Here is a 55440-nt window from a genome sequence, read left to right on the forward strand (position 1 = left end):
AATTGATCTGTCTTCTTTTCATACACGAGGGCCGGCATTTAATTATGATTAATATGATACACACTCGTAATTTAGAGTCGTGTTACTGTAAGCCGGAGCGTGCTCAGACACGCAGAAGCTATGTGTGGTATTCAGTCCATCTTGCTCTCCGATCTCTCTCTATCCCTCACACACACACACACACACACACACTAGGACTGCAGTCAGCTCCAAATGGGGAAATGTGTTCTTTTTTTATCAGGAAAAAAATAACTTTCTTGATGTGAGTAGAAGAACTAGAAACCTCAGAACCTTTTCCTTTATAGGTCTGATCCGAGGAATCGTTTAAAGCCCGTAGGATTGATTGTACACTTAACCATACACCCTACTTAAATTGAAGAAATAAAATGAAGAACCTCTCATTTACACGTCACTTCTTTTAGTGTTCTTCTGTAGCTTCTCACTCGTATGGAAACTTTGGCGCAGTAGAAAATCTTCTACCCTGTCACGTGGAGATTGTGAGTCCCACCAGCTCTTCCTAATGACACAACAGTTTCCAGCCATGTAGGTCTATCATACAGAATGTCAGGGGGCGGTGTAACACATGTATACTTAATCTATGTATACACCTCAATCTCTATGAGCACAGACCCTTTTATTTCCCCCTTGGACTCATTTATGGCATCATAAGCCTTCAAGTTAGAGATCTTAGTAAGATCTTGTGATGTTTGGAGGAAAATTCCATTAATCCATCAAAGCATCACTAATGAACGTTTGTGGCTCATGCATGTGAAAGTGGGTGGATAGCGTTTTTCCTCTCCGTGTCTTATGCCGCCTTTTAAATTGTATTAGCAGCAGTTTAAAAAGATGCAGTTGGCTGGCTTTCTGTGCCTCACATGAAGAAACACATGATACTGTCACTGAGTGGTGGGAGGAGGCCATGCCTAAATTAGAGAGAAAGATGCATAACGAAGACAAAAAGTAGTGATTTGTCATCTTTTGCCATTCTGTAGTGTGGCTTGGTTTCGTGGACGGTCTGGCCAGTGGAAGCTCATTGGGTGAAGGTTCTGGGTTACTGATCAGAAGGTCGCTGATTTAAGCCCCAGCTCCACCAAGCTAGAGTAAGATCCCTTACAATATCTGTATCATGGTTGACTCTGCACACTGATTCCATCGTATATCAAAGATGGGATATATAAAGAAAGAGTTTCACTGTGCTTTAATGTACTGTATATGTGACAAATAAAGGATTCTTCTTCTTTAATTATCAAGAGGAATCATCTCCATACTAAAGTTTCTAAAAATTTCTATATTTTATATATATATCATCTCTTCTTTATATTTGTACAGCTAGGTTTTCTTATTTTTCCTATATCTGTTCTTATATTGTATAATAATACATACACATAATAAATACACATAAAATGTTGTATATTATTTTGTCTTATCTTCTATAGATACTGTATATTTTTCTTATGTTAGCTAAAATTATTTTCTACTTTATTTCTTTTTATTCATATTTATTTCCTATTAATAATCTTTTATTTTGAAGGTCACGTTGAAGCATTTCACTGCATATCGTACTGTGTGTTAAAAATAAAGCAAATATTATTATCTTACTTATATTATCTAAATTTACTTCCAGTTGGTATATGGCAAATCCTCGTCGTCCTCGTCATCTGACAATCTTTTGCCCGTTATGTTCCAGCAGTATGAGTGTATGAAATGCTCCGTTTCTTACCGGACTCAGAGATGCAGTGTTAATTTGTATGTAAGCTATGTAGGGGGCTCAGTGGTTAAGTCAGAGGTTAAGGCCCAGTGGTTAAGACTCTGGGTTACGGTTTGGAAGGTCCCAGGTTCAAACCTCCCAATCATCATGTTGCCCCTGTTGAGCCCTTGAGCAAGGCCCTGACCTGCTTACAGTACATGTATAATATGAGATAAATATTTACAGTAAGTCACTCTGGATAAGGGTGTCTGATAAATGCTGCAAATGTAAATTCGACTACAATTAAAAAATTATGATCATGTGGCTGTTAAATATTTAGAAGACATGATTTTAATGTATCAGCTCAGGTGTTGTGTAAGGGACTAAACACATGTGGGAGTACTGAGATAGAAAAATAATCACGATGGCCTGATGTCAAGTAAAGGTTATTTATACCAGAAACTTGCATGAACTTTAATGTCGTTCAAGTGTTAGGATTATTTAAAAATGAATTATTTAAATTTAAAAAATGTGCCTTAAATCTCTGAATTGTTATTTTGCAATAGGAAAATGACAAACTTACCATCTGTATATATACAATCATTATGTACATGGGAATTATTATTATTATATTATATTATATTATATTATATTATATTATATTATATTATATTATATTATATTATTATTATTATATAATTATATAATAATTATAATAATAACGTTATTTATTTGTTTTTATTATTATTATTTTGCTACATTTAACCTTCTTAATTTTCATATTCAAGCCTGACTGCACTAATGTAAACAATATATAATTTTTTTTCATAAGAATTTTACCCTTTTTCTCATTGTGATTTTGAACATGGCTTGTGTCTTATTATATAATCTGTGAACTGGTTGCTGTAAAATTACACTTTACCTTTGGGATTAATACAGTAATCAATCAATCAATCTATCTATCTATCTATCTATCTATCTATCTATCTATCTATCTATCTATCTATCTATCTATCTACAGTACTGTTAAAAAGTAATTGCCATTTCTCCCCCCCATATTTGTCACAGTTAAATGATTAAGATCTTTAAAAAAATGTAATATTATGCAAAGATTACCCAAATAAAATAAAGTAAATACATAATGCATTTTTTTTATGATGATTTCATTTATTAAGGGAAAAAAGCTATGTAAAAAAGTCATTATCCCGTGAAGAACCTGTCTGGCAAAGTGAAGCATGCTAAGCGATCTTAGTGCTGGTTCAATCGGTTAAGGCTGTAGGTTACTGACTGGAAGGTCAGGGGTTCAAGCCCCAGCACCGCCAAGCTGCCACTATTGAGCCCTTTATGGTTTTGAAGTGGCCTAGCAAAGTCCAGACTTAAATCCTAAATCTAATAGAGATGGCTGTTCATGCTTGAAAACCCACGAATGTGGCTGAATTTAAAAAAATCTGCATAGTAGAGTGAGCTAGAAGTCCTCCACAGTAATGTGAAAGACTCATTGGCAGCTAACCGGTCATTAGGTTTAGGGGGCGTTTACTTTTTTTCATAGGGCGACACACCACTGTATCTACCTACAGTATATAGTGTACAGGTTTAAAAGCATATTTCAAATCCACCCGTTCTGTCCGTCATCCCAGTCGTCTGGCAAAACATACAGTACACACTGAGATTAAATATATCACTCACTCAGGATTGTGCTTCTGCAAACAATACAAGCTCTCGTTACACACTATTATATAAAGACAGTATAATGAGAATGTGCACTGAAATCATTTTGCTCTAAACAGCAGGTGAGTTTTGGTTAGTTTTCTGGCTTGAGCAACACAGACAGACTTACGTGCCTGTGGACTTTAAACTACTTATTCAGAGCACATCGTAAACGGTGAATCAACACCACTGCAATGGTGGACGCTTTAACTCAATAGGCAGGCAAAAGGTTAAAAATGTTACTGACTCATACAGATAATCACCCAAACACAAGCCCTTTTAAAAGGAGCCACGTCATCTTGTGAGCATTCTGAAGCAAATCTAGCAAATAAAGTGCTTTCCTTTTTTATTTATATAAACTGATACTGCCTGTGATTTGCCTGACATCCTTTAAAAGCGTCAGAACTACAAAAATATTGTTATTGTTCCGTGTGAGTGGTGAATTTCTTTGAAACATTCGTTTGTTGAAACAGAAGGTGGGGCACCATAAAGTCATATACAGCTCAGACCTGATAGCAGGCCCTTCAAGGAAGCAAGAAAAAAAGAAAAAGAAAAATCCCCAGTTTTTTTGTAGAATGTAGAAAATAAATCACTAACCAAAAACAAAGAAATTTGCAATCGATCCCAAACTTTTGAGCTATAGGGATTGGACAATGAAACTGAAACGCCTGGTTTTAAATCACAAAAATTCATTACTATGGTGTAGGGCCTTCTTTCGCGGCCAATACAGCATCAATTCGTCTTGGGAATGACAGATACAAGTCCTGCACAGTGGTCAGAGGGATTTTGAGCCATTCTTCTTGCAGAATAGTGGCCAGGTGACTATGTGATGCTGGTGGAGGAGAACATTTCTTGACTCGCTTCTCCAAAACACCCCAAGTGGCTCAATAATGTTTAGATCTGGTGACTGTGCAGGCCATGGGAGATGTTCAACCTCACGTTCATGTTCATCAAACCACTCTGTGACCAGTCTTGCTGTGTGTATTGGTGCATTATTATCCTGATACATGGCACCGCCTTCAGGATACAATGTTTGAGCCATTGGGTGCACATGGTCCTCCAGAATGGTTCAATAGTCCTTGGCAGTGACGTGGCAGTGCCAGCCCATCTACCACAAGTATTGGGCCCAGGGAATGCCATGATATTGCATCCTAAATCATCACTGATCCACCCCCATGCTTCACTCCGGGCATGCAACAGTCTGGGTGGTACACTTCTTTGGGGCTTCTCCACACCGTAACTGTCCCAGATGTGGGAAAAGCGGTGAAGGTGGACTCATCAGAGAACAATACATGTTTCACATTGTCCACAGCCCAAGGTTTTTGCTGCTGGCACCATTAAAATCAACTTTTGGCATTGGCACAAGGTTTGGCTATAGGAGCTCCATTGACCCTGTGGACCTCCGGATGAACAGTTTTGGTGGAAACAGGAGAGTTGAGGTACACATTTAATTCTGCAGTGAGTTGGGCAGCTGTGATTTTATGTTTTTTTTTGGATACAATCCGAGTTAACACCCGGACATCCCTTTCAGACAGCTTCTTCTTGGGTCTACGATTACTCCTGTTGGATGTGGTTCATCCTTCTTGGTGGTATGCTGACGTTACCCTGGATACTGTGGCTCTTGATACATCAAAAAGACTTGCTGTCTTGGTCACAGATGCACCAGCGAGAGTTTGTCCTCTTTTGAACTCTGATATGTCACCAATAATGTTGTGTGCATTGCAATATTTTAAGCAAAACTGTGCTATTACTCTGCTAATTAAACCTTAAATCTAAATCTGCGCTTAGGCGGCATGGTGGTGTAGTGGTTAGCACTGTCGCCTTGAACCTCCAAGGTCCGGGATTGATTCCCGGCCAGATTTGATTCCCGTCTCTGTGTGCATGTACAGTATGTTCTCCCCATGCTTGGTGGGTTTCCTCCGAGTACTCCAGTTTCCTCCAACAGTCCAAAGTCATGTAGGTTAGGTTGAGTGGCATTCCCAAATTGCCTGTATTGTGTGAGTGAGTATATGTGTGTGCGCCCTGCAACAGGGATTGGCACCCTGTCCAGGGTGTACCCTGCCTTGTGCCCTAAGCCTCCTGGGATATGCTTCAGGTTCCTGTGACCCTGAATACAGGATAAAGCGGTATAGATGATGAGATGAGTGAGAATCAGCTTTTACTGGTGAAATGTGCAATCAATAAAAAAATCAATGAAGAAGATATATATATCTCCTTACTTTCCAAAGTGCCTGAAGAATTTAATTCCGATATAAAAATTGCCTCTCTATATTGGCAGCGACCTCATTTCCCCTCTCGTCTGTTCCAACCACTCAGTCTTCAGCATCAGCAGTATACTAATCACCAGCCTGATCATCTGTCATCGTCTGCACCTGTTTCTCACTGCGTCTGGCCTCAAGTTAGATGTTTGCACAGATAAAAATACAAGAAAGTCTGGCTCTTTGAAAGCAAAATATGAAAACATGACCTGTACTCTTATAGGTTGTTGACTCTTTTCTGTGCATGTAGTATGTGTGTGAATTCTTTCCCAATACGTCTTACAACCCTTGCACTACACTGCACTACACTAAACCCAAGACTGAAACACAAATTCTCACATTATGCAAATCAATTCAGAGTGCTTAATGGCAAACTGTGCTTCTGGCAGCGGTTCACATGTAAAATCAGTATTTTGCATGACTTTTGTAAACGTCCTGGAACAGTCACGACCTACCTGTGTCATGATGCAATGTAGTGTAAGAGGTTTTAGTTGCACAGTATGACTTGAGAGCTGGATGCATTTACAACCTAGATCAAATCTGAATAAGAAACACATGTGACATGAAACAGCTGAACAGGATCTAAAACTGTATAGTATTGCACCTGTGTTGCTGCCTCACAGCCCCAGGGTTTCTCGTTACGATCCTGATTCGCTGATCCACGTTAGTGTCTGTGTGGAGTTTCACATGTTCTCCTTGTATCTGTCTGGGATTTCTTCATGTTTTTCCAGTTTCTTTTCACATCCCAAAAAACAGGCGTGCAGGTGGAGTGACTAGTCTCAGTCGCCCCAGGGTGTAAATGAGTGTGTGAATGTGTTGTGGCACGGTGCAGTGCGAGGTAATGGCTTCCCAAACAAAACCCCCAGACGTAAGTTTCACTCACGGGAAGCCAAGAATCCTTCAAGAACCTTTTGTGTAAGAGTGTGGGAATGTAAATAAGAAGAGATTCTGAATTAAGATAATAAAAAAGGTACATACGTGTTGTTTGTTGAGTCTAAATTAGCAGTTAGCTTTATTAGTGGGCTTAAAAATTTGCATCCCTGGTGACTTGCTAATTTGTTTATTTGATCGTCCATTAGTAGTGTGTCTAATGAGTTCAAGGAAATGAAAAGTTTTATCTTGAGACAATAGGAATTTGTTAAAAAATGTAACTTGTGCTTGTTAGCTATTTGCTTCCAAAAGAAGAGTGGAAAAGTGCATGTTTTTTGCAGTGTTGCAGTTACTATTTTTGACCAGTAGGTGCATGAATCTCTGTGGACTATCTAATCCTTTTCTGTATACAGATAAAAAGACAGGTATGTTTTTTTGGGACTGTAAAGGTAAAAAAAAAAAACATCAATATGGAATACAGACTTACAAAAAACTGTAATTGTTTTGTTTTATTTTAAAACCTGAACCTGCACAAAACTGAAATTATTGCTGAAATTTATGCCATTAAATCTGCTGTCCATTGTAAACTCTACTTTAATTAAAACGTGTTCATGTCTCTTATTTGCAAAATGCATTAGTTTGCTTAGTGTCTCTTTTTTTTTACATCTCTATGCCAGCCATGTTTATGTCTAATGTATGTACCCGTCGTTAATTGGTAAAGAGTTTATAGAAATAGTTAAAAGGTTACAGCTAAGAATAATCTGATGAGCTTTAATGTAATCAGTGATATTATTATTATTTCAGGTTGAAGCCCACGTACATGTCTGTCTGTCTTTCTGTACAGCAGTGATGTTACGTTCATAACATCACTTTTACTTGACATTTTGATTTCACTTATGTAAAAGTTTAATTAAATTCTGTCCAGCAGTCAATTTAAGACATGCCCACAGTATCATGCATGTAACAGACAAAATTTGGCTGGATGTACAGACAGACAGACAGGCAGAATTTTTCTGTGACTGGTTTCCGGTCCTCCAGTGTATAAAACGTAAAGATATTATTGAAAGAGCAAGTTATGACCAATGCACAGACAAAAAATTTCTTTTATTTATAGCGATTCCTGATTTGTTTTGTTTTCAAATTGTTTTAGAGATAGATAGATAGATAGATAGATAGATAGATAGATAGATAGATAGATAGATAGATAGATAGATAGATTATTGATCCGGAAGGAAATCAGGAATATAGACAGTAATACAAAGACAGTTTGTAGATGTAATTGCACACAGTCTTGCATATACACACGAAATATATAAATCACGTTAAAATAAATGCACTAAAAGATGAACTAATGGGAGAAATGAGATTAATTGCAGTGCAGCCATCATGTGCAATTTTATGTGTGGCAAAGTGACAACTGTGCAAATAGTAGCTATTATTAAATCTAAATATTATTTTTTTAAATTAATTTAAAAAAATATATCTAAAAAAAGAGACGCATGAAAGTTACAATGAAACTGAGTCTGTGTGTAATGGAATATATATATAAAAAAAATCAAATAATAATTTGAATCTCTGTGTGAATATTTCAGCTATTTAAATGATCCAACCGTTATTGTGATTCTTTGATGTAAAATATACACCTGCCTAATGTATCTATTTAAACACATTGGAGATTTAAAAAAAAAAAACGGCTGAGATCAAAGAGCTCGCGAACCACGCTCGCGCTATTCGCGCGATTCGCTCTTCAGGGCTGCTCACCTGAGAGAGTGGGCGTGGTCTACCTGCATGTGGGCGTGTTTTTTTCTCGGGAACCTGTTTTTTTTTTTTTTTCCTATCCAGTTATACGGGAGCGCAGCACTCCGAGGTCGGGACGGGATTAAACGCTCCTCAGACTCCGCTCATGGAGCCCATAACCACCTGGAGCTCGGACCGAGTCAGCGCCTGGCTCAAAGGTAAACCCGAGAGTTAGTCGCTGAAGACAGTGTGTGTGTGTGTGTGAGTGAGTGAGTGTGTGTCAAGTGTTTGGGCTGAGTCGGGGGAAAAAGAAGCTGCGTTAATTCCCCTGGGATGGCGGAGAGCAAAGAATGAGGAAGTGAACGAGTGTGTGTGTGTGTGTGTGTGTGAGAGAGAGAGAGTGAGAGACAGATCATGTTTTAAAGAAGTCAGTTTTAACACATACAGAGTCAGAGAATACGTGGTACATTAACCAATTTCCTTTTACTTCTTAGAAAAACAGTAAACACACACACACACACACACACACACAGAGCTGGGAGTTGGCCTTAGGCTCTACACTCACTGCTTGTATCAACTGGCCCGAACTGCTCTCAGTACAAGAATGTGCCACAAACATCTAAACACACATGCTCCAATCTCATTTAATTTATTGATCTCATCCTATCTAATGTTATTTAATATTTATTGTACTTTATTATAGGCCACAGTATAAAACACTGCAGTACAAACATAGGCAGAAAAAAAAAAAAAAAAGCTCGATATCGTTTATCTACTGAGAAAAATTGAAATCGGTGTATAGTTCATGTTTACACGTTGCACTGTAGAGCGTAAACATTACAGGAGCTGAGGCTTTAGTCAGCGGTTATTTAATAGGAAGCTGGAAGATTTACATCCCTGTTTACACACTCCAGTCATTTATTCGAAAGTCTTTGGTTAAACTACAAAGAGAAGCGAATTAGATCATAACGCCTTGGATCATAATAAGTCAAACCGGAACTTTTGTTTGCGCAGAATAACACAACACAGTTAGTTTTGAGAGTTAAAACTGACGTTATGTCTCTATATACAGTAACCCCCAGCTACACTAATGCACTTATCCCAGTGTTTCACTAGTGCTTAGATATCATCAAGGTAGAATGTTTTCTCAGTACGCCAGAGCCTTCTTCATTCACATCTGAAACGCCGGCCTCCCAGGAACTCCTTCAATGTTTGTCCAAACATGTGGAAACCGCATGGAAGCGAGTTTAGGACAGTGCGGGGGACGTGGCGATAACTTCTAACTAAGTTCCTGTCATGTGAAAGTGGTGTTGGTGAATATTTGACGAATTTCAAGGATCAGGCGAACGACTGCAATGAACTCCGAGCCACCTCAGCCGGGATCGTCATTCATGGACGTACGGCCTTTTTTTTTTTTTTTTAAAGTTTGGATTGTTCAAAAGTTTTACAGCTAAGAGTCTCATCAACGTACTGTGCTTGAAATCTGAAGTCCCGGTTTGACTTGAACGACATTTGTATATTTGCAGATCGTTTCCTTATGAATATATTCCATAATTATTATATGGTCATCCATATCAACAATATAACCGATAAAGTAGAAATGTTGATGTGATATTAAATGACAAATTATTGTGTTTTTTTTTATTTATTTAAGACACACACCTGGATACATGTACAGATCCTATTTTATTACTAGTGAACACCAAAACATTAACATCAGCACACTGAAAGGAAGGACAAGGATTACTATTCGTGGAAATTCTAAACATAAACTAAAGCACATTCATTCAGGAACACCAACGAGTAACAACAACAACAACAACAAACACTGCACACTTGTCATACAGGAAGCCTGAACCTTAATAATGCGTTCAAGAAGAAACAAGATCTATGAGTCCAATTACAGTAGAAATGAAATACCAATGAAACCATGTAACATACTTATATTTGCATATATTTATGTACATAAGGTATTAAACACTTTCAGGGTGTGATGCTGGTTTTGTACATTGTATGTTTCAGGTTTAGCGGTGGACGCTTTTACAGAGTAAGGTACAGACTGTGGAATAGAAATACAGCTACAGCATGGATAAAGCAAATGTCAATACATGAGTTATAAATTACTTATAATGTATAATGACGTGTTCATATAAAGGAAGCATGAAGCATAGAAGAACTTGATTTACTCGCTTATGCTGTTCAATTATAGCTGTTCAGGTTAAAGTTTATTTGTAAGCTTGGAAGATATGATTCAGATTCACTTTACATTCCGGAAAATCTGGTCATTCAGTACGTTCAGGTCGTCAGCTGACTTCATTTTATTGCCACATAACGTTGAGTCTAGACACAAGTCTCCAGAGGCTTGGACAGTGGACACTATGCATGATGCTTCATTCGCTTCCCTTCTTACCCTGACACGCCCATCGCACTGGAATAGGGTCGAACTAGCATTAAGAGGAACAATTCTCACAAGAATACACGTTACTTTATGTGACACAGGTAGCTGAGGCTCTAAGTTGTTGCTCTTTGTGTCTGAGGATTCAGATTGCCACCTCATATTTAACTAGATTAAAATTTTTAATTGATTGACAGTACTAATATATGTATGTATATAGGCTGTGCTGCCTGCCAATTTGTCAATAGTTTAGATTGCACCACCTGTAGGATTATAGAGGAAGTGGTAAAATATAACTGCGTCAAATGCAACTTATAAATTGTAAAAATTATTAAAACTATTTTGGATTTTGGAGTGGCGGCACGGTGGCTTATTGTTCAGCCCTGTCGCCTCACACCTCCAGATCCCGGGTTCGATCTCCTCCTCGGGTCTGTGTGCATGTTGTTTGCATGTGCTCCCTGTGCTTACTGGGTTTCCTCGGCCAAGCGCAGTATAGACGATGGGTGAAAGAATGATTTTGGAGTCAGTGTGGCGATAAATAAATTGACACACAAAAGATTTGTGATATGTACTGTATCGGAACCAAAATTTTCCCCCATCTCTAAGAATCATGCTTTATCTCTGTTGGTGAACCAGCAGAACAGGAAGATATGATATTTGACAAAAATAATGTAACTGGAAAGGTAAGGTCGTTGATTAATACCTGTTTCTTGATATAATTAAATATCATTTAAATTCCAGGATTGTGACGAAGCTGACTTCTCTCTGTAAAAGTAATATTTATTTCGTCTTATTAGAAAGCCATTGCATAGCTGTTACGTAAGATTGAGTTTTCCAGTTGTGCAATTCCCTTGACCGGATATCTGTGATCTGGGAGTTGCATATTTGAGAGTTGAGTACTAGGGAGTGCATACTTGGCTCTGCTCTCTGGTTGGAAGTAGAAGCAGCTTGAAGTAATGCTTTGCGGAGCCGTGCTTGTCTTGCATGCAGCATGGTTACACCTGGCTTCTACTGTATATTGGCAGCTGTAGTCAGCTATGGAGGTTTCTAATGTCTAATATTCCTTTTGTGCACTTTTCTGGCCAGAAAGCTTCAAGATCTTGAACGTTACAGTCTGGATGGCTTTTTGTAGTTCTGTGTGTGTGGGTGTGTCTCTTTAAAGAATGTAAGAAATTGAATTCAATACTGATACTAATCAATTCAGTACTGACATTTCAAGCTTTCTAATTAATAACTAACTAAGTGTTCCGGGATTGAATCCAAAATAGCGTAAAATGGAAAGTTAGTGTGTTTACAGAATGTAGGGTTTACAAGACACTGGCACTGGCACTGGCATCCAGTGAGTTACATTCCTTTACATCCATTTTGCCATCCAGATGTGAGCAGGACCATCGCCAGCAGACGTCAGGACGTCAGATACAAACAGACTATAGGCTTCTCACCTGCTATTTAGAATGCTGGGTTCGATTCCAAACAAAGGCCCCGAACTGGATACAGGGCATCCTCGGTGGCGCTCCCAAGCCCAGTTTAAGGTTGTGTCAGGAACTTCTTATTACACCAGCAACACACACAAACCCACACACACTATTAAATAAAGTGTTAGTTCATTTATTTATTGTTAAACAGATTTAACATACATTTGCGTACTTTTAGATATTTTTGCATTAATATTCACCTGTAAAGTACATTATAGAGTCAGTTCAAATTCATAATTCACACTGAAATGTTACACGACTGACACAAAAAAAAAAATTCTACAAAAGGGAATTCTCTACAGCCAATCAGATATCTTCAACAATGGTATGATTGAATGCGACTACAATGCATTTAATCTGTGCAGTGTTTGCAGTGTGTCCAGTCAGATAGACCATGGAAGCGATTCTAAAGAACAAGGACCAGATCAGACAACATGTTAGTTTTACACTGTGTATAGCTAATTGTGCTACTATCCTAGTACCTAGACAATGTTTGTTGGACTTACAAACAAATCGGACTTACGAACAAGCTCTCGGAACAGAAGCCGTTCTTATTTAGGGGACTGTATTTTCAAACTTTTCAAACTATTAAAATAAATAACTAAATAAATAACTAAATAAATAAATAAATACAATTACAGAAGGATATATATAAGGAGCAGAACAGACCAGTTTGTCTGATGAAAACAAAAAAGACAAACAAATGTAGGCTCATGGCTTTTGCATGAGAACAGAAAGGAGTGAGGAACTCATATTCTTCAGCATGCTCAGTAGCTCAGTAAAACCTAACAGCTGTTTTTACTTATAAAACCACATCTGTATCTAAAACTTCTGAATGTTTTTAAGCAAAGTGTTTTTACACCAAATGGTGACTGTGTTTATTTTATTACTCTTTAGTGTTCTTTATAGAAGTTCCTTTATGGAAGTTATGTTTGGAAATAGTGAATGGCTTTGTACATAATATTGCAGACATGATGAACATATGTAGCAACATTTTTGCTAAAGATAATATAGTGCCTAAGACTGTACTGTATGCCAGTGGAATAAACATATTTTGGATCGTTAATGACCTCAGGTTGTAGGTTAACTTGTAAGTTGTGTGACGATCTGATAAGCCCTTTACAGCTGTGCATGATTATGAATATTAGTTAAATACAGCAGGGATGGGAATCAACAGGGAACACCCGATACGATATTATCACCATACCCAGGTGCTGATTCGGTTTGTATTGCAATTCTTTTAGCATCACGATTTTATAAATATCCTGATCTGATATAACTTTTTTTACTTAGATTTTGTTACAATTCTGAAATTATGGAACTGATACGACTTGTGTATACATTGCGTGCAGGTCTGGACGTGTCTCTGCAGCAGTACGAATTTGAACAGTGGCGGCTGAGTGGCGTGGACCTGCTGCAGTTAAACTCGCAGCAGCTCGAAGAACTCGGCGTGCACAAGATGGGACACCAGGAGCTCATCCTGGAAGCCGTGGAGAAACTCTGCACCCTGGTACGTCTTACTGCCGGCGTTGAGTGCATACACACGTGCATTGCCAAAGCAAAATCACTGGTGATCTGGTTTCTACCTCCAGAAACCTCCCTGAGAACAAACACAACTGTAATATTAGTGTTTGGGTTTGGACTGTGTGAGAGATTAATGTCTGGCAAACTCTAATCAGTGTTTCTGCTTAGCAACAGTAGTGTTTTTTTTTTTTTTTTTTTTTTTTACCTCTGTAAGTATTTTAGGCATCGGGTTGCGAACTCTTTATTTAGGTATAGATGAGTAAGTGTTATTAACTGAGAACAAGTATGAGGTCATATTTCTAACCAAAGCGAGAGAGAGAGTAAAAAGGGCGTGTGTGATGGTGGTGGTGGGGGGTTTTTAAGTTTGATTGCAAACCAAAGTGTGCAAACCATCGATGTGATCATTGGAAAATGTTCTGCAAGAATGGACAACCTGAGAATTTTGCGCTCTCACATCTATCATGGCTGTACAGCCCATCACGGGCGTCTGTGAGCTCATGGAAGCTCACATGATGGCGCTTTGGCGCTTCCCTGACTGAGAATGAGTTGGAATTAATCGGCTATGACTTAATTATGGAGAAAATGAGGAGAAAAACCCTGCAAATAAATAAGTAAACAGACTGGTGTGAAGCTCGCCGTGACAAAACCCGAGCCTCTGGGCCTTTTATAATCTTAATCAGTTTACGGGATCAGTTGCTAAGGTGTTCTAAAGTGGTTGCTATTGCGTGGCTTGACAGCTTCACAATTATCCTGAGAGACTGATTGGTTGCCTGAATAAAATGAGCCCACCCCCATGTCTCTATGCCAATGAGATCCACAGTTAGGTTCAGTTTCTGTTGAAGTTATTATAGCAGGGAACGCGACTGTGAGCACTACCTGTTTCAGTGGGGAGTATCTTCACCAAAAGTTGTACCCCTGGGGTACAACTTATACCCTCTTGCGGGCTATGTTCTGACACAGCTTGCAAGCCTCTTCAAACGTGATGAGTTATATTTCTACAAAATTCCGGCTTTGTGCTAGAAAGTCGGTCTCAATGTTAAGTTTATGGGATTTTTTGGGCCACCACATAGAAAAGTCATGGCACCCCATTCCTCAGTAGGCCGTGTGATTTGACACCTCTTTCATGGGTCTACCACAAACGGATATGCAATAAACAAGCTTTAAAAAGTTTAAAAGCAGCACATGGAAGTTCTCAGCTTGCAGCCTTCGCCGTCTTGAAGCTCATATCAGACTCGCTGTGGCTTGAGGCTGTGATTAGTGCCTGTATGTGAAAGGTTATGTTACATCACGATTGTAAACTGAACATATAACATCTCTGTGCTTGTGTCTTATCATGTGTTATTAAAGACTTATGGTCCCAACGGTGAGAGCGTGTACAGCGTAGCGGAGAAGTTGCGCGCTGTGGCTCAGTCGCTGCAGATGGGTATTCAGAGTCGATGGCGTGTCAATACGTACGACGGGCTCAAAGCTACGGAACTGCCCGATCAGGAACTGCAGCTGGTACTGGATCTCATCGCCGGAGCCAAGACCATGTATTCCATGCTCAACAGGTACTGCGCACACACACACACACAAACAGAAACACATACGCATACACAAAGCGTAGGTTGTCTTTTTAATGGGATGATAGAAAGCATAGCCAAGACTGATCCAATCAGACTGACCTTCTGGCCAATCAGCATCACGTACTAATTTATGTGGACTGATTTTAGTAATGCGTAGAATCAATATTAGTTTGGCGAATATTAACTTTATTATAATTTTTTTAGAATGAATTGTATGAGTAATGTTTAAGTCAAACATAATAAACAAGTCAAATTAAGTCAAAAAATAATAGAACACAGTTCTAAGAGTAAAAACTCCCTTTATTTCTCTATATAATCCCCTGCTACACTAATGCACTTATCCCAGTGTTTTACTGGTGCTTAGATACCATCAAGGTACAGAAGAAAAAAATCCTCAGTACGCCAGAACCATGAATGGACTCCCTGTGTGATTCATGTCTGAAACGCTGGCCTCCCAGGAACTCCTTTAGTGTTTGCCCAGATATGTAGAAATGTCTTGGAGCGAGGTCAGGTTCTCCAACACAAGTTCATGTAAAGCGCAAGTGGTGATTGTCTGTACAGTTTACACAGACAGATGAGTCTCTTCTGTAAACTGGCGACAAGTTATCCTCTGATTTTCAAGGATCAGACATATTACTTGCTGAATGTTCACGGGAATGACCACAGTGGGCTCATGGACGCAAGAGTCTCAAGTCTTGAGTCTTTGTATCGGTTTTGCGAGAACTCATCGGTCCTGGTTTGACTTGAACACCATTCGTATAATTTGTTAATGTTAATTAATGTGTAATTAAAGTGTCAATGATTTATGATTTAAGCATCATTTTGTGGCCACGTTGTTGTTATTATAAAGTTTGAATTTGGATTTAATTTTAATGTTCACTTTTGAGAGAAGGAGAAGGAGATCTCACATGCACAGGTCATCCTGACGTATTCATCACATCACAAGTTGAATTTGAGTTAATAACATAGCCTTGACCTTTCCCAATATGTCATGTCTTTTTACACATTGACCATCCCGATGATCCGGATGGTACAAAGTCTGCATTGACGAGACAAAGGCCATATCTGCTGATGACCTTATGATTAGTCATAAAGTAGGTCATTGCCGCTTTTTAGCGCTGATTTTTAAGGCGCCGTATTATAAGTCTGGTAATGTTCCAGCAGAAATCCTACTCAGATCATGCTTTTTGGCATGCATGAACTTCCTTGTTGTTTTTAATGCACCGTTTCGCTGTCTGGAACTTTAAACGCAAATGAGCTACTGCTGCGTCCAGGCCCCTTTTTTGAAGTGCATCTTTCTAGCCAATCAGAGCACAGGGAACGGGACTACCCTGCAAACAGTGGCCAGGAATCAACATGGAGGAAGGGGTGTCTAATTTGCTCCCTTCATTCCATTTTTTTCCCTTCTTGCCTGGAGTGACATTATAAAAGTAAAAAAAATGTAAACAGTCTGTTCAAGTCCATTTATGGACAAAAATGGGAATAGGGGGAGGGGGTTGTTTTTTTTCCTTCCTCATTTTTTTTTAGTGCACACAAAGACAGGAGGCCTGTGTGAATGTCGGGAACGATCTAAAGTTAATTTTGCATTCAAGGTGCAACTTACTCTACCTCTGCCCTTATCATATCCCCCGGGCAAATTCAGGATGCAAAACACTTGTATCATCGGCTCCTGCTCAAAGGGGGAAGGATCAAATCAATATGAAAGTGGGGTTCATGTCTAAAACTTCACAGTCAGATGCAATTTTTTTTTTCTGGATCTGGCTGTTTATTGATGCGATCCAGAGCAATAAAATACAAAAATATAGTTTGTAATATAATGCATTAAAACTGAAAACAAGGCTCTTTGTAGCAAGCTAATGTTCAAATACCCAAGGAAATCACCCATGTTAGTGCTCACTACAGAGGGCAAGCGTGTTCCTGTTTTATAATCCACGCCTCATTGTCTTTTCTTCTCTTTGTTTGGCACTTCAGGGGAAGTCGACCTGGGCCAAAAAACGGGCACATATTTTACTCCTTACATAAGGAGTACTTTTCTTTCTGTTTCACTCCTTTTCTATGTCTATAGCTTTAAATTAACTGCGCCTGGACGTCCCTTTTCATGAAGTGCACTTTTCTAGTCAATTTATTTAAAAAAAATCCACTAATTTTTATGCTTTTCACTCACCTTGACCAAAGTAGGGGCAAAATATTAAGAGTCAAGTAGGCTTTCATTGTCATTTCAACCATAAACAATTCAGTACACAGTAAAACGAAACAGCGTTCCTCTAGGACCAGGGTGTCTTATCTATACATCTATACATATAATAAAAACTAAAAGTAAAGTTGGCGTGTCTGTACATTAAAGATATTCGTAAAAAAACTATTTAGGAGGACGTTAGATAAATCAAAAACAAATCAAGATGTTTGTTTGTTTGTTTGTGCATCATCACGGTAAACTACTCAACAAATTTTATGCTAATTTGAAATTCAAATGGGAAAAATGCCCTTATATCATAACATCAAAAAACCATTAGTTCATCTCAAAATTCAACAGATGGCGCTGTACATTTTTTATACACGTTTATGAGTGTGCGATTGAAATCTACTTAGTAAACGCGATCTCGCACCTTCATCGCGCACTTCTTCGGTAACACATAAAAATTTTCATTCATCCCACAATTCAACATTCAAAATGCGCTGTACATTTTTTTATACACTCTTACGAGTGTGCGATTAAATCCCACGCGAACAAAGTCATGAGCATGTCTGGTCCAATATAAATGAACAACATTAATTTACCAAAACTAGCTAAAACACCTAATTAGTTAACTAGCTAAGACATCAAATAAACACCATACATAAACAAAACTAGCTAAAAACTATACAAAAAGATAAAAAGAGAACATAAAATACACTTGTGCAAACGTTAATTCACCAGGACATCCTCAACATTTAGGGATTAAGCACATCTACGCGCTGAAGAAGGCTAGGTTAGTTGTTAGCGGTTAGCCTCTACGTCCTAGCTTAGCCTTATTTACTGTAGGTCTTAAAAATGGCACCCAGGGAACTGAAGAGTGGGCGGATCTAAAGGGATTTACACAGATCTGGGGGCGGGGCACTTGGTATATGAGATCACAATAGGGGGGCGAATTCTAATTGTTAGTTTAATCCCAGGTCAATACAAAACTTTTAAATAGACAAACAACAGGAAATGTTTTTTTCTCTCTCAGTGTGTGTGTGTGTGTGTGTGTGTGTGTGTTTTAATGCAGACTTGAGTTTAGTAAACTTCCACCCTAATCTTTCTCCCTTGACCATATAATATCATGTAACTCAACATGTGTGTGTGTGTGTGTGTGTGTGTTTGCAGATACCAGTACACAGAGCTGACTGGTTATACAGGCTTTAAGAACATCCTTGATCTGTGTACAGGTCTGAGCTCTACCATGCAAAAGGTCAGTATTGGTCTTTTAATAACTTTACCATGTTATCTCTCTTACACACACACACACACACACGCACACACACACACACACACACACACACACGATAAAGAGGGCTCTGTCTGTAAAAAGGTTCAGAGAGAGAGAAAGAGAGAGAGATCAGAGGGCTGAGTGAAAGAAAACTTGAGAAGGAAAGAGAGAGAAGATAATTAATTAGGTTTGTCAGATATCAGCTTTAAAAAGTGGGCGTGGTTAAGGGTGAGTGGGCGGGGCAAGATGGAAGTAAGTGGATAAATGGGGCAGGGGTTAAAACTGAGCTGAGAGAAGAGAAGAAAGTCAGTCTCTCTCTCTCTCTCTCACACACACACACACACACACACACATGAATGGATAAAGGCTCCAGAGGTACGTAGTGACTTCTTTTATATCCTGTATATGTATAATAGTCCTGCTTTTACTCTATCCTTTACACACACACACACACACACACCTGCTACATAACTGCTAACTACAGTGTCATTAAATGCCTGCTCTACACGTCTACACACATGCACACCCTCAGACACACACATGCTCCAGCCTGATCTGCTTATCTTGCTGATCCGCCTGACAGCATGTTCCTGTGCTACAGAAATCTGCTCTCGTCAGCTCAGGCTTTTGTCTTTTTTTTTTCTTCTTTTTCTTCTCGGGAACTTGTTTATGGGAAAGATCGTTCTCGAGATAAGTCTGCAAATTCGTGAAATATTTGTGCACACGTGCAGAGAAAACAAAGAAGCACAAGAGGTTTACGAAGGAAAACTAGGAAGGAAGGAGTGGAAATGAGAGGGAGTGTAAGAGTGTGTGTGTGTGTATGAATAGGGGTGGTGTTTATGACGCTGAACAATCTCTGGGTGCTGTGTGAATGTGTAGGTAATCAGTGAGTCAGTAAATGCCTTGCGGTCTTTCGCCCCATCAGTGTGTTGTGTCTGTTCTTCCAGACTGAGCTGTAATTGCAGCCCATTGTTTACACCACGTCCTGTTTCTATATAACTCGTATCCTTCCAATGTGTCGGTAAGACAAGCAACACTGTGCTCTGTGTGTTGTTACACACATCTGTTTGGTGCGAGGTTCCTCATGTCCTCGGAGCTGGTAGCCTAGGTTTCTTGGTATATGTGTATGAGTAAGGTGGGATGATATGGAGATTAAGTGGCCTATTGGTTCGCACTGTGGCCTCGCATCTCCAGGGTTGAGGGGTCTATGTGCATGGAGCTTGCATGTTCTCCCTCCGCTTGGTGGGTTTCCTCCCACAGTCCTTAGACATTCAGGTTAGGATAATCGGTGTTGCCCGCAATGTGTGAATGTCCTACTACGGTCGTAAATAAGGGAATAAGTACCATGGTAATCACCATCACCATTGGCCTCCATGGTCCGAAGGTGGACTACAGACGTTTCTAGATGAATGGATGGATGAATATGGATATTAGAATTGGACGAATATGCAGTTTAAATGATTTTTTCACATTTGATCGATGTCAAAGATTTTAACAATTTTTATTAGATTTTGGTAAATTTACAAAAGTCAGGAGTGAAAATAACACATTATGTATGTTAAAATCCCTTGTTCCACACACCAAGTAGTGCCCTTGATCAGGAATTAGAGAGGGGTTTAAAGATAGAAAAGCTAGTTAGCTTTGTACTGCTCACGTTAGCCTCGAACAAAACAACATGAGCGGTTCAGAGGCAATATTAAAAGCGGAGACGAAGTGTTGACATCAGGTCTGTTTTTTGCTAGTACTGGTTTGACTGTGGGTTTCGGCAGGTGGCTGCTCTCCCCTCTTTCCAGCACTGTGGACCGGACAGACCTCCTTTCAGTCCTGGTTATTAGCTAATAGACATTAGTGCTATTTATTCGAATCAGTTGAAAACTGTGACACAGAAATCGAATATGCAGTCTACTTATGATTTACAGCTGTAATGGATATCATGATAAATGATGTCACAATATACTGTACGTCTATAAGATATTGCTTGCTGAGGTTCTGGCCCGAAAGGTGCTGATTTCATGCAACGTTTCGCTGTGAGGCGGCCCACTCCGCATCCGAGTTACTGTCACCACGCTGAAGTTGATTATTTTCCAATAACAGCAATGTGGTATTGCTCTCAAACCACTGGAAATGACTCACAAGTACCGTTTTTACGAGTTACAGAGCTCCACAATACTTTTATAAATCTCTCTGTAAGATTAAGATTCAGTTATTTGTCACATGTACCTTATTTTTTAGGAAGCTGGGTTCAAAGTACAGTCAGGATACAGCGCCCCCTTGGCGCACATAGGGTTAAGGGCCTTGCTCAGGGGTTCGACAGCAGCAACTCGGTGGTGTTGAGACTTGAACCCCTCACCTTCTAATTAGCAACCCAGAGCCCTAACCGTTTGGGCCATTGCTACCCTGTTAGTTCAGTTCAGTGTTGTGGAATATCCACGAAATCACTTTCATTCCTGTTTTAGCTTATATAAACAATCATTCCTTCACCAGCCTCTTTTTTCTCGTTTCTCGTTCTTGAAGTTATTAAGGAAGAAATGCAGCTTGTCGTTTCGCTGAGAATCCAGAAGGTCTAAAGCTCTCTCAAAAGCTCAAACTCCACCTTTATAGCCAGAGCTGCTGATGTGGAGAATTCATCCACTTTTTGACCAATCAGAATCAAGAATTAGTGTTATGGATCAATATACTGTATATATAATAAGCAAATGACATAAGAGACATCGGGAACCGCCACAAGACATGGGTTTATTATTACAAGAGATTCTTCATCTTAACCACACGACTATAGTTATGAGTCATTCAGTACTTTGGTAGTTAATGGTTGTTTATTTGTTCCAAACTCACTGCTATATGATTTCCGACTCGAGACAAGTCGTAGACATTAAACATGATTTTTTCCTGGTAAAGGTTTCTGATCTAATTTTAGCTCTTCAGTTAAAAGCAATGATCTTTAGCATGACTAGCAGCTGATTATCACGCACCCGGAGTGAAAAGGTCACGTCTCTCAGCGTGGTGCATGAGTGAATGATGATATCTCTAGCGATCTCTTTACTGTATGAAAGCACACCGTCTTTTTTCACTGCCATTTGATGAGCCTCAATGTGTCACTTACTGTGTTGGAAAAATAACACCTCAACATCAACACAAATTGCCAGTGTGAGCTTTTCATCTCTTGGTTATTAGGAGAGAGCTTGTCATTAGTCATCATTACAGTCAGCACGCATCTTGGTTTATCTGATGTCCAGATCACTGACGAGTGTCTACTTAAAACACAAAACTGTACCGGTTTTATACAGTAGGTACCGGTGGCTTATTGGCACCAGGTTTTGGTACAAACACTATGATGCCGTGAGCAGCCATGTTGGTTTAATGTCATTTCCTGAACTTTCTGAATTCCAAGTAATTCCAAAATAAATTCCAACAATTTTGAGAAGGAATTCCCTGTTGAGGAAGATATTTTATTAGGTAGAAGTCATTAAACAACATTTTTTATTTACTCTAATTTATTTATTTTTTATTTTAAAAACTTAAAAAATTTTGGTGAAAAATATAATTTAAAAAAGCTGTCCGTGGAAATGCTGCTGATCTCCATTTCTCAGTGTACACAGTGACCTACAGTACAAACATGGCCACCTTCTTCTTTGTCGTTCGGCTGTTCCCTTTCAGGGGCCTCCACAGCGAATCATCTTCCTCCATCTAACCCTATGCTCTGCATCCTCTTCTCTCAAACCAAATAACTTCATGTCCTCTCTCACTGCATCCATAAACCATAAAATTGGTCCTCCTCCAGACCTCCTGCCTGGCGGTTCCAACCTCAGCATCCTTCTACAGATATATTCACCATCTCTCCTCTGAACATGTCCAAACCACCTCAATCTGGTCCCTCTGACTTTATCTCCAAAACATCTAACATGGGTTGTCCCTCTGATGAACTCATCCTTGATCCTATCCATCCTTGTGACTCCCGAAGAGAACCTCAGAGAATCTTCAGCTATGCTACCTTTAGCTCTACCTCCTACAAACAAATGTTCATCAAACCATCAAAATCCCATGATCCTCGACACTGGTCCTAGTCAAGCCCCGTCACCTGACCATTGAGTGTTCCTCGTTGCAGATTGTTGCTTCACATGTTTTGGTTTGTTTGCGTGAGATATTTAAGTTGCACTTCCAGTTTCATGTCTAACATTAGATGCGTTTACATAGACCCTAGTGTTTCATTAATAATGGGAATGATAGCCCAATTGGAATTTAAAAAAAGTAATCAAAAGTGCAGCATACAGGTAAATATTAGCCATGTATACACCTGATCTGATCACTTTCTGCACATCTTTGCCCCACATCGAGGTTACATTGGTTCATGTGACCAGTATCCAATAATTTCACATCTAGTAAAGTGTCCAACATAATCAATGAGACTGAAATCTTGTAACCAATCATAACGCAGAAGGCGGCATTGAACGGGAAAGATGGGTTATACATTCAGTTTCATCTATGACATCCATGTGGATGGTCAGAGTCTCGGAACATGTAGTTATCGAGCAGTAGGATATGTAAGATAGAAACAACTAAGGGGACTAAATCTCCTTATTATGACAGGTTTGCACTGAAACGTGTGTGTGTGTGTGTGTGTGTGTGTGTGAGGTCCCCACAACAAGACCTGAAAAGAGGCCTAGATTTAACCATGCATAGGGGGTGTGGCTGCGTTTAGGTACGTGTGTGTGTCTGCGTGTGTGTGTGTCTGTCTGTCTGTCTGTCTGTGTGTGTGTGTGTGTGTGTGTGTGTGTGTGTGGTGTTGGAAGTCACCACAAAGATATGAATAATTCTGTCTCTTCAAAAATAGTATGACAAGTAAGTGTGTGAATTTGTGAGTCTGTGTGTGTGTGTGTGTGTGTGTGTGTGTGTTTTGGGGGTCCCCACAAAGATATAAATAATTCTGTTAAATTTAGGTCCTCTCAAAGATAGTATGACAAGTATAAGTGTGTGTCTGTTTGTGTGTGTGTGTGTGTGTGTGTGTGTGTGTGTGTGTGTGTGAAAAATTTTGCCAGTTTCAGGTCCTGAAATTATATAATTAGATAATATGACATAATATGACAAGTGTGTGTGTGTGTGTGTGTGTGTGTAAGAAAGAGAGACAAACAGAGTAAGATCTTTAAGTTGGAAGAAGGGTGTGTGAAGATTAAAGTGAAGCCGATGTGGATGAGGTGAGCAATATTTCAAGACAAAAAGGAAGTACAGGGTTGGAAAGAGGAATGAGAGAAGAGGGAGGGACTTCTGTAGAGTTAGTAGAGAGAGAGAGAGAGAGACTAGAATCTATGAAGGTCACTACGGAAGGCTGTGAAACAGTTTTGCAACAGTTTCGTCAGAGTAACAGGTACAGTACAGAAAGTTTAGAAATAATTATTCTGCATCATGATTTGCTAGGTTTTACTTTATTTACTTACTGCTATTTAATGTCTGATAAAATGAAATATAATAAGTTTTAACTGAAATATCAGGATTGTTGTGGATTGCACTGTGGTGTTTGTGTGTGTGTGTGTGTGTCTGTGTGTACTGCCAAAGAGGACTGAATGTTGAAAATATGTGTGTGTTTACATAAAGGTCTATTCCTGGAAACTTTTCTAATGGGTAGCGAATAAAGTGTATGTGTGTGTGTGTGTGTGTGTGTGTATGTATGTGTGTGTGTGTGTGTGTAGACATGTGTTTATATCGTTATGTGGACGAAAAATCCACACAATGGGAATATCATAGAAATCTGACATAGTGGGGACCAAGCTGGTCCTCATAAAAACAAAATAACATAAAAAAGGAAAAATACCCAAAGTGATAAATTTTTTTTTTGGTACTGAGATTATTTTTATGGGTCCGATTTAGGTGTAGCGAAACATTGTTAGCTGCATACAGTAAATACAGTAATAATATTGGTGGTCCTCACATGCACAGTTTAACTAGAATGTGTGTAAAAGATGCATTAACACATGTGATGTGTTTTGGTCTGTGTGTGTTTGTGTATTTTTACTTTCTGTACAACGGGGCTTAATTAAGAACCTCAGTCAAGCTTGAACGTTTGAAATGTGTGTGTGTGTGTGTGTGTGTGTGTGTGTGTTTTGACCCTGTGAAAGCTCAAAGTTCAGCGTTTGGTTTGTTTATTGTTCTAGTTTAATGCGTTACACTGTTCGGGATTCGGAGAGCTCAGTTTTTTAAACGTTACCCAGAAAGGTAGTAATTAGTGACCCAGTCATTAATTCAGCACAGTGGGAACAGAATTTGAGGGTCTGATTAGCTACAGTATAGAAGTCTGCGTTTTAAAGGATATCTCTGGGTCAGCGATATTTTAGGTTGCTTGTACTGTAGTTAGAAGTTTCCTCTGATATCTTGACTTTTATATTAAAGTTCACTAATCACACATTATACATGTCCTGAAAAGTGTTGTTACAATTGATTTAAAAAACAAAAACAATGATTTTCCTAGTGCTGAGTGTCCAGCTCACCTTTAGCCATAGCATCTACAAATGTTCATACACTTTCTACTCTTTAAGCTAAAGCTGTGAGTGGTTCAGACTTTCACTTCCTCACACACACTAACTTTAGGTGAACTCCATCAGTCACTTAGTTCCTTAGTTCATATGAAAGTTTTTAACCCGGGGGTGGTGCTGGTGGTGCTGGTGGTGCTGGTGCTGGTGCGTGGGATTGGGGTGATGGCTAACACATGATTCTTCCAAGTCCTATGATGCCAGTTTGAAGCCACCTCTTTAAACTGATAGGATTTGAGGGATTGAGCTCATGTTCTGACAAAACCCCAATCGGTTTCTTAATATTGTGCCAATAATGGGAATCAAACTTCTTGTGGTCAAAAAAACAAACAAACAGGAAGTTGAGACTGAATTCAGGAGCTGTTTATTGTTAAGTTACGTGTTGTTGGATGCTCTGGAAAAAAATAACTGTCTCATCTGCTGACACGTATGGTATTTGTAATTAAAAAAGATATATGTTTTACTACGCACTAAGGTTTGCTGTGATTTTGTTTTTAGCCACAAATCTGTATGTTTCTCTCACTGAACACAAGCTGTAATAAGACATGATAGGGCCCACTTTTGAGCACGAGACAGCCTCAATACTTGGGGCCATGGAGTCTACAAGATGTTGGAAACATTCCTTCAGGGTTCTGGTCCAGATTCCATGAGAAATTCATTTCTGCAGAGGTGCAACTTCATGCAGCAAATCACCTGTTCTACCACATCTCCAAGGATGCAGATCTAGTGACTGGGAAGACCTACGAAGAACAAGGAACTCATGGTCATGGTCATGGTCATGTAACCAGTCAACATTTGCTTTATGATATGGTGCATTATTATCCTGGAAGGGTCAGCAATAATATTAAAATAGGCTTCGAGATTGAAGCGAAGTTTGGTAACAACACGTCCAAAGTGTCTCGAGAAATAATTCCCCACACCATTACACCACCACCTCCACCAGCCTAGACTGTTGAAACAAGATTGGTTGGGTCCATGGATTCACGCTGATGGGGCCAAATTCCTACACATCTAATGTGCCTCAGCAGCTTCGTCAGACCAGGCTTTAGGGCGTTTTCACATCAGAGCCCCGGGATCGTCTCCGGGAACACTTGACACCAAAGTCGGGTTCATTTTGGTCAGTGAGAACACAATCGTTCCATGCTTGGGAACCGTGCCTGAGTTCGCGGAAACGGAGAGAGAAGCCAATCATACCTGAACACTGAAGTATATGCGACGTCATCAGTGCCGTCATTCTCCTCTGAAATGTATGCGCACGCGTAGGGCGTGCTGATCTCATCTTCTGACCTACACAGCCAGAGCTGATATAGGTGCATACTGCCACCTACTGTATCGGAGGATGAAAACATGCAGGTTTACCCGAATATGGAGAATAATAAAGGGAACCCTGGCCAGTAGGGGATTGGAAAGGGGGAGCAATCATACCTGGGCCAAGTGTCTAAATGCTCCTAAATGTCCAGATTTGTATCATAATAGCTGGCCTGTCATATTTGATTTAAGAACGAATCTCTTCTTCTGCGCTAACTTTATTAAGAGCTAAAGGGAATAAAAAGCTGTTTTGTAAACAAACCCAACATCCACTAGTCCAATACACTATACTGTATGAGGTGTGTGTGATCTCTATAGTGTGAATACTTCATATAATCACACTCTAAGTCTACTTCAGTACACATAAAAGTCATTTTATATTTACTTACTATAATTTCTCGTTTAACATTATAGGCGATTTAGAGTTTAAAGGGTTCACCAGAGTTGCTGGTGTTCATGTCCTGGGGGTAAACAGATCCACACAGAAACCTCTAGCTGTGCTTTTTATAGCAATTGTGGTTTCACTGACCTGAATGTAGACGACTTATTTGGTTTTGCAACACAACAACCACTTAAGACAGAGAGAGATATGTAATGACAGAGAAAGTCTGTAAAATAGAGCGATGTGATCATATCAGAAACCCTTAAACCTGATCGTTCTGATTTTCTGCAATATGCTATATCAATATATTGTGAAAAAAAAATATTATTGTTGATATGGATCGAGTTTTATGTTGCCGTGCTAGTGTTTGCATCTCTTCTCCCTCAAACTTTTCACCCTGCCCCGCCCACTCCGTGTCTGTTAATAACCCTGTTATTCTGGGGATTTCTGCAAGCGCAAACTGATAATGTTACGTGTAAAAGGTCACTAATTATAGATTCAAAAATGATGTATAAAAGCACGGCATTAACTGCAGTGTAAAGAACGTGTAACACTTTGTGACAGGAAGCCTGTACATCTCGGGAAAGTCTGCTTCATGCCTGATTTATTTTTTAGAGCCCTGGAGTGGTCACAAAAAGCAAAAAAAACGGACAGATTGAAGCGTTGTTAAAATAAGCTTCAATTCGTTCATGTTGTTCATGTGAATTTGTATGCATAAGATTCTGAGACACCTCCTTAATACGTTAAGAAGCGCTGATTAATAATGATACCTTAATTTGGAGCAGCTGACCATACTGGCTCTGACTCTGTACTGACTCTGTACTGATTCTGTACCGACTCTGTACTGATTCTGTACTGATTCTGTACTGCTCCATCTTATACAAATTAAGACATTTTTGTTGTTGTGTTTTAGTCAATCAGTTATTGTTGTTGAGAACAACAGACGAAGCATTCCCAGATAGACTGTTTCATGTAAGACTAGGAATGTCCCGATACCGATACCGTGCCCTTCCACTCGTACTTGTAAACTTGTTCCGATACTATTGCACTGATTTCACTTTAATACAGAGCCAGCACTCACTACTCAAATTGCCCCCTTCCCCCTCACGTCAAATTTAAAAAACTGAGAAACTGAAGTGGAACTGGTCACGAACAAAGAAAAAAAAGAAAAAGAACTAGTACTAGTACTACTGCAACTGCAGGAACAGTTATCAGGTCAGCTTGTGTCCTCTCCTCTCTGAACTTAATGTCAGTATGTGAAAGTGTGGTTAGGTTTCGTGTGCTAGCTTGCGGCGCATCTCTTTCTATCATAGTATTGCTATCCGAGCCTAATCAGGCTTTGGTCTTCGTTCCAAAGCTGTGTTCTGTGACAGGCGTTTAAGTGCAGGGATTTAATTTGATACACAAGCGGGCGACAAACCGGCGCCGTGGTTATAAAGATTAGCTCGGAAATGATAACCTCATCGCGAGTAAAATTACGCTCATGTGTATGCGAGGACACAGCTAACCAAAGCTGACATTTTCTGAAATATTTATTCTTGTAAATTAGATTTGTAGAGGGACTTCGATTCGATTCTGTTGGTATCACGATTTAATATTATATATATTTCCTCTTCAGAATTAGTTACAATTCTAAACAAACTTGGCTAATTATTCGCTCCTACCACACGGGATGAGGTGCTGCCTGCCATGCAACGTGTGAACACTTTAGAGCGCACCACCCATAGGATTATAGAGGAACTGCAACACCTTACAGCACTTTACAGCAGACTTTACAGCTGTTACAGCACTTTACAGCAGACTTTACAGCTGTTACAGCACTTTACAGCAGACTTTACAGCTGTTACAGCACATTACAGCAGACTTTACAGCTGTTACAGCACTTTACAGCTGTTACAGCACTTTAAAGCAGACTTTACAGCTGTTACAGCACTTTACAGCTGTTACAGCACTTTACAGCTGTTACAGCACTTTAAAGCAGACTTTACAGCTTTTACAGCACTTTAAAGCAGACTTTACAGCTGTTACAGCACTTTACAGCAGACTTTACAGCTGTTACAGCACTTTACAGCAGACTTTACAGCTGTTACAGCACTTTACAGCAGACTTTACAGCTGTTACAGCACTTTACAGCAGACTTTACAGCTGTTACAGCACTTTACAGCAGACTTTACAGCTGTTACAGCACTTTACAGCAGACTTTACAGCTGTTACAGCACTTTACAGCAGACACCCCTATCCAGAGCGACTTACATGTTATCTCATTACACATCTGAGCAGTTGAGGGTCTCGCTCAAGAGCCCAACAGCAGAAATTTGGTGACGCCATCTCGAATGCAAACGTGTGTAAATAAAAAAATAAATAAATAAAAAGGGTTGATTTTGCAGTCAATGTGGCTATACCCTGTAGGTGTATCGCCACAAACCATGCATCTACACGACATGGGTCTGTACTGTTTTACACATTAGACTGATTATCTTGTCTGAAAAGGACAAATCATCTGTTTAATCTTTGCATTTTCCGGTCTTATCATTCTGACATCATATCATTTATAGCAGGCTTCCTAGAATATACAGAGATATATGATCGTGTATCAACATTCAGCCTAAAATTATCCAGATATCATCGTCTGAAACACTCCTGGCCTCCCAGGAACTCCTTTAATATTTGCCCAAACATGTGGAAATGGCTTGGAAGCGAGGTCAGGACTGTACGGGGGGAACGTGGCAATAACTTCCACCCGAGTTCCTGTAATGTGCAAGTGGTGTTGGTGGATGAATAACCATTAACCAGAAACGTTTAACCGTCCCTCGTATTTGAAACATTGGTTTAAGACAGTCGAGACGAACGCAATGTTCTTAAATCAAGAAGATGATTAAGTCAGGATTATGGGAATGAAATGGCTCCGCCCCCCTGCTGATGACACAGCTGTCTAAGCTCATAAAATCTAGATTAATACGGAGTAAGAGAGATTTTCGAAAGCTTTGAAGGACGTAGAGTTTTAAAAACCCGAAGCTAAAAGAGGATTTCTGAAAGTGAACAGGAAGTAGATGTAGAGATAGACTTAAAAGAATTTGAGATGATTTAATTTTGTTTCCAAACACATACACACACACACACACACACACACACACACACTAGACAAACTATTTGCCTTTTTGTTACTGAGGTTAAGGCTAGGGTTAGAATAAGGTGTAGCACAGCATTAATTAGCATCTGTGTTAGCATTTTAGTAATTAGAAGGTGTGTGTGTGTGTGTGTGTGTGTGTGTGTGTGTGTGTGTGTGTTTAAATTCACAAAAATAAAAGTAAAAAAGTTTTCCTTTCCTGTACAAACTGTAAGTAAAATTAGGAAGTGGTACCTGTGCGTGTGTGTGGGTTGGTGTGTGTGTGAATGTGTGTGTGTGTGTCGGGGTGAAGGTAGCGAAGCCACAGAGGAAATGACAAGGTGGCTTATTGAGAAGTGAGCCAGCACTGGCACACCCCACACACACACACACACACACACACACACCACCGTATTTCAGTATGTGTAATGTTTTCCATTTTAGTTTGACATGTTGTGTGTTAAAGCTGTGTTACATAGAAACACACACACAAACAAACACACACACACACACACACACACACATACACACACTTCCCTGTCCATAAATGTACTCCGTTCGCCAAGACACATCTGAAATAAGAAAGTAACTTTCAACACTCGCCGTCCACTTTATTAGGAACACCCGTAGACCTTTGTGTGTTCATGCGGTTCTGTAATCAGGAGGCAGCAGGACGGCGCATGGGCTGGTTTAAGGATTCAAGAAACGGCTGATCGTCTGGGATTTTCAGACAGAATGGTGAACAAAACAAAAAACATCAAGCGAGTAAAAGGCGGGAATGACATTTTAATAAGAACGTCGAAGTAAACTGGTCATATTTGCTGAAATTGCTAGGAAGGATTAAGTGTAGTAACGTCTATAATCACTTTTTACAAACATGGTGAGCTAAAAAAAATTAATTTTATAAATAATATTATGAAATTATATTTTTTGCATATCCTCGTTAGGAAGCTGAGGTCAGAGCACAGGGTCAGCCAAGATACAGCGCCCCGGGGGTTAAGGGCCTTGTTTAACCGCTCAACACTGGCACCATGGTGGTGCTGGGGCTCGAACCCCCAACCTTCTAATCGGTAACCCACAGCATTAACCTCTTGAGCCGCCACTGCCCTTAAAACATCTGAAGCTCAGGATTGTGCAGTATTAAGTGGCATAACTTTTTATTTCCAGCACAAATTAGGCGATATGATGAACTAACTTTTAGTTCATTTTGTACAAACATAACTGAGCAAGAAATGATAGGTCACATAGGCAATAAAAAAATAAAAAATAGCACAGATACACATGATCACATGTTTTTATTGTTGTTTTTGGTTGTTTCTATGACCAAAAATTTATAATAGTAATAATAATAATAATAATATTCCTAATACAGTGGAACCTCGGATTACGAGTAATGTGGTTTACGAGTGTTTTGCAAGACGAGCAACAATTTTTAATAATTTTTTACTTGAAAAACGAGCATTGTCTTAGTTAACGAGCACCGAGTATCATGTTTCACGCATGCGCTTCTTGTTTTAACAACGAGCGTTATGTCATCACAAGTGAGCCAACGGTATTTCTCTCTCTTGCAGCAGAATTGTAGGTAATCGTCTCTCCTGCGGCGCGCTGTGTGTGTGAGATGTGCGTGTGCGCGTGCGCACACAACCACACACACACATTAACGGAGAGACCGTTTTTAAAACCGTTTAAAAATTGGCAAGGAACATCGCTAGTCACACTCGCGTAAGTGCATACTAACGGGATCACTACTGTAAAGTAAAACAACAACAACAAGAACAACAACAAAAATTAAACAGCTTCTCACCTTTGAAAACAGTCGCGACAGAGAAGAGTTTGTGTGTTTATTTGGCAACCTGAGAGAAGGTGAGCTGTAAAGCCGAGACCTATCGTCTCCCCTGCTGGGTCTTAGTGCTTGCAGTGTTTTTGAGTGTGCGTGTTTGTGTCTGTGTAAGGCAGAGAGTTTGTGTGTTCGTTTGGCAACCTGAGAGAAGGGGGCCGTAAACGCGAGCGAGCCCCCCTTCATCCCCCCTCCTCTCAGGTTGCCAAATAAACACACAAACTTCTCTCTGTTGCGATTGTTTTCAAAGGTGAGGAGCTGTTTAATTTGATTTTTGTTGTTGTTTTACTTACAGCAGTGATCCTGTTAGTATGCGCTCAAGTGAGTGTGACTAGGAATGTTCCTTGCTAATTTTTAAATGGTTTTAAAAACGGTCTATCCGTTAATGTGCATGCACAAACGAAAACCCTTATCTGTCGGGGTTTAATTTTACATTTTTTTAAGGTAAAGTACAGGTTAATTTGTTTTATTTTTATGTTATATTTTGTATTAATTATATTTATGTATTTATTTTTTTGGGCTGTAGAACGAATAATTTAAGTTTCCATTCTTTCCTATGGGAAAATTAAATTTGGTTTACGAGTGTTTTGGAATACGAGCCCACTTCCGGAACGAATTAAGCTCGTAATCCGAGGTTCCACTGTACGCTTAATAATACATCACCGAGGTTCATATTTTGTCTCAACAACACGGTGTGTAACGGTCACGGTGCTTCGTAAAGAAAAAGAACGTCAGGACACAGGAGTTATTTATGCTAAAATATCAGGTTGTGTTTGTGTGTGTGTGTGTGTGTGTGTGTGTGTATGTGTTTTTCGGTTTGGTGAAGAAGCGAGTGTTTGCTGTCGTCATCACTGGAGGAACTAACCTGACTTTTAAAGAGAATTATTAAACAAAAACATCATGTTGAACCACAATGTATGCAAATGAATAGTGGTTTGTATGGTTATTGTGTGCGTGTGTGTGTGTGTGTGTGTGTGTGTGTGTGTGTGAGTGAGAGAGAGCTTGCCATAATAACATTGTGTAACAGTCATTTCTGTAAGAGGGGGACGAGGGCGAGCTCAATTTTAACCACAAGCCAAGAGAGTGTGTGTGTGTGTGTGTGTGTGTGTGGATGTGGGTGTGTGAGCATTAATAATTAGCAAGGTTTAGCTGAGTAAGGTGAGAATTACGGAGGCGTTGCTTGTCCTTTCTGAATTTAGATGAACTAAGCAGACATGGCTTCCTGGAATCTCCCACAGCCACCACAAAACCTGTGTGTGTGTGTGTGTGTGTGTGTGTTTGAGCGAGTTGTGTCTTCACTTACACCTGTCTTTTCTGTTCACTTTTCCCAGGACAACACTGTGTTAGATAAGGAGAAGGACATCATTTCAGTGGTGAGTCTCCGCCCCTCGTCTGTCTCCTGTCTCCTGTCTCTGAGCTGCTACACACCGAATCAGTCGGAGCTGAATCATTTGCTCAACTGATTCACCTGTTTGATTCTTTTACTACTGATTTGAATGCAGACGAATCAGACGGGATGTCCTGCGCTTCCTCGCGTCCTTTCTGTTTCTTTCCCTGTCTCCAGCTTTGTGTCTCTTACTTTCTGTCTCTGTCTCTGTCTCTGTACGACTCTTTCTTTCTTTCTTTCTTTCTTTCTTTCTTTCTTTTTTCTTTCTATATCTTTCTGTTTTTCACTTTCATCTTTTCTGTCTCTGGTTGTCTCTTTCTCTCTTTTTCTCCATTTCCTTTGGTGTCTTGCTGTTTGCTTGCTGTCTTTCTCTTTCTGCTTGCTTTATTTCTGTCTGGTTCACTCTTTCTCTACCTGATTGTTGCTGTCTCTTTCTATCTCTCTCTCTCTGTTTTCTGTCTGTTTTAATATTTCACTCTTTCACTCTATTTTGCTCTTTCTTTCTGCTTGTTTCACTCTGATGTCTTTCTTTTTGTCTTTCTTTCTGCCTAGCTCTGTCTATTTCTGTTTGTTGTTTGTTTTTTTTCTTTCTGTTCTATTTTTATTGTCTTTTACTATTTTTCCCTCTCTCTTTCTCCTCGTCTGTTCTGTCTGTTGTTTTCCGTCTTACTCACTCTGTCGGATCTGTCTTCCATTCTATCGCTCGCCATGATTTTCTTATGGTCTTTTTACTCTGCTATTCTTTCTATGTTAATCTTTGTCTGTCTCTCTCTGTCTCTCTCTCTGTGTCCCAGAGTCGTCAGTTGGTGGCGATATGTGATGATGTTCTGAGCGCTGCTCCTAAAGATGTACTGAGCCACACACCTCAGCTGCAGAGTGTTGATCTGGTGCCGGTCCTGCCCGGAGAACAACTGGTACTAAATCTCTCCCCCTCTCTCTCTCCTTTCTCTTTCTTTATCTGTCTCTTGTCTCTCATTCCCACCCTGAGTGTTGAGTGTGAATATGGCCAGTGTTTCACTCTTAACACGCTGAGAATTCGAATCGCACATCACAGTCTGCGTCACAAGCCGCACGTCGGTGCATTCCTCGAACCCGACTCTCAAATCCTCTTTAAAATTCCCCTTTGTCGCGGTTGATGGTCTCCCGCTGCGTATTTTGTCTTCCCCTTCTTTAAACTTCTTCATTAGTCTGTTCACATCGCTCGTGTCTAAGCGGCGCCGTCTCCGTAAACATTCTGCAGCGCAGCGGGAGATCGTCGCCGGCGACAAAGAGGATGCGAGAGGCGGGTTTAACGATGCATGGCATGTAATGGAGACGATGTTGAGTGGAACTCGTATAGAGGAACAGTTACGCTACCAACATGTGCAGTTACTTTTGGTATAGCCCTCATAAGGAAAAAAATAAAAAGAATAAAAAAAATACTTTCACGGAAATCTTTCTCACACACATACAGTACGTATTTCAAGTTCTAATACTTTGAACCCATTCTAATACCCACTTTCCAGAATCTTATGTACTATGCATGAAGGAACACCCGATACCCCAAACCCAGATGTCGATCCAATTGGTATTGCGGTTCTGTAGGTATCAAGATTTTATAAACATCCCGATTTGATATTGTATATAAATGTAGGAAATAAATTCAAACTTGTGTCCAAACTTTTGACTGGTACTGGTTGATAGTATTAACCATTTACCACATGTGATTAGTCTGGAAATTTTAACACAAAACTGTTTTTTACGCAAATTAATTATAGGACCAAGTTAATTATAGGGCCCTAATGGCTTCCCATATTTGCAGGCTGTGTGATCATTTCATGTTTAACACGGCTAATAAGATGACTAAGGAAACATCACCAGGTGTGCTGAACGGCAAGGTTCATTATAAAAAGCTTCTAGATGGAAGTTTGGATTAAACCGAAGTACAACGCTCGAGCTGCCTTCAAGGGGAATAATTTAAATTTTTACAAGAAGACAATAAATGTAAGATGTTGGAGTCGTGGCTCAGGTGGTTAAGGCCCTAGACTGTTGATTTTAAGACCTGGGGATCCCGGTTTGGGCCCTGCCATTCGAGAGATTTTAATTAAACATTTATTAAAAGTTAATTAAAGTTTTATGATAATATAAAACTACATAATCTGTTTCCTCGCACCATTTGTCATGCATTTCTTCATTCCAACTTTGCATGTTTATAATACACGTAAATCCGAGTATTTTCAAATCGTGATTAACTAGATAAAAAAATTTATTTACATATATAATTTTTATTCAAAAACTTTTATTTCAATTTTTTATTTGTGGTGGTACATAAAAGATTTGCGATACAAACCCAAAATCAATTTTCCCCCATCTCTTTAGTCTTAGCATCATGAGATGACAATCCACATGTGAACTGTAGCGAAAGTACCAAATGAGAACCTCAATCAGGCGCTCACACACGGTTCTTTATTTTTTATTTATTTTTTTTATTTTTTTTAAACATAACAGAAAATATGACGCTGCTGCGTTTGGTTGGTGGAGTGGAATTAACCCATCCTGTACCTGCAGTATTGAAACTCGATTTATTCTGGGTATTGCTAATATGGCACTACTAAATCTAATTTAAAAGTCTCTCATATTTTACCATATTCTAGTTAATATAGGTCTCAGAGCTACTCCAAAGTATCTTAAACTTTTAAGTTTTATTTCACTCCTCCTCCAAATGCACCATTTCAGTGTCTATGTAAACAAGCCAGGGTAGGGGTATCTTCTTATACAGTGAAACCTTGGATTGCGAGTAACCTGTTTCCGAGTGTTCTGCAAGACGAGCAAAGATTTTTAATAAGTTTTGACTTGAAAAACGAGCAAGTCTTGGTTTACGAGCACAGAGTATCATGTATCATGCACGCGCTTCTTGTTTTGACGCCGAGCGTCACGTGATCACAACTGAGCCAACGTTTTTTCTTTCTCTCGCGCTGCGGAATTGTGGGTAATCGTCTCCCCTGCTGGGTCTAAGTGCGTGTCTCTTACTGGTGTAATCAACATCTGTGCACGCGTGTACTGTTTACTATAACACTGTGACCACGTGTATGTCTGTAAAAAAATTATTTTATTTTGTGTTTGTATGCGTGTGTGTACAGCGCGCGTGTAAAGCAAAAGCAAGTCTCAGAAAAAGATCCATTTTCACTCTCTGTATCAGCCTGCAGTTTGTGTGTGCGTGTGTCATTGGACACCGTGCCACACACACAGACACACAACTCCTTTCGCCTTCACACACACACCCACCTTCTCTCACCTTCTCACACACACACACACACTGCTCCACACAGAAACACTGCTCTGCCGCGATTCTTTTCAAAGGTAAAGTGCAGGTTAATTTGTTTTATTTTTACTTTATATTTTGTGTTAATTATTTTTAATGTATTTATTATTTTGGGGCTGTGGAACAAATAATTCGATTTTCCATTATTTCTTATGGGAAAAATTACCTTTGGTTTACGGGTGTTTTAAAATATGAGCCCACTTCCGGAACGAATTAAGCTCGTAATTCAAGGTTCCACTGTACTTTTATGAGGTCACAATAGGGAAAAATATAATTGGTTAAAAGAATTATATCTTTTAAAGTTGCGACATGTTTGATTAGCATCCCAAAACCACACAAATATTTTACACAAACTTTATTTACAATGTACTGGATCCGTGGCTGAATGGTGTCTTTCTCTTGATTCGCTGATCTCAGACTCTGTTCTGTTTTTGTTTATTTGTTTAATATTATTGCAATTTAACTTTTTGGTACAAATTATGATGATAAAAGTCGCACTAGCTATGAAGAAGGACTAGTGTGTCACTGTTGTGAAACTCTGAAAAATGAAAAGCGTGCGTTATTCACGGTGTTTTCACTCTCCTGAGACAATAGCGTGAGACGCTTCATGTCCTTCAGCCAACATGCCGTCTCTGGAGCAGATGCTGAGGTAGCGCATCGTTTCTCTGCATGTGTTCAGCAATTTAAAAGAAGGACAGATTTTTTCCATCCGTCTGCCTCCAGGAGTTCCGTCACAGTCGAATGACTCGGTGGAAGAACAGAAGTTGGAAAAAGTTACCAAAAAAAAAAAGTCCAAACAAATAAATGTTTACTAAATATAAACTTTTTTTTTTCAGTTGTGGAAAATTCCTTATTTCAGTTTGGTTCGTTTACCATTAAGGTTTACACTTACGTGTAAAGTCTTCTTTGGCTTTTATGGAAAAAAGGAAGATTTAAGAAACTCTGCAGTTCCTGGCGGTGTGGGGGGGGTGGGGGGACGGGGGGGGAGGTGGTAGGTTGGGGGGGGTGTATGGGGGCTAATGTCAGGGCCAGAAATATACAACAGAAGCCTGAAATGAAGGAACTAGTTTGAATGATTGTTTAGCAGTTTTGTGAGTCACAATTTATTTATATGTTGTTATTATTATTATTATTATTATTGTAAACATTACTTTAGAGCCACGTAAATCTGGGAAGCCGTTTTCAACTTCAGCTTCTAACCTGTTGACCTTATTAAAAATAATTCGAGATCATTTTCATTAAATTGTGTTTTTCATAAATATTTTAAACGTCCTGTTTGTCTACACATCTCTACACTTTTTATCTTCTTACTTTCCGCTACTCTAGCTGTTCCTGTAAATCAGTATATGATATTGTACTTTTATTTTTTATAGGTGATTGAGATCACCTCCACGTCCTCTAGCCAACACTACGTCTCCGGATCAGCTGTTGAGGTAGCGCATCGTTTCTCCTCCTGATGTGTTTCTTTACTCTTTAGACGTGATGTGATGAAATAAAGAAAGGGAGAGACTGAGAGACAGACAGGGCGAGGGAGAGTGAAAGAGAAAGAGAGAGAGAGAGAGAGAGCCTGCAAAATGTGTGTGAGAGTGAGAGAGACAGTGAGTCACAGTGTGCACACACCCTGATTACACCCAACCCCAACTAATTACAATTCAACATCACTACCGGTCAGATAGTTACCTGTTTTTGTAGTTTTTTTTTTTTTTTGCTTAACAACTATGTTTTTCTTTCATATGTAATTTGTTTATAGATGCAGATAGATACAGTATTACTTTTACCATAATCAATCTTCTATAACTGCTTTGGCAACAATGTGATTTTTAAATGTTCATGCCAATAAAGCTCTGCTGAACTGACAGAGACAGAGAGAGACAGAGAGAGACAGAGACAGAGTGAAGGAAAATAAGAGACAGAGTGAAGGAGAATGATAGATAGAGAGACAGTGAGGAAGAGACCATGGGAGACAGAGCGAGGCGGGGGGGGGGGGGGGGGGGGGTGAGGGGGGGCAGACAGGTGTGGGTGGGGGTGGGGGGGGGGTTTGGGGATGGGGGGGGGTAATAGAGAGATCGGGATTGATGGGTTTTTGTTGTTGTTGTTTTTTATTGTTTACCTACTATGTTATTCTTTCATATTTAATATGTTTACAATGTTTCTATATGCTTATGAAGTCAGATTGATGTTATATATAATGTAATCATTGTTTTATATTTGCTTCGGCAACAATGTAATTTTTTTTTGTCAACATTCATGGCAGTAAAGTGAGAGAGACAGAAAGACAGTGCAAGTGGGAGAGTGAGTGAGACAGACAGGGTGAGAGAGGGAGAGAAAGAGAGTGAGACAAACAGGGAGTGTTTTTTTTTTTTTACATCCTTAATTAGACTCTTCTTATGTAAGTCCTTTGATGTAAACTGCAGTTACACTCCACACTGAAACTCTCCACTTAAAGGAGATGATTTATCGTCCCCGGGCGTCCTGAAGTCCAGCCCTGTTGTCTAGAGGACGAGTCACTGATTAGTTTCTGTGTCTCTTGTTCTGATTATTACACTGTGTCCTGAGGAGTGTTTCGGCTTCTTCTACACCTCATGCACCTCTTTCATGCTTTGTCTCGTCTCTCCTCTTCACAACACCACACAGTGTACAACAGATTCCAGTGAGAAGATCCTGGCAGGTGACGAGGTCATTAAGGTCAACGATCAGATCGTGGTGAGCAAACTCAAATCAAATTCAAATATTATTCGCCGCCTACACAGTCACACACAGTATGGTGTGAAGTGAAGTGCTAAAAATAAAATTAGAATAAAGTTTTCATATAAAGAATATAAAGTAAAAAATAAGAAAAAAAAACATTATACAGTATAGAAACATAGAAAAGCTATATAAAAAATTCTGCTGTAAAAATTTACACTATGTAGAAATAATAAAATAAAATAGAATTGAATTGATTTGAAATGAATTGAATTGAAAACTCACGTGTTATGGCGCACGATCACCACCAGGGTAGTACATGGTGACGGGAGGAGCGTATAACGATACGAGACTCACACTTCGTTCATTTGGTCACGTCGTGTTTCAGGTGGGCTGGAGCAGGAAGAACCTGGTGGCCAAACTTCAGGAGAACCCGAATGGTGTGACGCTGCTGCTGAGACGCCTTCCCGCGCTGCCTGTGTCTCACAAACCCAAAGACACGCCGACTCAGGTTGCCATAAAGGTAATGAAAAACTTTTAAAAAGCTGAACATGTTAATATGACGACTCCGTGTTAAAACATCTGGAATGCGCTATAGCGAAGAACCCGAACAAAAACTGAACCACAAGTGTACTTCTGTACTTTTATTAAAGTACACGTCTAGTATTTGAGGCAGGAATTTTACTGCCTGGTGAATAATTTGCATAACTGCATGACCCACAGCTCATAGCCTTACAGGTGTTTAGAAGGCGTGTCTCAATGGAAGGGCAAGTCAAGCAATTACCTATAACAGTGGCATCAGGTGGCAATATTTGCGCTTCAAATACGACACACCACCGTGGTTATGTAACGCAGCGGCATGCAGAAATGTAGTGAAGTAAAAGTACAGGTATTTGCTGTACGTATAAGCGGAGTAACAGTGATAAGTATCCTCTAATAAAACCACTCAAGTAAAGTAGTTACCTCCCACCTCTGGTCATGTGTCTAATGTTATAAATTACGCATGCACTAAGGAGAACTGTTGCACGTGATTTACGTGGAAATTCATGAACTGCTTAAATAACATGCAAAAACAGAAACAGCATTTAAATGGGGTTTTAACAGAGCCGCTGATTCGTCGTGTCAGGTTCGGATTCCAAGATTCAAACTGGAATTAATACCAAATGTGTCCGGTGAGGTGTCCGGAAATGTCAAATAAATGAGTGTAGACTGAGGGCGGTGTCGTGGGAATAAAAACCCTGGCATTACAGGTGAGCTCTCTGGAACAGCTGCTGAGGGAGAGCAGCACTTCTACTGATGTCTTCAGTTCATTTATTTTTAGATTGTCTACTGAAATTTGCTGAAATAAAATAAAAGAGAGTAGTGTAGAGAGAGACAGGATGTAGGGTGCAGAGAGATAGACGGAGAGAAGTGTAGAGAGAGACAGACAGAAGAATAGAAAGAGAAATATAGACAGGATGGCAGGGATAGAGGGAAGGGTAGAGAGACAGACAGAAAGAGAGAGAGAGAGAGAGACGAAGAGAAGGATGGAGAGGAGGTCAGAGTGAGGGAGATAAGGGTAGAGAGAGATATAGAGCAGGAGAGAAATGTATGGAGAGATGGACATGAGGATGGAGAGAGTAGGAGAGAAGAGTAGAAAGAAAGAAAGATGGAGAGAAAGGGACAGATGGGTAGAAGGATAGAGGGATATACAGGTGGGGAGAGAAGGGGAGAAAGAGAAAGATGAAGAGAGATGGAGAGAAGGATAAAGAGAGAAATATGGAAAGGATGGGAGGAATAGAGGGACAAACAAAAGGTGAGAGAGAAGGAGAGAGATGAAGACGGGGATGGAGAGGAGGTTAGAGAGAGGAAGATAAGGGTAGAGAGAGAGAGAGAGCAGGAGAGAAATGTAGGGAAAGATAGACAGAAGGCGAGAGAGATAGATAGAGATGGAGGGAGGAATTAAAAGGCAACCAGAGGACCTGCTAGAAACCCAGACAAACACACATAGAGAAGATTCTCAGCACAGATTGGAATCATCGTGTACCACCAGGTTGCCAGTTTTGAGCGCTTGAGCAAAGCCCTTAACCCTATCTGCTCCAGGGGGCGCTGTATCCTGGCTGACTCTGTGCTCTGACCCCAACTTGGTTAAACAAACCTAACTGGGGTATGTAAAAATATTTTTTTTACTCTGCTATAAAGTACACGAGACAAATACTTGAGTCTCAGTTATCTTTAATTATGTATTACGTATTAGATTTTTTTCCCCTCTTTTCGAGGGTTAATAATGATCTGTCTTATTGTAACTGTCTTCAAACACAAGGATGCCATAACAATCAGTCCATAATGTCCATAAAAATAAAAATTTTATAATAATAATAATAATAATAAATAAATAATCTTCCCCACACCTGTCCTTCACAATACAAAATTATCTGCGTTTATGCCCTCAGCAAAAGTTAAGAATTCTGACAAATATTATAAAATGTGGCAGTAGACCCTCTAACTGTATACCTAATTTTCTCCAGTTTAAGGCCGTACATCACTTCCCTTATCCAGCGGCTAAATGTTGGTGGATCAGGGTCTTTCAATTTAGTCAAAACTAGTCTCCTAGCCAAAAGGCAGTAGAACGCCAATATCTTACTTAATTTTCCTTTGGGTAAAACTAGTGCTTTTTGGTGGCACACCAAACAATGCAATAAATGGTGATGGCTCTACTATCTCTCCAAATATTCCAAAAAAAGTCTCAAAAATATTGGCCCAGGACATGTAAAGTCTTGGACAAGTCCAGAACATGTGCAGTAGAGTTGCAGGAGCCTGTCTGCATCTGTCACATGTGGTGTCTATATCAGTTTTAATCTTAGAAAGTCTGACTTTTGACCAAATTAAATTGTAATTTATACGGTACATGTTTGCGTTTGATGTGGTGAAATGTTGCAGTTCCTTTATATTCCTCCAGGTGGTGCACTTTACACTATTCACTCCTTGGCAGGCAGCACAGCGTCAAAGAAATTTATATTCAATCGGGATATTGATAAAAATCGTGATACTAAGAGAATCGCAATACAATTTAAATCAGCACCTAGGGATCATTATCGTGATGATATTGTATCGGGACGTCCCCGGCGGTTCCAGTCCCTGCTGTGTATGTGAAATTAGTTAATGTGTTTCGATGCTCGTGTCGGCATCACACACCTATTTTTGAATAAACGTTAATTAGCGTGAGAGTACACACTCCTGGACAGAGTGTTACTTTGTTGTGTTGTTTATCTTTTTGATGATGACACATGCATCAAACACACACACGCACACATACACACACACATACAAGCTTTACTAATGATCTCTGCAGTGTTCTTTCAGTCCTGAGAGAGGGGTTGGTATGACAACATTCACTTCCTGTTCAGAGCTCTGAAAGCCGTCTCCATGGCCCCTTTGATGCTCTCTGTCTCTCTCTCTGTCTTTACTCACTCAGAAACACACACTGCGTGAGAGTCATACACAATTTAGGTTACACGTTGAATAAGTGCGGTGCAATAAAAATCCCAAACGTGCCGAACTGGATGATGTAATGAGGCACTGCCACATGACTATTCTAATAAAACACACGCACATATTCTTACTGGCTGCACACACACACACACACACACACACACACACACAGACCAAGCTGAAAGTCTCACTATACCTGTTGACGTGCTGGTGGAACTGGACAAAAATCACACAAACAATCATTAACCTGAAGCTCTGCATGTCCCACGTCTGCAGAAGGAGGAAGACGAGGAAGAGGACGAGAGCAACAGACCCGAGCAACAGGTGTTCGAGCGAGCACCGACGTCGGTGCGCTCGTACTCGTTCAGGTGAGTCCACCTGCAACTCTTTAATACTCAACTTATAGTCCATAGGCTTATGGACTGGGATTTACTTATCGACTTCTTTTAGATCTGAGTATATTTTAAAGATTAAACCATTATGTGGAATGAAAACTGCCTTAATGATTTCAATTAGTGCTGTCAATCGATTCAACATTTTAATCTAGTTAATCACAGTCACAATTTTAAAATACTCAGATTTACTTGTATTATAAACGTCAGAATAAAGAGATTCATGACAAACCGGTTAGAGGAAACAGATTGTGCAGATTCATAATATCCACCTTTAATAACCGTCAAACTGGCTGGGTAGAAAGGGGGCGTGGCAACCCAGAGAAACAGTGGGACTCGAACCCGGATCCTCAGACCCTAAAACCAACAACCTACAGCCTTAGTCGCCTGATCTAACACTCTCACAGCTCACGTGTATGCTAATGTATTCTCAATAAAAAAAACCTTCCCCTTGAAGGTAGCTCGAGCACACAACTTTGGTTTTATCCAGACTTCCATCTCCAAGCTTTTTTTTAACGAGCCTTGCCCTTCAGAACACACGGTGATGTTTCCTCAGTCGTCTTATTATCCACGTTAAACGTGCCGTTATCACACACAGCCGGGTAACTGAGCTGCGATTATGGGAAGCCATTAGGGTCAATTGCGTTTAAAAACATTTTTAAGTTAATAGTAAAAATGTTATGGATTAATCACATGCGTTAATATTGACAGCCCTTATTTTAATAGAACTCAGACGTAGTGGTTGGGACTGAGCCCTTGCACGCCACCTTGGGGTCTGTGTGCATGGAGTTTGTATGTTCTCCCAGGACAGTAAGTGGTGGGTTTCCTCAGGGTACTCCGGTTTCCTCCCACAGTCCAAAGACATGCAGATTGGGCTAATTGGCGTTCCCAAATTGCCTGTAGTGTGTGTGTGTGTGTGTGTGTTTATCCCATGCACGGTGTACCCTAAGTCTCCTTAGTTAGGCTCCAGGCCCTCTGCGACCCTGTATACAGGATAATCAGTACAGAGAATAAATGAATGAATATTTTAATCAGTGTTCTGGACTTCCTTAATTAATTAAACACATCTCACTGTGAAATTGATGCTTATTAAACTTAATACTAATACTAAAGACATTTTTTTTTGTTCTCTGTTGCATTGTGCATTGAGTTCAGCTTCACGTTCATTCATCGCTTACATTTCTGTATGTTCATTCATTCATTTGAATGTTATTGTGTTCATAATTATCATAAACATTTGTTTTGGTATCATAAAAATTATCATAAACAAATCTAGATCGTTAACCGCTGACTGTGTGCAGGCTTACACACAATCAGAGACGACAAATAATAACAATTGATAAAATATTGTGTGTGTGTGTGTTTGTGTGTGTGTCAGGGCTGCCGTGTCCCCAGAAGGACAGGAGCTGACGGGACAAGACGAGCCGGAGACTGGTGATCACAGACTTGATGGAAATCAGAGCCTTGGTGTTCGCACACACCACCTGCGTACAGGTAACACACACACACACACACACACACCTGCATGCAAAGACAGACAAAAAATAATACCAGTTTATATAGAATTTGCATTAAACACAAAACTTTACATATTTGTGTTTAATGTAAAATCTATATGAATTTTATTACTTGCAAGTGTTTTCACACGTTACAAACAGTTTGTTAAAATCAGGATATAAATACACACATGCACACCCATGCACTTACATCTAGATAGTGTTTGTGGGTGAGTGTGTGTGTGTGTGTGTTTGTGTGTGTGTGTGTGAGCATCCTAACTCTTGTCATGCCGTCAGGTACTGGATTAGAGCGCAGGAGTTCGTCTCTCCTCAGTCTGGACTCGAGCAGGGCAAGAGTCGGATCCTGGCCTGACATGGGGGCCGGTGTGGTGAGTTCTCAAACATACACACACACACACACACACACACACACACACAGATAGACATTTTTTATAACTCATGCTATGTCTGCTCTCTGTCGCCCTCTACAGGAAGAAAAGGAGCCCAAGAAGACCTCCTATAAAGGTATGACATCATTCTCTCATCACATAGGGGTGTGCTGTTTTTGGAAAATAATCAGCGACAGGGTGCGTAGATATTGTTAACGCATAACGTTGATTATTTTCCCACAATTCCGCCTCCTGAGGTGTTTTATTCTCCCCAATGTGGCGTATAATGTTGTAGAATAGTATATAATATTGTACCTTTAAAGGAGCCTGTTGTACTTTTCCTCTTTGCTCTTGAAGTTCTTTTCTGTCCCGAAGACAGAGAACGGTTTTACGTCTCACTTCTAACAAAGTGCTGTCACTGGAGATTCTCTTCTCATAGAAAACCTCACCGTGTCAGCCATTAGATTATTTATTTTTTTATTTTTTTTATTTGGACTTTTAATCTGTTTATGTTTCAAATATCCCAGGCAAATCTCTGTAAATGAGCGGTTACTATGGCAACAGTATGTAACGCAGTTAAATATTATAGAAACACTTTCGATCTGAGAACCGGGCAGAAACGAGATTTCGAGATCATATTTAACGACTGCTTTTGATTTATGATCAAATACGTATGGATCGTTTCCTGCCAGTTAAGTGACCTTTGACCCCCCTCCGCAGGCACAAGGACAGCGATGAGCCGCAGGCGGGTGTCGTGCCGTGAGCTGGGCCTGCCGGACTGCGACGGGTGGCTCTGGAAGAAAAGGAAAGAGATGAGCGTGTTCATGACGCAGAAATGGCAGCGCTTCTGGTTTGTCCTTAAAGGAGTTACGATCTACTGGTACACCAGCCAGCAGGTGAACACAACACACACACACACACACACACACACACTTTAACTTTTGTAATTACCACAAGCCTATAGTTGTGTTAAACTAATGAACAATTCCCAGACACACACCTCAACACCTTTAACGAAAACAAATACGCTAAAAGCCGAAGTTCTGCATGTTGTGCGTTTGTGTGTTTCTGAACCGTTGTGTTTGCAGGAGGACAAGGCGGTCGGGATGGTGAAGATCGGCAGCTACAGCATCGAGAGCGCCGGAGAACACAAGAGGAAGTAGTAAGTCCTTCGCGTTTCACAAACACACACATATTCAGGAAACACTGCAGTATACTGTATTGTGCCCAGTCGAACAATAAATATATAGAAAAAATTATATGATATATATATATATATATACACAATAAAATGAAATTAAGGTTGCCAAGCTAGCGACGTCATGCACTTCCCAAATGTGGCTTAACTTTTTATGATCCTGCTGTAGCTGATCATCATATTAAATTAAATTAAACTTGTCAGTACAAAAGCTGTTTGCAGGAAACTGACAGTTTGTATATTGTAATAAAAGCTGGTTTAGTAAGTGCTACATGTAAATAATCTACAATTCAAATACGCTGCTATATGAATGTCGTAATAATGACCAAAGACCAAAAAGATCTGATCTGAAAAACATTTATTCAAACAGTAAAAAAAAAAAAAAAAAAAAAAAAAAAATTGAATGAAGTCACTTTAGGCTGTTAGTGTGAACATAGCCTCTGTTTAGACGCTCATATAATATTCTTACATTTCCAGGACCGGTCAAAAGATTTGGGCACACTTCCTAATTTAGTGTTTTTGTTTTTGTAATTAATTTTTCAACATTTTGATACCATTACTGGAGATTTCAAAACTATTAAATAACACATATGGTGTTCGGCAATTAAGTAACAGTGAGTTGTTTTAAAGACGTGAAGGTCAGCTGTTCTGGATCAGTTCTTGCGAGAACAGTATTTGCGAAACCCATCGAGCTCAACGATGAAACTGTCTCTCATGAAGACCTTCCCAGGAAACCAAGATTAAAAACTGAGCTCTGCTGCAGAGGAGACATTCATTTAGAGTCACCAGCCTCAGAAATCACCAATTAACAACCAGAACATCAGATTAGAGCCGTTATGAAGCTTTACAGAGCAGAAGGAGCAGATATACATCTCAATATCAACTGTTCAGAGGAGATTATTGTGTATTTTGGATAAACGCCTTCAGTGTAGAAAGAAATAAAAATCACCAGGAAAGATCATGGAGTTAGAAGGGGTGTACAAACTTTTGACTGGTAGTTTATTATTATTATAATATGCATTATAATATAAACGTTTTCAATTATAGGATTGTTTAATTCTTATTATTTCTTATTGTATTTATTATTTTATAGTTTTGTCTGCTTTGTGTCCTCTTGTGTAGTTTGTATTTTTATCTAATTAGACTGAATCTCTCTTTCTCCTGTGTCTCCGCAGCGTATTTAAAATGTGCCACCCGCGCTTTCAGAACTTCTTCTTCGCTGCCGATAACGTTACAGACATGAGCAAGTGAGTGTGACATGCATCACGATACCAAACATACAGAAAAATGTATAAGTATTTATCATGTTTATATTCTACCTAGAGCCGTCATTGTCGGGTCTCAATGTTGTCATTAAATTCCTATCCTATTCGGTCATTGAGATCAAACTGCGATATTACTCTGTCTAATCAGATCACACCAAGCTCTAACTTCATCACTGCACTTACTACGTTGTTGTCATTGAGTCCGGCTGTTTGGAATAAATATTAAAGTGCTTTTTTATCATGAATTGGTAATGGAAATTCTCTAAATGTGACGAAAACACTTTTTACACAATAACCTTCTGCATGCGGACCATAAACATGATAATCACTACAAGAACTGAATATGAACTTACTGTCATATTAATTTCTACAACGTGGCATGATACCATACCAAAGTCATAGCACGAGCCTGAAGAGGGCGCTGTGAGAACTCCATCAATGTTGCATCAACGCAGTGACATTCCAGAAACAACTCAAGTCCCCAAGAGGTGTTAGTTACATCATTAACCGGGTCAATGCCATCATTAAGTTGAAGTTCATCCTGTGTCTTGCTCCAACTACGTTCTCACCAGGCTTTTTGTTAAACATGCAGTACTACTGACACATGTTGTAACATCACTACATCATTGATTATTTTTCTATAACAGCATTCCTCCTTACATAATATACAGTATATAGGGCTGTTAAAAAAAGTATTGCCCCGACCTAATTTTTTAAATTATTAAGATCTTAAATGATTGAGATTGTTGAACAAATTTTAATAATTCACAAAGATAACCTGAGTAAATACAAAATGCAATGATTTCATTTAATAAGAGAAAAAAAGCTGTCTAAACCTGCCTAGTTACCTAGTCATTTAAGTGTGACAAACAACCCAAAAAATGCTTTTTTTTACAGCACTGATGTATATTATGTATACAAAAAAAAAAAAATCAGGAAGGGGCAAATACTTTTTTTCACAGCACTTTATACCGTATATTATGTAAAAACATGACAAAAAAAATCTGGAAGGGGCAAATACTTTTTTCTTCTTCACAGTATTATATACTGTATATTATGTAAGGATGTGACAAGAAATCAGGAAGGGGCAAATACTTTTTAATTCTTCACAGCACTATATACCGTATATCATGTATGAATGTGACAAAAAATTAGGAAGGGGAAAATATTTTTTTCACAGCACTATATACCTTATATTATGTAGGAACATGACAAAAAAATCAAGTAGGGGCAAATACTTTTTTCACAGCACTTTATACGTTATATTATGTAAGGATGTGACAAGAAATCAGGAAGGGGCAAATACTTTTTTTCACAGCACTTTATACCGTGTATTATGTAAAAACATGACAAAGAAAAATCAGGAAGGGGCAAATACTTTTTTCTTCTTCACAGCATTATATACTGTATATCATGTAAGGATGTGACAAAAAATTAGGAAGGGGCAAATATTTTTTCCACAGCACTATATACCTTATATTATGTAGGAACATGACAAAAAATCAAGTAGGGGCAAATACTTTTTTCACAGCACTTTATACGTTATATTTTATAAGGATGTGACAAAAAAAAATCTGAAAGGGGCAAATACTTTTTTCACAGCAGTATATACCGTATATTATGTAAGGACGTGACAAAAAAAAAACAGGAAAGGGCAAAACCTTTTTTTTTCACAGCAGTATATACCATATATTATATAAGGATGTCACAAAAGGGGGGGGGGGGATACTTTTTCACGACACTGTACATCCTAAAACTGAGCAAAAACAACTATAATTTAAACTAAAATCACATTGTCACAAGACAGAATAAAAAAATTCAGTTTATTTGAAATCAAGTACATTGTCTTCAGAGTCTATACAGAGTCTTTACAGAGTCTTTACAGAGTCTATACAGAGTCTTTACAGAGTCTTTACAGAGTCTATACAGAGTCTTTACAGAGTCTATACAGAGTCTATACAGAGTCTTTACAGAGTCTATACAGAGTCTATACAGAGTCTATACAGAGTCTTTACAGAGTCTTTACAGAGTCTATACAGAGTCTTTACAGAGTCTTTACAGAGTCTATACAGAGTCTTTACAGAGTCTATACAGAGTCTTTACAGAGTCTATACAGTCTTTACAGAGTCTATACAGAGTCTATACAGAGTCTTTACAGAGTCTTTACAGAGTCTATACAGAGTCTTTACAGAGTTATTACAGAGTCTATACAGAGTCTTTACAGAGTCTTTACAGAGTCTATACAGAGTCTTTACAGAGTCTATACAGAGTCTATACAGAGTCTTTACAGAGTCTATACAGAGTCTTTACAGAGTCTTCCATTTCTTCTGTCATATCACAGCTGTGCAAATCTCCATGTACAAGTTTGATCTCAAATCTGCTGACAGGTTTAGTGCCTCTCCCTCAGCCACACCGGGGATTACACACTGCTACTACTGATTGGTACACACTGTTCTGTTTGCTCTGGTTTTTTTCCCTTTTTATCAAAACAGCAACACAGAACATCAGACCCATAAACAGTCTGCGTAGCTACACGCTTTAGAGCTTCACTTTACAGATGTTTGCACTCCTCGAGCATGAACACAGCAACTTATTAAAGTGCACGGATGAGTAAGACGAACAGCTCATAGTCACCGCGCTTTAATCCCGTCTCCCTGATCCCTCTAAACTCGCGGATGAATCGAGATCTTGCAGGCTATTGTACTGAAGCGACGAGAAACAAATGAGATTTGCCTAAATAAAGTCTAGCTGTTATGTATACGTGAGTCTAAGGAATTTGTTCTTGTTCAGGGATTATAAAAGCTATTTCAACAGAAACATGGTTTAAGTTTTTTTTACACTGGAAAGTTGTGGAACAAAATAAAGGAACGGGTTAAATCTGGAACAATTAAGAATTGATTTTATGTTCAATTGCATTCAATTAAAAAAATATCACACTTCAGATTTATACTATTTGAAAATCTTAAGATTCCGTTTCATGTCTGAAGCCTCCTCAGTCAACACACACTGGCAGGAGTTATGTACGTAGATAAAATCCTTATATCCTCATGCTTGCCCATTTTTTCTAACACATCAACTTCAGGGACAAAAGATTTAACTTGCTGCATAATATAGGAAAACCAATGAACCGGTGAGAGTGTCAATAGCAACCAGGGCTCACTGCTGCACATGGGGAGTGAAGGCTGGCCCGATCCAATAGAAGAGTTACTGTAGCTTCAGTTGATGAAAAGGTTAAAGCTGGTTATGACAGAAAGGAGTCAGAACACAAAGTGCATCACTGTTTTGGTGGCAAAGGGGACCTACTCAATATTAGGCAGGTGGTTTTCACATATGTATATATATATATAAGAGACATTTTCATCATGGTGCTTGATGGGTTTTGCAAATGCACTTGACACAATACTGTTATTACAACAACTGTTCAAGAACAGCTGACCTTCCCGTCTTAAAATATCAACTGACTGTTATTGTTGTTGTTGTTGTTGTTACTTAATTACCCAACACCATGTGTATTATCTCACAAGTAATTTCGTGTCCTATCTTATGAGTTGTGTGGCATTCACTCTACAACGTCTATCTGTTTTGTCTGATTTTTTTGTGTAACAGGTGGATCAACTGTCTGATCACAGCCATTCAGAAATATAAGAAGTACCAACAGAATACATTAGACAGCGAAGCTGGTGCGTGAAATAACATATATATTGTTTTTAACGAGAAGAAGTTTGATGGTTGCTTTAATAGACCTGTGTGTGTGTGTGTGTTTTGACAGAGTGCTACAGTGAAACCGAGTCGGAGGAGGACGGCTCAAACTCACCACGCATTTTAAAGAAAAAACCCTCCACGGTGAGGAGAGACACATAACACACATATATACGACGCGTTAGAAAGAAATAAAAAAATAAAGAAGAATACATTTCTTTCCAAATGTTTACGTATATTAATATTATGTGAAATGTAAAATATGAAATGTGTCTAGTTTTAAATGAGGTTTTTGTTTCTTGTGATAGAAGCCCCAGTCGAACACACTTCCTCGAACCCTGGGCAGGAAAATTAAACAAGGGGGAGCTGCAGCAACCATATCACCAGCAGGGGGCAGTAAAGCTGCAGGTACTCTCCACAGTGAAGACAGATCTGTAAATTCCATGTATGCTGTATGTGGGTTGAAAAAATCAATCAATTTGATTTATGTGTAAATTATATTTAGAAAAAAGTATTCAACTAATCCTTTAAAGGTAAAGTATATTAATGATGTAGTGTATATGGATATATTAGCCATGTGAAACCCCCACCTCTGTACTCATATAAGCGAATCACTTTTTCTCCAATTTACAGTGTGCGTGTATCCTTGTTAGATCCTCATATCATTTTTATTATTGACTTTTATTATTTTTATTGTTTCCTTTTTGAAGAAGTTGAAAAAGCTCACTTGCTCACTCGCTCACTTTATCCTGTATACAGGGTTGCAGGGGTCCTGGAGACTTAGGGCACGAGGTGGGGTACATCAGTCAATCGCAGGGCACACACAAAAATACACACACACACGCTCATTCACACACTACGGGCAATTTGGAAACGCGAGTTCTCCTAATCTGCATGTCTTTGGACCGTGGAAGGAAACCAGAGTACCCAGAGAAAACCCAGCAAGCAGGAGGAGAACACGCAAACTCCATGCACACAGACCCATAGGCGAGAATCGAACCCCTCATATGTTTAGGGTTTGGGTGGCGTTTGGGTCTGTGGAGGTCATTAGACTCCGTTATCATCCATTATTTCTCGCTGAGACATTTTCTTATTCTCCCTCTAATTCAGGGACGGTGGATGAGATGGGCGAGCTGTTTAACAAGCTGAAGGAGGGAGGAGTGTCTCTGATCGGCCAGAAGCAGCCCGTCACTCACGACCAACTCCGCAGGTCATTTATCAGACGAAACAAAAATCCCGTCATCAACGAGAAGGTCCACACACTCCGCGCTCTTCAGAGTACACTCAAGGTAAGATAGAGACACACACACATGCACACACACACCTTCATGCATACACACAGTGCCTTGGAAAAGTATTCATACCCCTTAAGTAAACGTTCATGATGCTGTTTGTTCACTAATGATCTTTAACAAACCTCTAAACAGCTGTATTTGTACAGTACTGAAATTAAATTACACACAGGTGGACTATATTGACTAATTAGGTGACTTCCGAAGACAATTGGTTCCACTGGATTTAGTGTAGTTTAGTTATGGGGATCAGAGTAAAATGAGTTATGCACGCACACCAGACATTTTAGATTTTTATTAGTAAAACATTTTAAAAACCATTTATATCATTTATCAGGCTGGAGCCTGTGCCCATGACAGTCTCAGATTCTTGAACTTTACGTGCTTTTGTTGTGACTTATCCACCTCAAGCTTTGATCTTTTGTGCAGGTGCTTTTCTTCTCACCACCGTTGTAAAGAGTGATTATTTTAGTCATTCCTGGCAGGTCAAAGCTCGAAACTTTCTTATCAACAAGGCCGAGCTGTCATTCCATTTTTGTTTCATTTGTTTTTCATAACATTCTGTGTCAAATGTTATGCTCTGATGCTTACAGGTGTTCCTAATAAACTGGACAGTGATTATACTGTATATTTATATCCGTTTTTTAACATAGTCATTTCCACCCCTAGGCGAAGGAGGCGGAGCTACAGCTCCTCAACAAGCTTCTGGAAGATTCCAGTCTGACGCCGGTGAAATACCGCCAGTGGAAGCAGCACAACGAGGACCTCCATCAGGAAATCGAGAAACTCGCGACGGAGAAGAAACGAAACCAAGCGACCCCGCCGGCGGAAACCGTCCCCTCTTGCCATGGCGACGGAGCACGCAGACTCAGCCTGAGCGACGGAGAGCAGCTAGTGGACGCCGAGTTGCCTAGCGATGCAGACTCCGCCCCTGAATCTGGGCATGGACACTTAGCATCGTGTACTGACCCACGTAGCGAAAGAGCAGGCAGCAGCTACTCGGAGAACTACTTCTACATCTGAGCCAATGGGTACTGACCTCGCGCCTGCCCGTTTTGGAACGCTGACCAATCAGAGCCTTCGAAACTTTATGGAAAAGTGGGCGGGTCTTCAGCTGCTGTGGAAAGCGTTTTCATTTTCAGACCTTGTTCTTACAAGAAATGATCGATGTCGGTGTTGCTAAGCAACCGTAATGAGTTAAAAAAAAAATTTTTTAAGCTAACTGCCTAGCTAGCTAGTCGCAGTGGCCGGCTGTTTTACTCATATATACTGTGTGTGTGTGTGTGTGTGTGTCTGTGTGTATGTATGTGAGTATATATATATTTTTTTTTTATTTGAGAAATCTATCAATAATCAGGTAATTAATAATTATCCTACCCTTATAGGTTATTCAACCATATGATTTCTTAATATGGATTTCAGCAGCCCAAGTTTAGCTTCATCAGTATTTATTTACTTTCACTTCACTTCACATCAGTTCATCTGATTCGGGGAGAACTCATCGATGTTGGTCTACATAAAGACTAAAGCGTGAAGCAGTGATTAGGGAGCTTTAGTGAAATACAGACTGAAAATTTAACACCTTGGATACAAGAAGGAAATTATCAAAATCCTTGATCTCTGTGGAAACGAGTGGAAACGAGTTCGGAACACGTACTTGTTAAAAATCATCTGAGTTTTTCTTTTTCTGAAATAGTACGTTATTTTTCATTGGAAATAATCTTTTTTATTTTAATGTTATATAAGAATGGAATAAAGTGGCCCGCGCACATAACGGACAAAAACAGGGCCTTTTATTTTTCACAGGAAATTTTAGAGACACGATTTTAAAATTTTAATATAATAACTGGTTTCTTGTTTGGACCGCATGTTGTTAATAAGTGCAATGATGGGGGGAGAAAAGGAAAAGAATTAATGTACATGTACAGTAAATTAGTTTTTAATGCATTACACAGAACAAAATGATGAGTATTGTGTAATATTGTGAACATGCAGTACAAAATAAGTTGTATATACTATGAAAGTGTTTATTAAGTCTTTGTGTATGTTATTGTAATTAAAATGTCTATATTTTACTTACATTCTCTCACTCCATCGCAGGGCACTCAAGCATGCTCACACACACACACTACAGGCAATTTAGAAACACCAATTAGCCTAGTGTGCAAGTCTGGGGTCAGGGGTAGCTTAGTGGTTAAGGCATTGGACTATGGTTTGGGAGGTCCCGGGTTCAAGCTCAGTTGTATAATGAGACAACAATGTAAGTCGCTCTGGATACGCGTGTCAGCCAAATTCTGGAAATGTTAAATCTTTGGACTGTGGGAGGAAACCAGTGTCCCCTGAGGAAACCCACCGAGCATGGGCAAGGGAACTGTGTACATTATTATTATTTTTTTTTAGAAATTATGAGTTACATCAAATTAATTATAAGAAACTGCATATTTCTTTTTTTTTACAACATCAGAATCATATGACCTACAAAACAGGTCCTGATGGTGTTTTTTTTTTTTTGTTGTTGTTAAATTTTGGCTCTTTTTTAAATTATGAACTCAAACTCGAAATCAAATCGTCATTATTTATATTGCATCTTTTCAAACAGAAGTTGCTATATAACAAAGTGTTTTAGAGTAAATAGTAAATCTAAACACAATAAACCAATTGAGATAAAATAAAATGAAGAAACATGGACACTCGGGAGAAACTTCAAGTAACATAAAATCCACTGCTGCTTAAAAACTAACTAACTATTTTCTCTGATTAATCTCACTAGCAAGTAGTTTTCTAATTGACACACAGCTGTTTTCATTAGAAAACTAGGTGAGTTCTTATCACATTACGTGTGTATGAAAATGATCTTACTTTTACTATTAAACATTAAAGCTCTGGTTTTACCAGTTGTTTGTTTCCAGCAACTGTATTGTATACACGGCACAATTATTACTAAAACAAGTTTATTGCTAAAACTATCAGTAAATCTAAAGAAGCCAAAAAGCACAACCTCTGTCTTATTTTCATTTAAGTGAAGAAGGTTCGAAGTCAGCCAA

General features: G+C 39.4%; 1 protein-coding gene across 1 annotated transcript; it reads left to right on the forward strand.

Annotated features, from left to right (window-relative positions):
* The first annotated feature begins 8383 nt into the window (after positions 1-8383).
* On the forward strand, positions 8384-53589 carry cnksr1 (connector enhancer of kinase suppressor of Ras 1). The gene is made up of 21 exons (XM_053510456.1): positions 8384-8477; positions 13482-13639; positions 15001-15203; positions 18565-18649; positions 33153-33194; positions 34003-34122; positions 37883-37942; positions 39144-39212; positions 39583-39717; positions 42942-43033; positions 44436-44551; positions 44851-44942; positions 45045-45078; positions 45663-45838; positions 46031-46104; positions 47316-47387; positions 51012-51085; positions 51175-51248; positions 51413-51512; positions 52215-52393; positions 53066-53589. Exons 1-21 carry the CDS (start codon positions 8426-8428, stop codon positions 53417-53419), a joined length of 2361 nt encoding a protein of 786 aa, XP_053366431.1. The 5' UTR covers positions 8384-8425; the 3' UTR covers positions 53420-53589.
* The last annotated feature ends 1851 nt before the right edge of the window (positions 53590-55440 follow it).

This window comes from Clarias gariepinus, chromosome 13 (assembly GCF_024256425.1).
Source record: "Clarias gariepinus isolate MV-2021 ecotype Netherlands chromosome 13, CGAR_prim_01v2, whole genome shotgun sequence".
Classification (NCBI taxonomy): domain Eukaryota; kingdom Metazoa; phylum Chordata; class Actinopteri; order Siluriformes; family Clariidae; genus Clarias; species Clarias gariepinus.

Coding starts and splice junctions, on each gene's coding strand:
- cnksr1 (XM_053510456.1), top strand. CDS start 8,426: ATGGAGCCCATAACCACCTGGAGCTCGGACCGAGTCAGCGCCTGGCTC. Junction 43,034..44,435: donor GTGCGCTCGTACTCGTTCAG/GTGAGTCCACCT, acceptor TGTGTGTGTCAG/GGCTGCCGTGTCCCCAGAAG. Junction 52,394..53,065: donor CTCTTCAGAGTACACTCAAG/GTAAGATAGAGA, acceptor TTCCACCCCTAG/GCGAAGGAGGCGGAGCTACA.